The sequence below is a fragment of the Globicephala melas genome, chromosome 6 (genome assembly GCF_963455315.2).
Source record: "Globicephala melas chromosome 6, mGloMel1.2, whole genome shotgun sequence".
NCBI classification, from domain to species: domain Eukaryota; kingdom Metazoa; phylum Chordata; class Mammalia; order Artiodactyla; family Delphinidae; genus Globicephala; species Globicephala melas.
In genome coordinates this window covers 46,574,558-46,635,505 of record NC_083319.1, presented here as the reverse complement: position 1 = coordinate 46,635,505, position 60,948 = coordinate 46,574,558, and the positions used below count along the sequence as shown (strand labels likewise).

The 60,948-nt window shown below is 37.9% G+C and overlaps 1 long non-coding RNA gene across 2 annotated transcripts; it reads left to right on the top strand.

Annotated features, from left to right (window-relative positions):
- The first annotated feature begins 361 nt into the window (after positions 1–361).
- Positions 362–23,216, top strand: LOC138842713 (uncharacterized). Of its 2 annotated transcripts, none has more exons than XR_011377508.1 (4): positions 362–511; positions 3,029–3,217; positions 11,279–11,444; positions 22,736–23,216. It is a non-coding gene; the product is annotated as an uncharacterized lncRNA (long non-coding RNA). The 2 variants fall into 2 exon arrangements; XR_011377507.1 differs by lacking the exon at positions 22,736–23,216 and adding an exon at positions 13,124–14,329.
- The last annotated feature ends 37,732 nt before the right edge of the window (positions 23,217–60,948 follow it).

The window sequence follows — 60,948 nt, the reverse complement described above, 5'->3', positions numbered from 1 at the left end:
AATGCATTTTACATGGGTAGGATGTAGCTGTAATCCGATCAGCTGCAACTGCCGCAGTAACAGAAGGACCCTAAAAATAGAACCTCTGGTAATCTGTCTGGATTACTAAATTCAGTGACAGCTTGGCAACAAATCAGGGAAATGTTTGCGGAAAAGGATTTAAATATATCATGAAGTTTTCTCTGCATTATGAAGAAATCCACAAGGCCCCCAGTTCAGAGCTACTGCTTCAGGGGCCGCTTCCAAACAACCGAGCTCATTTTGTCAAAACATCACCTTTCTGTCCTGCCTTTTGCAATTTAATGATGTTAAACCCATTAATGAAGGCAAAAAAAAAAAAAAGGAGAGAGAGAAGCTTTCAAAAGGGGCCGATCTACACCACTTTCTTTTCACACCACTTAAATTTTACACCATGAAGTCTTCATAGGTATAACTTTTTTTTCTTAATGGTGGCAGAGGAGTTAATCAGGAGACAATGTGGATTCTTGTGAAAACATCATTTGAAATAAAGGTAAGGTTTTTTGAAACTATATAAAGATATATGTAACTATTTATAGCTATATAAACAGAAGAGTTAAATATGTTAGCTGTGTGCTGTTACTGGCTGAGGAGAAAGATGCTTTTGCTGACCATGAACTCACATCTAGAATCTAGAATAAAGCAAAGACAAGTCCTCTGGTGTACCTATTTCTCAGCATTCAGGATTAATTGTTTTGTGGGCTCTTATTGCAATTTTCCTCCATGTCAGGAAATTGCACCCTGCCTTTGCTTCTCAGCCCCTATCCCTTTTCAGGTCCAGAAAATCTCCCCAAGGTTTCCTTTGCTCGGGCCTCCGGGATTCAGAATGTTTTTATTTTCTTTCCATAGTTGGGTCTAATAACTCTCTTCCCACCTCTTCAGAATCCTCTCCTCTCTCCCAAGACGCTGCAGCTACCCCACCCCCTCATTCTGGTCACTCCCCTAACAATCCTCTAGTCTTCTCTTTTAATTCTTCCACTGAAAAGCTATTAAAGGAATCAGCAAGTGACTAAATAACAAATAGAGGAAAATTTCAGCGAGTGCAAGCAAGATTTCTCTTCTAAATCCTCTACCCCTGAGATTATTGTATTCAAATTCTATAACCCTTAAAAATCTTAATCTCTCTTTCATTTGCTATACTGTTTCCTAAACCATCCAGGTGACATATGCCAATGTTAGTTTCATGTGGATTATATCCTTTAGAAATTTATAAAATACAGGGAACTCTGGACACTGACTCAAATCAACATTCTATTTATTTTTTTAATATGTATACTTATTTTGAAGGCTTAATTTTGTTTTGTTTTGTTTTGAAGGGGAGAAGTGAATTTTTAAAAAAATTAATAGTCAAGTATTCTGTGATTATCATTATTTTTGCCTCAGCCAGCTCAGCAGATTTCAGAATCTTATCACTATTGGAAGTTTTAATACCAGTCAATAAGAGTAGATTCATCATCAATATGAACTTATACAAGTGTGAAATAGGACAATGGAAGACTGTCAAGTGGGACAAATTATAATCAATATGTAGCAAAATTTTTTTAACTCTATGATTTTTAATGCATAAACAAGGTATTTATAGCTTTGATGTCAGTATAAGTAATAGAATTAAAGAAAACTAGAAAATTTGTGGATAGTAACAGCAAAGCATTTGAGCAACGTTTGTTTTTGTTGTAAATAATAACTTCATCTGTATGGCTACTATGTCTTTACTTATCTCTAAATGTATACAATGCAACTGCCCTATTACACAAACCACCTTGATTGAGAAATAACCGGTTTAATAATAACCCTAGAGATTCCCTATGTTGCAACTGCATCCCTTCCATGTCAAAGAAATCATTATTCTGACTTTTATAGTAGATCGTTTCTTTGTTTTTCTCTATGATTTTATTATGCATATAAATAATATTTTGCTTTGCCTGTTATTGTGCCCTTTTTGAATGGAGTAATACTATATATATCATTTTGTCTCTTCATTTATCTAATATTATTCATAATGTGGCATATAGCTATAGCTCTTTAATTTTTATTGCAGTAGACTATTACGTTATATTTTACTCACATATTATATTTTGATGAACATTTGAGTCGTTTCCACACTTTTGTTATTATGCACTGTGTTCCCATAAGTTTATAAAACCTGTTAAGAGACATTTAGAAATTGAAAAACCGAAATAAATGGAAGAATACATCATGTTCATGATTGGAAGACATATTTTAAAGATGTCAATTCTCCCAGATTGATTTATAAATTTAGTGCAATCTCAGAAGAACTACTAATTCTTCCCCTGACTTTCCTAAACACTGCTGCCAAATTAATCTGCCTAAAATATATTTATCTTGTCATTCCCTGCTTAAAACCTACATTAAAACCTGCAGTGATTCCCTACTCTCTAGAGCTGTGCTGTTTAACACTGACACCACTAGCCTCATGTGGCCACTTAAATTTAAATTTTAATTAATTAAAATTAAATAAAATTAAGATTCCATTTCTCAGTTACACTAGCCACATTTCAAGTGTTCTATAGCCACATACTCCTACAACATCAGACGGCACCAATATAAAGCATGTCTCTCATCACAGAAAGTTCTATCGTATACCACTGTTCTAGAACATAATGTCATTTTCAGCATGACAGTCAAGAAGTCCACAATCTAGAATCCAATGCTTCAGTCCAATCTGTTTACTCAACATCCTCCTGAAAGAGTGTGATCATTACTACCTACACCTACTTTTACCTCACTCCTTGCATGCATGTCTTTCCTTTTTCACTTTGAAATTCAATTGGCCCGCTCTTATTTTAATTCCTTATAGCCTTTCTTGACTTGTCTCTTATGAATGCTAAACTTCCTTTTTAAACAATAATTATCTTCAGCACATTTTTTGGTAACTATATCTTATGCATACTGCTATGCATTCTTATCGTCTCTTTTAGTTTGCAGATATCTCTAATATAAGAGTGTCTAATGTAAGTTTCTTTTTTTTTTTTTTTTTTTTTTTTGGCAGTACGTGGGCCTCTCGCTGTTGTGGCGTCTCCCGTTGCGGAGCACAGGCTCCGGACCCGCAGGCTCAACGGCCATGGCTCACGGGCCCAGCCGCTCTGCAGCACGTGGGATCTTCCCGGACCAGGGCACGAACCCGTGTCCCCTGCATCGGCAGGTGGACTCTCAACCACTGCGCCACCAGGGAAGCCCTGTAAGTTTCTTGATGGAAGGACTATAATTGTCATTTCTATCATTCTCTCTATGTTACCCAGTGCTGGGCATTGCCCACGGATGATAACCAGTTCTAGTAGGTGACAACATTATTACTTCTTAAACAATATTATTTATCCACTGTTGACTTCCCTTCCAATGAAAATATATCTCTCAACAGTAATAAAGCTCTATTTCTTCCCTGCTACAGCCTCCTAATTCCTGTGTAATCTTGACATGTAGGCAAGGCGGCTCCTCTCACTATCAAGTCTCTTGGAAAACCTTTGCCAAACACATCCCCAGCAACTCAAAAGGTACACCTCCATCTCCCCCACGGTAAATTCCTGCATTGCACCCCTGATCATGACAGCACTGGTGGTCGAAACTGTCCACTGACTGTGTCATGCCTAATTACTCATGTATTGTCTCTAGAGTTGAATAATGCACATTATTAATGAGTTAGTATGCCTTTCATATCTAATTTCCCAAGTTAAATTTATATCTGTTGTTATTGGCCACGTCATAGGTTGATACATGCCATATGTGATATTTTCAGAAATTAGATGTTGGTTTTTGTTAGATGTTGGTTTGAAAAGAATTGGTAGACTTACTCCACTTCTCTACAATTGAAGTCCCCATGTCCCCAGCAATTTTATCAGAGTTGACATTAATGAAGCCTGACTCTCCTTTACCATCCTAGCAGAGAAGCCAAGGACTAGCTACTCTGAAAGGCTCAAGATGTACTCTCTTCAGACTCTCTCCATTTTAGTAGAAGACCCATCATGTTGGGCAGCTGATTGTTGTAATGTGGTTTGTGTCAGGATACTTAACTCTTGATGATTCTGTGACATTGGTGAGAAGAAGAAAGGAAACATGAGCTGCTATTGTCTCTGTCAGCTATTGTTCTATCTCTGCACCAAAGAAACATGCACTCCACTAAGTTCTCTTAGAGATACAATCAAGATAGCTAATTCTAGTTGAAGCCCTGTTGCCAAATATTTATGAGACGAGCAAATCATTTCACCTCTTGCATCTTTGATGTTGGCTTGGAGGCTGCATACGATCCTCTGAAATTCCAATTAAAACAGTAAAGGGGGACTTCCCTGGTGGCGCAGTGGTTGAGAGTCCGCCTGCCGATGCAGGGGACACGGGTTCGTGCCCCGGTCTGGGAGGATCCCACATGCCGCGGAGCGGCTGAGCCCGCGAGCCGTGGCCGCTGAGCCTGCGCGTCCGGAGCGTGTGCTCCGCAACGGGAGAGGCCACAACAGTGAGAGGCCCGCGTACCGCAGGAAAAAAAAAAACAGTAAAAGGAGCAGTGGAGGAAATTTAAGTGTTTTCTAATGACAAAAATAATTCATGTGTTTTCCTTATTGATAACTGAGAATAGAGATTGGCTGAAACTAAAATAAAGAACTATATATTTTTGTATGATTTTAAAAATTATCTTTTTTATAGAATTGGTGGTAAGTTATCCTGAATCAGTCCAGTAACAGTGTTTGCTATCCTTGTCTGTCAAGGAAAAGTCTTCCTTACACACCTAAAATGTATTGTTTTCTTTGACTAGGCACTGTTATCTCTCACATTTAAAAAATTACATTACTCTTGAACACAAATGTCCGGGAAAGAGCAGACATCAGACCCGTATTTCTTGGCATTTGCCTGCTGTCTGGCCTCCTAGTGTGATTAGTAGAATCGTGTTTTTAAAGATGCTGTCTTAATTGTCTTCTCATTTCTACTTTACCTTGAATTGATTCATCAGCATTTGACCATAACTATCAATTGCAACAGTTTTTTCTTTTTTCTTTTTTTGGTTTGGTCTTTGATATCATGATTTTTACATCTTAAAAATGTATTTTAAATTATTATTCCCTGGGAGATAAAAAGACTATTTTTGTTATTTATCTTTGTTTTGTTTCCAGAGGGGCCATTTATTTGTGATCAGTATGTTAGGTTTTTTTTCTAGATGTTCTACTTTTCACCCTTTATGGTATTCTTATAGGCCCTAGATAACAAGAGCAAAATATGCATGAGGTTTTTATTTCTCCTGTGCTAAATATCAACAAAGGATGGGTATATGTATATATCTGTGTATGGAGAATTGTCAGTGCTCCTTTTCTTTGGCCAATATAAGTAAAATGGGTGTAATATCAAGATTGTAGATGTATAGTGTTTATTGAAATGAAACATTTGTATTAGGCTTGCTATGTAAATGTCTAACAACACTTGGACTATTAGTTCTCTAGTTATAAGAGCCCATGGATTGATTTTATCATGTAAACTAGTTTGTTAGGGTTGCCTTTAATTGGTTTATGTAAATTGTACTTCGGAATATTCCCTTAAAACAATCGATACACTACAAATTGTGACTTATCCTTATTTACATTCTTATTTAGTAAAGTAGTTTCTCTAATGACTGCTTCTAGGCAACATTTTATTAGCCTAGTGTGAGGTACTGAACATACTCAGGAGGGAAAAAGATAGCATTGACTTCAATATAGTCATTAATTCAGGACGTTCCCTTTTAGTTAGTTCAAAATAGGGAGGGTTTGCTAAACCTATTATTTATTCTCCCTGCTTCAATGCACCCATTTAAAATCCCCCAAATTATACAAACACAGAAAACCCGAAACCTCTTTCCTTTTAGAAGTACTACCAGAAGATACTACAAAATGTAAGATGTGTAGTATTTCTGAGTTTGGGATATTGATTCTAACAAAGAGGTGAAAGGGGCAGTTAATTTACTACTATTTTCTAAAAGGTCATTACAGATAATTAAGAAAAAAATTAAAGTGTATTTTTCTAAAAAGATTCCTGTCCTTTTGTCCTTGGCAATGATGCATAGTTATTGAATATGATGTAATACAAATTTCATCTCCACTTGTTAATCTGTGGTATTTAACCAGTGACAGCCTTTGAAAAGTGTCAGGGACATAGGTACTATAGGGGTTTAAAATGTTCTTGCCTCTGTGTGTGTGTGCTGTGTATGTGTCTGTGTGAAAGCTTTCATGGGTGTAGATAACTCAATTTCCTTGCTGTCTGAAGCTGAAGGAGATGGAAGGGCAATGAAAAGCTTCCTGTTTACCTTGTCCCTTGTTTAGACAGGGCAGCCATAGCAACATGGCAACCACAACCATATAAACACAGTATCTCCTTATCAGTGATTCATTCCAGAAACCTCTGAGTTGAGTTTCAAGTCTCCCTTCCTTCAACGCCTAATTCCAGGGCATAAATTGCAGGCTGTATCAGACCAACAGAGTATTACATTGTTCAAGGGAAGTATGGCCTTCCTTTCAAGCCCTCATTGCGGCAGCCTCTTTGCTCTCTTTTACCAACTCCTGATATTCGATGGCTTCAAATTGTGATCACTAGTTGAGATCATGGTCACTGTATAACTTCCCTTATGATATTGTATGTAATAGTATATTTATTTTCCTTCTACTCCCCTAACAAGACCTATCTAGACCTTTGGTGAAAATATAGCTAAATTGAAAATAACTCCTAATTATTATTTTTTTATTATTATTATTTTAATTTTTTTTCACTGTTGTGGCCTCTCCCGTTGCGGAGCACAGGCTCTGGACGCACAGGCTCAGCGGCCATGGCTCACGGGCCTAGCCGCTCCGCGGCATGTGGGATCCTCCTGGACCGGGGCACGAACCCGTGTCCCCTGCCTCGGCAGGTGGACTCTCAACTGCTGCGCCACCAGGGAAGCCCACTCCTAATTATTTTAAAGTCATTTTATTTTATCTTTGTTGTTGATGGGGAGCAAGGAATTAAGAATTCATAATATCCTTCAATATATATCTTTATGTCTAGCTAGCTAGCTAGATGTTTAACTTAATTCCATATGAGGAATCATGGGTAATCTGGCAAAGGACTGCTCAACTTAATGTATATGGACCTAGGTAGCACTTTACTGATCTCTGATCACTGAAGAGGACTTTCCCAAGGGACCTTTATTATTAATGAGTGGAGATATTTTGGGAAAGGGGGAAGATTTCCACGTGATTTTTTCATGACTCAGTCTCCTTTACTAATAAGCATGTTGCTATCATCCCACCATGAGTGATTTTTAAGCTGCTTCTTTAGCAGTGGTGATGGATTGGTGTTAATTCTTTCATGATTTCTTTTCCATATGTCTGCCCAAAGTGAGATTTATAATCTTGGTCTCACAATGCATTAGTCTAAACAAATGGACCAGATAGACCCTACATTGACTGCAGAAACAAAAGAGGGGGATTTTCCTAACATGTGACTTTATGACCTATACCCACTGCTTTTGCTCTTTTCTGACAATGCTGTATGAAGAGATAAAGAAGAAGACAACAGTTAAAATAAAGAAAATTATGGGGACATGAAGGATGTCTATTCAAGTATTCAGGAACTATTTATTAAGGGTTTTCAAGCATTTACTTAATATTAGTAGTCATCAGTTCATAAGTTTTTCTTCTCCGGAGACTATAAACTTTTGAAGGCAGTAATTGTATGTCCTATTTATGTTTATTTATATTGGTATTTCCAGCACTGAGCACAGTATATAAAACATGGGTGCTTGATGTATTTCAGTTGAGTGAATATTAGTGGGATTAGGCACTGTGAGAATATAATGATTAACTGTGCCTGTCATATACATAACACTTCAGGTTAACATCTGTGATAAAAAGCAAAGGAAAGAAGTGAGAAACTTTATAAGGAAAGAATTGTTAGCACGTGGTGTAAGGCTGATGAGTCATTAATTCATGTTAGTTTGATCTCCTCCAGGAAAAGACCCCGAGGAAGGGTTTGAGTATAGAAGGGTATTGATTAGGAGGTGATTCCAGGAAACAGTAGAAAAACAGAAGGGAAGGCAGCCATTAAAAGGGTACATTATCATGCAAACTCCCACTGTAGGTAACTTGAAGCTTAATGCCCTAAGGGAATTCAGGGAGACAGACTAGAACAAACACCTCAGAGTTACGCCCCTTCATAGCTAAGGGAACTGGAGTATTTATACACCAACTCTTACCACTGGGTGGTTGGGAATGCACTTGTGGGACGTTGATTCCCTGGGACTTCTCACTTGCCATCACAGGTAAGAAACACGGGCTCCGAAGCCAGAGATTATTCTTAGCTGAAGGAATGCAAGATTGGAATTTGCAAATAGGGTTAGCATGCAGTGTCCAACAGAAAGTAGATTCCATTATAAGTATTAGGTAAGAGATAAATAAAAATATTATTTTTTATTTAAATTTATGTGTATTTTTAAATGATCACTACATTGTTAAAACCATAACTACTTTTTCAATTGCTTGGAGCTAACTACTTAATACATGGAACTGTGTAGTATTAATTCTGGTCTCGGTGCCAAAGAAGTATTATGAAACATTAACAGTGTCATGAACCAAGAAAGTTTGAGAACCACTAATTACCTCTTCTTTTAATATTTGTGGGTGACCTGATGAGAGCAGTTTTTCCATGGGTAACATCTATGGGTTGTATGAGTCTATTAGAACAGACCTACCTTCGTCAGACTAAAGTTATTTGGGATTTCAGAAGCAGGACACATGTCACATGACTATCCACACACTGCATTTCTGTATAAATGGCAAACATATCAAATGTTGATGTGTTCTATGTCTCTGGTAAAAGAATACAACTTTTATGGATTATGTGGCCAATATTTTCCTTATGTTACCTTTGGACCTTGAACCAGCCCCCTTGACTTCAGAAGAGATTCTCAATCCTTTCTTGGCCTCTTTGCTCAGATTTAATAAGAAACTAGCTCTGGCTTGCAATCTTGCTGATTTTGTCTTTTAAATGGCTTATAAAGAAATATCTATATGCTTATATATGTAATATATCTGTCATGACAAATGTGTAGGTCGCTGTGATATGTGTTTTTAGTCCCATTCATTGCTCCAGTCTATATTTCCAACTGTATGTCTCTATTTGTCACATTTAAAATTTTTTACAATTTATAATTGTAAGTCATTAAAATAACTTCTGGAATAGGCAAGAAATATATAAAAAAGCACAGAGATGAATTATAACTAACGGACTAAAAATGAAGACATGACAAATTGATAAAATAATATCATAATCATAATCATAGGCTTAACATGCCTATTGAATACTTATCACACACAGACCCTAGTGGTCTATACATATGTGTTGATTTTATCCTAACAGCACCCTGACATGTGTGTTCTATATTATTATCCCATTTGGGGGTTATATCTATCCGGAAGCAAATGCTGCTGGTGCCCGGTTATATTCCTCAGGGCTTTACCATGTAATGCATAGAGTTCTGACTTCTACATGCCACACTCTGCTTGTCTTTGCCCAGCAGGTTTTTGATAGTTGGAGCCAGGTCTGCCCTCTTGCAAAGCGAAAGGAGAATTAACACAACCTATGACTGCCCTCCTTCACTAATATTTCCTGGGATAATGTTCCAAACCAACTATTTGTGCTCAATCCTTATTTCAAGGTTCTGGAGGAACCCAAACTGAGACATATATCTGTACATTCACTTGTACATCCATGCATACATAATTATAAAACTGCCTTAAATTGGGGAACTAGATAAGATGTATATTTCTGGGACTGAGAAAGTATTGTCTCAAACTTGCATGGGATTCTTCAGAAGGAGGGAACAGAGAGCAGAAGGAACTTTATCTTCAGGAAGGGCACTGGCAATATAGACTCAAATTAGGACAAATAGCCAAATCCATTTTAGTCCTAAGTACAGAAAACGGAGGAAGAAAGAGGTGACAGCATCTCATGAATTCATGGCTGTACCATACTGCAGTCACACAGCACAGACAGGAATAATAAAAACAATCAGCTGCTTACTGATGGGGTTTTTTCCTATCAGTTAGCAAAATGATGTGGCGAGACAATTAGTATATTATTTAAGTCCAGTGTGCTGAGATCTGAGATGCTGGCAACTATGTTATTGTGAGGGAACGGGTGGTAGGAGCTAGATTGGGTAGTCTATTCACATATACGTAAAACACACCCACACTCCAACTGATCCATATTGAGAGGTGAGAAGTTGTACTGGTCTAGAGAAAGCGGTAAGAGGATTGTCCTGTTTTTAATATCACTACAACATTTTTTTATTGATGTTATGTCTCTCAGGTTCTGGCATTTTAAGAATTGCGATTGACAGCAAACTTGAATGAGAATGAGGTTGCCCTCAGGTCCCCAACATATTCTGCTTTGTTTAACCTTATAAGATGCTTAATTTGAGGGTCATTTCACAATTTGCTCTAAAGGTTCCTTTTCCTTTCTGATTAGATTTCTATTTTATTGTAATTTAGGATATTATTTTATGGTGGTGGTGGGTGTGTGTGCGTATTTTAAAGTAAGGTACTGATATTATTCAATCTATGATTGCTCGAAACTAGGTATGATTTCATCTGGCAGCCTGTTCAGAAGTGAATGGAAGCTGCGTGCTTCTCCACCAGTCATTACAGCGCATGCTGTGAGCGTGAATGTTCATTAGCATATTATGGATCTATAATTTCTGCTTAAAAAAAAACCCTACAGAAAGCAATTACCCAGCATGATAAGAGCTCTGTTTTAAACTTCAACACCTTCTCCACTTTCCTACTTTTTAGTCTACCTTCTCCGTATCTCTGCATATTTGTTTTTAACTAAATAGAAAGATTGTATAGTTAAACATCTCTGACAGTGGGTCATTTGTACAGAGCTGGTTCACTGTCAGAGGCAAAATGGGTTAGGTGAAGCTGAGGCAGATTACCTAACAGCTCATTAAATGGCTAAAAAAAATGCATGTTGCGGAAAAGTGCAGCTCTTGAAATATGAAGTGACCTCTCACGTTTGCTGTGTGACTTTGAGATACTCAATTAGCCTCTCGGAGCTTTATCTTACTGCCTTTCAATAGGATCAGTAAAGTCTGTCTTGCAGAGTGGCTGTGAACAGAAAAGAAGATAATGTATGGTAAAGAGCTTTAAAAAAGTTCAGAGGTGTACAAATAAAAGTTATTACTATCATTACTTGTTCAGCAGGCGGCAATCTACAAATTGTTTTAATGTGTATTGTTGAATTTGGCTTTCAGAAATGTCCTGTGGAACAGAAAGAGATACCCTCTATTGCACAGATGCGAATACTGAGGCTCTGTGAAGTCAGGAAGCACCAGGCATGCTCAATTTTACAACTTAAGAAACTGAAGAGGAATGGTTGGCTGCTGAATTTGGGATTCAAGTTTAAATTCTCATTTAAAGGTAATTATTTATATATGATAAATAACTACACACAGGTATGTGCACACACACACACACACACACACACACAGAGTAGGAGAGATTTCTATAATGCCTTTCATTTGCGACCCCACTGTGCCCTTTAAGATCAGATTTCATCTCACACTCAGACCCACCCGAGTCCCTTGAGTTACGCTGTGTGCAATGTTTTTACATGACTTCCCTTAAACAGAGCGTTCAGTACAGATTCACTGATCAATGTTCTCTGCGTCTTGTTTCATTTTTTTCTTTGCCCTGGAGATTGCTATTGTGCTGGATGTAGGCATATTCTGGAAACTTCATTTAAAAATGAATAAATGTGTTTAATTGGAAAATAAGAACTGTTATGTTTTCACAGGCACTGGGCAGATACTTCCTTGCTAACCCTTATCCCCAGCTCCTTTTTCTTTAATGTCACTCTCTGTAGAATTGCTTGATCAACCAAAGCGTGTCTCCTGATGAAAACAGACTGTTCCTCAAAGAACAAATTAAGGACTTTCAGTCCTGGAGGTAAAACACTGTGAGTTCATCATGCAGTGCTGTAAAATAAATGTGTTATGTGACTGGCAACTCTGTCACACAATCAACAGGAAGCCTGAAATGCTGAGATGGGCTGATTTGCACATTTTCATGAAGTACTTGCAAATGCAATCAAAATAAGCCAATAGGATTTAGAACTTCTTGCTATGACTCAGCCTCTTAAACTTTGTTAAAAAAATCTCTTAACAAACCATTTATTTCCTACTGAATGAATATGTTGCATTTTTAAAAGCCATTTCAAATTCCAAGTTCTGTTTGGAAGTACCAGTGTACTTTAATAAGGATGAGTTCTGAAAGAGCCGAGTGGTGTAGCGCACAGAGCAGAGGAACTGAAGTCTTTAATCTCTATGATGTCCTTTCTCTTTCTCCCTCTTTTTCTTTGTCATTTTCCTCACCCTTCTGTCTTCTGCCTTTTCTCTCCTTTATTGTCTTTTAGTCTCCAGTTCAAACTTTGTTCATGGTGAATAAATGCTTATGGAAAAAATTTAAAGTAGGATAAGTACTGATTTCTTGGTAAATCATTTTTATTTCTTCAACAAATACTTTGTTCAGCACCAGCTGTGTGCTAAGCATTGTTACACATAAACATAATCTTCAGTAAACCATAGTCCTTTAAAGGAACTATTTAAGCGACTGTCTCCCAGATAAAGCTCTGCTACTGTGGGTAAAAGGCACACCAAAAATCCATCGCCCACACTTTTCACTAAATTCCTTATGCCCATGTAAATGGTGAGGACCCACCCCTGTAAGTTTAAAGAATTTAGAGTGGCTGGATAAAGAGATGGACATCTATATCAAGTTCACTCTTTTAGGAAATAGGAATCAGAGGACTTAAAAATAGATTATTAATGTATCTGAATTGCAGTTAACATATTCACAATTTTACACCTCAATTTAGGTGTAATTCATGAAGTGGTCTATCTAGACTTTTTATACAGTGCAGATGTGCTATTGTGTTGTGAATCAGTGTTGCATATGAAAATCTTACATGCTTTGCTCGTTTGCTGGGAATGCTTGGACGTCGTACATTGTGAACCTCAGCCACAGCATTGAAAAGATAGATGCTATTTCTCCTTGTACAGTCAGCTCATGGTCAAGAAATATCGTCTGTGTTCTTCCAGGTGTCTCTATCACTTGGCATCCTGAATGAAATCCCTGGGAGTCCTATGCTATACGCTCATCTACCAGAGACCAATCTGAAAAAATAGGCTCTTATTATAGACTAGGTCTTAGAATAAAGTAATTAATTCATAAATGAATTTACATGTTCAATTGTGTTATGGGTTGAATTGTGACTTTATTTGGAAATAGAGCCTTTGTAGATGTAATTAGTGAACATGAGGTCATACCGGTGTAGGGGTGGCCTTTAATCCAATAGGACTGGTATTCTTATTAAAAGGGGAAATTTGGACACAGGGACAGACACTCAAATGGAGAGAAAACCAAATGAAGACTGGAGTCATGCTGCCACAAGATACGGAACCGTCGGAAGTTAGAAGAGAAGCCTGGAGCAAATCCTGCCTGGAGCCTTCTGAGGGAGCATGGCCCTGTGAACACAGTGATCTTGGACTTCCATCTCCAGGATTACAATACATTGTTGTTCTTTAAGCCATTTACTTTGTGGTACTTTGTTATGGCAGCCCTAGGAAACTCATACAGTTAGTATTTGAGTTACCTATTTTGTTAAATGATAAAGACAAAATAATATAGTGAAAAGTTTGCAGTACCTTTCACCAACTGTCAAATCAGGAAATGTCTGTTTCTGTATCCTCTCAGAAGCACTGCTAGAAACAGGAGTGAGATAAGGATGTGAACCTGCTAACTGAGGAGTAAATCAGGTGCTAACATTGGATGTCTTGAGGGAAATTGATAATATATCCCCAGTAGATGAAAAACAATAAAAAATATTCACTGTGGGCCTATTAAGTCAGAAACCAAAATCCCTCAGCCAAGTTTATGAATATCCCCAGAATCCTTGAGTGTTCTAATCTCCCTTTATGCTGCAGAGGTAGCTATAAGATAAGTAAAATCTGAAACACCCAGGTCCTTATTGATTATGCATCAGCAGAGGATGGAAGATTTTATTTGTTCTCCCAAGTGGATTGTGAGAGCCTCTTTCTAACAACATGCCGGTGCACAGCTAAATGAATCAGCCTTTTTAAAAAGGTGACAATACAAAAAAGAAGTGCAGTGCCACATTCAAGGGTCTGAGGACACATCTCTGAAAGTGAAATACAACAAAAACCTGGGCTGCCAACACCCTCCACTGGGCAGGGGAATGATGCAAGCGACTGCAGGGTCTTAAGAGAAGATAATACAGAGTGAAACAGAGCAATAAGGTAGAAATTTAATGAACGACATTAATAAAAGTATGGCTAGGTGAGAAAATCTGACATTTCTGGATTTTAGCTACAGTACCAAATTGACCTTGAAACTTGTATGTATAAGATCAATGCAAAAATAATGCCTTTAATCTTAAATGTGTGGTTTGCTTTTTTAAGCACTTAATATATATCATTTAATATTTACACACACCTTTTAAATTTTTATTATTTTATTTTGCAGAGGCAACCTGAAGCCTAGAGAAGTTTAATATCATTCGTAGGGCCAAACACCTAACTAGCTGGAGGTTAAATATGACCCCAAAACCAGTGCTCTGTACTATAGCTCTGAAGCAACAGAATGTCTCTTTCAAGACTGACCATTTTTCAGTGAAAAAAAAAAGACATTTTAGTATCTGTCGTAATTTCCATAGCTCAAACTGATAAATCTCTGTAACAGTGATGTACTTAAGAATTTACATTTTTCCACCTAAAATCACCTAAGGGTCGAAAGGCTTGATCTCCACCTGATGTAGAACATCTGTATTAACATTGTTACTCCTTACCACTGAAGAAACAGGACAATTCTCCAATCTATAGGAGTTAGTGACCAGGAAGAGTGCTTTGAAAACATCGCCCTGTGATGCTGTCTCTACAGGTAAGAGCTGTGGCGTTCCTGTCTCCATGGGAGTAAGGAAAGTAAGGTCTAGAGATTAGATGCTGTGAACCATCTCTTATGTATATCTGATGAAGCTTTATTTTTTGGTTGCCAAAAACTAAATGGTCTTACTGGGGGAAGGACTGCCAAGTTGGACACCTGTCATAGTTTTGCTTTCCTTGGTATTATTAGACATGGTGCTATAACCAATCTGTTTCAACAGTGCCTGCAGCACACCATTTCTGCCAAAATCCCTGGTCTTAAAGAACTGTGCATAGCCTTATTTTTCCTTGTTCTAAGTGGGGGAATCCCCCTTTAAACAACTAGGAAGCTGCGGTTTGTATTTTAAATTGATTCTTTAACTTTTAAAATGTGTCTTCTCAAATGCCCTCAAAAGAAGCAGAAATGAAAGCATAGGCGAAATCCAAACATATGCACAGAGACAGGAAGTTAGAAAGTAAAGGAAGTTGACAAGTTAGAAAGTCAATGGCCGCACTTCGGCCATTCATGGGTCACCTTTAAGATGTTTGCTATATCTGCACACCACAAGGATTGCCGTTGACTGCCTATTTTCTTCAAATCAATTACTTAGTTTCTCTCAACATCCTAGACAACAATATCTTTCAAATACATAGGTTTTTATATACAAGTTATAGATGTTAAATATATTTCTATTAAAATAAAACAGTATTCAACTTTGTACCACTTAATGTCATCTGCATTACAGTTTTGATGTACTCACCGGGGAGTGTGTGGGCTAAAGCTGCCAACGAAGTAATTGCTAGCTTTCTCCTCCTCCCTAGTCCCTCACCCCACACCACAGCCTCAGTTGGAGAACAAGTTAAAATAAGAGCCCTTCCAGAACTCAGATCTTAGGCTGTGAGTCAGTTCACCCATCCTCTCTCCTGTTGGGCTTATATGGAGATGTTATAGGTCAAGCCTGAGTAATTTTTTCTTCCATTAGGATCACCTTTTCTTCCCAAGCTTCCTCAGTCATTCTTTCAAATAGAATTATGGTGGGTAGACTCTGTTCAACTAAGGCATTGTTGGTTATCTCCAGTCAGAGGATAAACAGAATAGAGTTTTCTACTATTATTACTTCTCCATAAAGGCACATCTGTATGGATCCTTTCCTTGGTAGTTATCTTAAATGGGTTTTACTTTTTACTTTTCTCCTCTTTTGGATCACATTGTTTCCTTAGAATTGTTCTGGTTTTTAACAACTAGTAACTAACAGGAGGTTGCAACTAACTAGCTGTCTATAGGTGTGTGTGTATATATATATATATATATATATATATATATATATATATATATATATATATATATATTTTTTTTTTTTTTGCGGTACACGGGCCTCTCACTGTTGTGGCCTCTCCCGTTGCGGAGTACAGGTTCCAGACGCGCAGGCTCAGCAGCCATGGCTCACGGGCCCAGCCGCTCTGCGGCATATGGGATCTTCCCGGATCGGGGCACGAACCTGTGTCCCCTGCATCGGCAGGCAGACTCTCAACCACTGCGCCACCAGGGAAGCCCATATAGGTATATTTTATTTAGTTGGTATTATCATGGCTCAGTGCTTAAACAAACAAACACATGGTGAGAATTTTTGTATTTATCCCATAGTTTAAGGGAGAAATTCCAGGAGCTTTAGAATGAAAGGAAACTCTAATAACATTTAGCCAAGTTCCTCACTTGTTTTACAGAAACTAAACCCAGAGAGATGCAAGAATGTGTCCATTTTATATAAACAGCTCTTTCATGATTGGGTGAAAATCCCAGGTGAACTGACTCACAGCCTAAGATTCCCTCCATTATGAGATGTGGTCTCTCCAGATCTTTGAGATGAGTATACATCTCATTTTCATAATAAATACTTAAATCACACGCATGTGTGGAAAACCTTCTCAAACTTAGTGCTCTTGAGATTGAGAAATCACACGGGATGCATACAGAACCTTGCCCTAATGTAGAATCCAAAAAATATCTTGTCAGCATAATCAGAAGGAAAATATGGGTGGTGGGAAGTTACAGAATATAGAAAGAAGGAGGGAAGCCTTTCAGTCCATATTAAAACATTCAACTTTTTCATTTTTTCCCTTTCTTCCTTTTTCCTAGTAAATCAGAGTCCCAGCTACAATGCATTAAGCTGTGGCCTAATCAGCGGTGAGAGATGGTCTGAGGTCTGCTTCAGTGAGTGAGAAGCTGGCACTAAAGGCATTTAAGCATTTTCCAGCCATTTCACCCAGTTGATTATAATGATTGTTGATTGTAATGATTTTTGAGCCATTCTATATTATGGGAAATGTCAAAATCTGTATTGTCTGAGAGCTCACACGTTTGAAAAGAAAAACAGTGTAGGGGATGTGCAAGTGGAGAAGCAACAACTAGTTGTGGACAGTAGCTAATCTAATAGCTGCATTTTTTTCTTTGATAGATTGAAGTGGCTCTTTATCACTGCCAACCACTCCCCACTGCTCTGGCCTCCCCTCCTTTTCTTTCCCTACATCATCACTTCATGTTGATTATTTCGACTACAGGGTTTTACTTGTGAAGTGCTTTGCCATTTGTACTAGCAGAAAGGTCACCATTTGCAATACTTTCAAAGTAGAACATCGCCTTATTGGTGTCATGCAAATTATTTTTCACTCACACTGTAAAAGGTAGGAGCTGTCAAAACATATGGTAGGTAGCCACAGGAAAAAAACAAAACAAAACAAAATCTTATATCTGTCTTCCTGTAGGTATATATATATCTGAAACAAAGTTTCTTGAAATAGCACCCTTGCCTTGGAAAATACAAAGATGTTATCTTTTCTATTTCATGTTTCTATTCTTTTCTGTTTTGGTTTGTTCTATTCCACTTAAAATGTTTCTAATATGTTATTGATTTCATGACTCAGTAAGGGCCTTAACTCTTATTTTCTAAAACATTGATGTAGGCGTGCATACCTGACTGCCCTCTAGACCACACCATAAAATTGTTGTTTGACCAATATTACTTAGACTGGACTTGGAGTTCTATGAGTTCTCCTTGTACTTGCATACTTTAAAATATTATAATAGATTTACTTCTGGATTTGGTAAGCATCACTGTTTCTAGAATTGTGCCTTATTTCTTTCATTTTTTTGTTTCTTCATTCTCACATTTTCCCATATGCATTTAATTCTTAAACATATGTTTTTTTAATTTTCAGATGATGTGAAATCATTTTAGTTGTTTTGCATAGCTCAATTCTAAGCACCCAGACATTCTTGATAATAATGATAAGGATTCAGCAAAAGCTATTTTGGTTTTGTTATATATGCCTCTGCTAAGTTAACACTCTTTATCTATCTCATCCTTCTAAAAATATTAAAAAATTTTTGATGTGTACACAAACACACATAGATTGTATATAAACATGTATATATTTGTGTTTGTTATATATTTCACAATAAAATTCAGCAAATTTCATTTAACAAATAATTTGATAAAATTAACAAAATAATCCAGTTTTTAAAAACACATACAATATTAAAAATGAGATAATCCTAGGAGAGATGATAAACCCAGGAAATGGTTTAATGTGCACAAAGTGTATGATATACATCAGTATATTTGCTTCAGGGAAACAGCAATAGTGGGTCTAAAGCCTTTTTTATAGCCAATGGGAAGTTAGGGACATGATTTACTTGCTTGTTTTTCTTTCTTTCTTTGGGGAGTCATGGTTCCGACTTTTACTTTTCTGTTATAGTAAGCTCTTACCTTCTTATACTTTCTTATATTAGTGCTCCACATCCACTCCCTTGGTGGATCAGTAAATAGAAGTATTCGAATAGGACATGTCACTGATGTTTATTTATGTATGTACAAAAGGAATCTTATATACATACATATGTATCTATCTATATATGTATACACACATATCGATATGTGTATGTATGTATCTATCTATGTGTATGTAGCTAAACTCTCTCAGACTCATCCAGCCCTTGCCTACCTCACCAACTCGTATTGATTTTGTCTACTTCTTCTGTAAAAGATTCTAATGGGTTTTAAAGTATATGTATTCAATCATGGGGAAAAGAACACCATCAAACTCACCCTTCACCAACTTGTAAAGAGCATGGTCTTGAAGGAATGGGAATCTGTAAGCTCGTTGCTAGGATGTAATTAGGATTCAGGCATTTCTGGGATTCATTCACATGGGTCTGGAAATACCTGAGAGCTTGGTAAATTAAGTTGGCCAAAGCAACCATTTTCATGTGATAAGTCCCCTGGGGGCAATAAAAGGGATTGGGGAGGTGGGAGGAAAAGGTTTGCACTGCTTTCATGGTGGGTAAGAAAACCAGCATGGTTCTAGGTCAGAAGTTGGTACTATGCCATCACCTTCACACGATTTGTGCCTAAGCCCTGAGGAGAGAAGGGGATGCAGGCAGAAATAGAAGGAAAGAACTATTCCCAGAAAGGGAAGACCTTGGAAGCACAAGAAGTATAGTTTTAGTCACAGAGGACAAAACGCATCACAGGAAAGGACAGAATAGTAACTTCTCTTCTGTATGAAATATCTTGTGACTCCAGGCACTCAGGGTTGTAGGGCATGTGATTCTACTTTGGTTCCTGAATGGTTAAGTTCTGGAGCACTGAGAGAGTCCCACATTCTCACAAACAGGGCTGATGGCTGACCGCAGATGGCTTTAGAGGGAGCTGATATGAAGGAGGGGATTAGCCTGGGGCAGAAAAGCTCAAGTGCATAATTAGTGAGAATGCAAAGAGAAATTCGGGGAATGGGACTTGTAAGGGCTGGAGGTCCATCCTTATGCGGGTAAGTACATCTGCCAAGGAGGTGTGTAATTTTTTAGTCAATGTGAACCCATTAGGACCTACAAGCTGTAGAGAGCTGGGCAAACTTTGGACATACATAAAAGATTTGCCACGAATATATGGCGGTGAGAGGAGACAGGATTATGAGCATGTGCTCTGGCCAGTAGTACACTGTCCTGTGATCACTCAGTATATGAGGGTTTAGAGAATGCAAACTCTTCCCCAGTAGAAGTCGTACATGGAATGTAAAAAAGCAGAGCCACCTTGTTGAGCCCTGTCTGCCAGATGCTTCCTCACCTTCTGTGGGAATCACTGACTTTAGTCTCTAACTGAAGAGCCACAGAACTCTCCAGGTTCTGGGAAACTCAGACTTCAAACTGAAACTGCTGATTCCTTCAACTGAAAGAAAACTGAGACGCCTAGGGGCAAATGAGTCAAAGCTACCCATAGAGGGAGTGGCAGAAATGAGGCCATCCAATATTTACCCATTAAGTAGTTTCTGGTACCAATTCCAAGTGTGAGGGCAGAAGGGGATTCCCCACACCACAAACAAGCACCAGCTGGAGGCCAGCATGAATTCCCCAAGAGTTCAACCAAATTCTGACACTATCTACCCAGGGACAGCATAGGGTTCCACAGGTCAAGGGATCAGTCCCACAAGACTGTCCCTCCTTGCCACACACACTTCAGACACCAGTCACAAGCCCCGGTTGTTAACTGTACTTCTGATCTACTGCTTATACATCCGAGGTTCCCATGACCTCCTCCCTGGGTTCAATTAATTTGCTAAAGTGGCTCACAGAACTCAGAGAAATATTTTACTTATAGGTTACAGGTTTATTATAAGAGGATATAATTCAGTAACGTCCAGATGGAAGAAATGCATAAGGAGACATATGCGGAAAGGGTGCAGCAGTTCCAAGCCGTCTCCAGGTGCGACACTCTCCCCAAATCTCAACGTGTTCAACAACCTGGAAGCTCTCTGAACCCAGTCCTTCCAGGTTTTTTATAGGAGCTTCATTACATAAACATGATTGAGTAAATGATTGGCTACTGGAGATCCATTCAACCTGTAGGCCCTGTTCCCTCCTCTGGAGATCCGGGGTGGTACTGAAAGTTCCAACCCTCTAATCTCAGGGCTGGCTCGCCCCTAATCTTTAGGTGGGGTCCAAAAGTCACCTCATTAACATAATAAAAGAGACTCCCCCCACCTCCCCCATCACTTAGGAAATTCCAAGGAGTTCTGTGCCAGGAATGGGGATGAAAAGCAAATCTATATATTTCTTATCAGAAATCACAATATCACACGTACACTGAGAGTTGCCATGTGGAATGAATGAGAAAATAGTATACATTATTCCTGTTCTGCTTTCTGATGTTCATGTAGTCTGTGATCAAATTCCTATTGATCCTACATTTCACATGTAACCATCAAAAGAATATGAAGAATATTAGATGTGACCAGAGAGAGCAAAGCCTAGGACGAAAGACTTTGTTAGAGAGTGACAGTATGTCCTCTCCTCTCTGGGATCAGGGCCAGATGGTGGCCGCAGGGAAAAGAGCAGAGCAGAAGCACATGAGAGGGGTGGAAAGGGAGAAGCAACTGCTGAGCACTGGTGCTGTGGTCAGTACTCCTGGGCTCACCTATTTCTCTACCTGGAAGCCTTTTACTTATCTAGGGCGTCAAGCCTATTTTGCTGTCCTCTCTTTTTTCTCTTTCCACTCTCTTTATCTACCTCAACACTTTTTTCCTATTTCCTCTCACTCCCCAACCTTTTTTGATCTCTCTCTTCCTTTATATCCTGTGATTTTCCTTTCCCATCTCCCTCCTTCTGGACTCTGTTTTTCTTGTCTTCCTTTCTCTCACTGCCAAATGGCTTTTCCCAAAGCTTACGCTAATTTATACTTATGCCAGCATTTATAAGCATATAGCTGTTTCCTTATACTCTCATAAAAACTAGGCATTATCAAAAAATGTTTACTCTTTTTCCAGTATGCGGGGATAAATAATCTTTCATGTATTAAAATGTATTCAGTGTATTCAAATTTTTGAGAAGGGACATCATATACCAAAGAGGGATGACAGCTGTACGTCTGTACTCGGTGCTTTTCATTATTATCACTTCATAACAATACCAGAAAGACTCTCTCTTCTATATAAATGAGAAATGAGGCTCTAAGAGATTAAACAACTTTCCTACAAAACACACCACTGGTAAAGTGCAAGTCTGTGATCAAATGGCATGGATTTATTTTATGAAAACTAGGTGCAGCATGTTTTGTTAGGGGCAGATCATGCAAATAAGCCCCAGGGTAGCATTTAAGGAACATGGAGGGGTACATCTTTATATAATTATCCAACATGGTGATTTATTCCACATACATTAAAATGCCACTTCCTATGAACAAGGCACTGCTGGTACATAGAAAACAAATGACTTTTTTTCTGTCAAAAAACCTACAATATATTAGAGAAGATAAGTGATAAATATAATTATAACCCAAGTTAGTATGTCATAAAACAAAGTGAGGGGAGTGGAAGGATAACAGCTGCTCAAGAAAGAGGATTAAAAAAAAAAAAAAAGAAAAAAAGAAAGAGGATTTCTCGGTTTGAGGTCTTGAGGGTGGATTAGATCCAAAACAGGCAGGAGGTGGGATATGGCCACACCTAGATGTATAAAGGAGGAATGCAAATAGGTTTTGTTAATATCGAGGAACTGCGCAGCTAGGATGTTACAGGGTTATAAATTTGCATTTTGCAAGTGTTTCAGACACTGGGGATGATTGGAAGTGTAAAGACGAAGATGTGCATGGTGGGCCTACTCCTTGCATGTTGGGAGAAAGTCCTGGAGGTTGGTAGACAGAGAGATGCGGTTAAAGAAGAAGGAAGAAGAAATAGGGAAGTTTCTATTTCTCTACTTCTTTTTTTTTTTTTTTTTTTTTGCAGTAGGCGGGCCTCTCACTGCTGTGGCCTCCCCTGTCGCGAAGCACAGGCTCCGGACGCGCCGGCTCAGTGGCCATGGTCCACGGGCCCAGCCGCTCCGTGGCACGTGGGATCCTCCCGGAACAGGGCACGAACCTGCATCCCCCGCATCGGCAGGTGGACTCCCAACCACTGCGCCACCAGGGAAGCCCTATTTCTCTACTTCTTGATGCTAATAGCTTTGAGGGCAGTAAACACTAAATTGTTTTTATGGCATGTGTACAATATCTGAATTAATTCATGTGTATGTTAGCTAGTAAATTGTTGTGTACTCTCCAGCAAGTCGACGTGCATGGATTGATTTGAAAAAGGGAATGTAGAAGAGAAGAAATGAGTATGAGGGCACTGAGATGGAAGATCACTTGACAGCACTTTCAAAAAGATATGCCTCCAAGGAAGCAGGTGAATGAGACAGTGAAATTTATGCCATTGCTATTGTTGTTATTAGTGTGCCCCACTTATATAATTGTGAACCTTGGGTTCCATGAGCAAAAGTTAATTAAGAGATTAGATCTTGCATATTGAGAATGTGCAGATAAAAAAGAGTAAATCCACCTAGGCTGGGTCAACAAAAATGGCTAATATTACAAGCACTGCTAGCAGCTAACATGTATTAGACACATACTATGTGGCAGGCACTGTACTAAGTGCTTTGTATGCATTAACTCATTTAATCCTCATAGCAGCTGTAGGAGGTTTCAGGTAAGGAAACCAAAGGAAGGCCACATAAGACAGGCTGTCTGGCTCCAGGGCCCATACTTTTAGTCACAATAAAAATTGAAATGATTAATTCTTTTCTTTTACCTTTCTAGGTTCTTCTGGCTGATCTAAGAATTAAATTGACAGGAGAAAGATTCACAGGAGATCAGATTTAATTTCATATGTACAGGAATCTCATATACATGAGAGGGTCAGAGACCCACACACATGAGAGGTTCAAAGACAAAGGTAAAATGAGGTCTATATGCCATCGTGAGCTAAGGAATGGAATAGGGGCCTGGGGCTTCCAAGGACAGGAGGGTCATTCACAGGATGATAAGAAGAGCAGATGTTTGGTAATTAGCTGTTCACCCTGCCGTATAGATGGGGTCACTTAGATAAAAAAATTATCTCTGGAAATAACTCTTTTTCTGAGAAAAATCCCCAGTTTAAATTTTTTCTAAGTAGTTAAAGGAGGGGCAGCAGTTTTTCTTGAGTTCACTGGGTCTCCATTCCCTTTAGCTCAAAATAATCCACATGCCAAAGTGGTGCATCTTGGGGAGGCCTGTTCTGATTGCCCACAGTATCATAATGGCAGAAGTAAAGACATTTCCTGAAGTGAGTGAGGGAAAATCAATGGGCAGTTATTAATACTGAGGTACATTTGATTCATACTCTGGTTAAAGTCGTAATAAAATAAAATATAAAATTGTAAGAAAAGACATCAGGTCAAAGTCAGAAAAGCATAATTCAAGAAAAAACGATTTCATACAAACATAGCCACAAGCCAATAAGTACACCAGGCAGAGAAGAATGTAAGGGATGAAGCCCAAAATATTGTTTCTGTAATTATCTATGCCAGGGATGGCAAAACGTTTTTTAATTTCCCAGGACAACTCTGACTGATTGTGGGGCTGGAGAGGAGCTCTGTTGAGAAGGATTCTGAGACTCAACAGGAATGCAAGCAGTAATTAATTAGTCATGTCTTCATGGTTGGGGAAGGCAGAGAATCAGCATATATACCAAGTAACTGCCATTCCTGATCTGGGGAAATACGAAGGAAGAAATTCCAGGCTAGACCGAAAACTTCTTTTAAAAAGTAATTAGGGGCTTTCCTGGTGGCGCAGTGGTTGAGAGTCCGCCTGCCAATGCAGTGGACGCGGGTTCGTACCCCGGTCCGGGAAGATCCCGCAATGCCGCAGAGCGGCTGGGGCTGTGAGCCATGGCCGCTGAGCCTGTGCGTCTGGAGCCTGTGCTCCGCAAAGGGAGAGGCCACAACAGTGAGAGGGCCGCGAACTGCAAAAAGAAAAAAAAAAAAGTAATTAGTTAGCATCCATGTGCATAATACTGCACATAAAAAATGACTAATTTTCACAGATGTAGAGAACAAACATACGATTACCAAGGGGGAAAGGGGAGGTGGGTGGGATGAAATGGGAGATTGTGACTGACATATATACACTACTCTGTATAAAATAGATAACTAATGAAAACCTACTGTATAGCACAGGGAACTCTACTCGGTGCTCTGTGGTGACCTAAATGGGAAGGAAATCCAAAAGAGGGGATATATGTATATGTATGGCCGGTTCACTTTGCTGTACAGCAGAAACTGACACAGCAATGTAAAGCAACTACACTCCAATTAAAAAAAAAAGACTAAGTTTTTTTGGAGTATAATTGCTTGTAGAAAGTAGTATGTATAATATAGGACCAGAAAAGAATACCTTAGTCAATGTTCAAAATGGAAGGGATATTAAAATGTAACAATCCCATTGTCTCTGTGAATTTAGAAATTGATCTGTCATCTGAATTCAACCATATTGAATTCCTATTTTCATGAGTATTTAGCATGGGCGCTAAACTCTTCTGCTGGGTGATAAAGGAACCCAGGAACTGGTAAGATTCCAGCTCACAGTGTATGTCACTGGCCCAAGAGATGGAGATAGTCCTTGATATGGTCCCTTTGTTCCAATCTATACTCATACCTTCTTCATGCTATCAGGGAACACTTTATTTAGGAGGTTGAGAGAACACTGAGGCAAAACAAAAGGCACTATTTCTTTATTTGGCCCTCAGAGAGGACTCAGCCCTAGTAAGTCCCTTTACTGGCCATACATAACCCTCCTCTTTTTAGCATCAGCTGACAATACTTATGTAGAGAGCAGTGAAGTATCGTGTTACTCAACAGTGAAGATAATAGGGCCTGATTATATTTTGTTTGTCCTTCTATGCTGACTGTGAAAAGTGTAACGCTTGAAGAGGTAAAATTATCAGAAGAGCAACGTGCCTCTCTCTTCTCTTAGAACATGTGTGGGAGGATCCTGTGGACTCTCATGTTTCATCAGTATCCTCTTCAGAATTGTTCTATAGCATGAGTCATCATGGGTATGAGTTTTTGGTGGATCAGTTTATGAATTCTTTTGCTGCTGAGAAACCAGCTTACATAGGTTTGCCTTGTACTAAATACTCAACATGTATTTGCTGAATTGAATTGAATATATCCTTTATACTTTCATACACATTACCAATACCAAGCTCCTGTGGCCTATAGAACATGAATGGTGTTACACAGAAAGTGTCATGACACAACTATGATGGAAGATCAGTTTTTATTTTAGATTTCAAACAGGAAGAGTTTTGTTGCCTCCAAAGATCATCATGACCCTCTCACATACCAAAGTAAAACAGAAACAACACAAGTCACTACAGAGAATACAGGTTTTGCATGACTACATAGACATTCCCAACATTAACAAAAACAGGCTCAAAATTAAAGACTGTCCTTTCAGGAAGTTTTCAAGTGAAAACTAAAACTGAGTAAGAGTCCTGCAGCAGGAACCATACATACAGGCACAAAGAGATGGTGTGGGACCAGAACAGAGGGCCTCAGAACAGCTGCCAGGGAAGATTGAGAAAGAGGCCATCTATGTAAGACCAGAAACCATAAAACTCCTGGAGGAAAACATAGGCAGAACACTCTTTGACAAATCCTGGCAGTATTTTTTGGATCTGTCTCCTAAAGCAAAGGAAATAAAAGCAAAAATAAACAAATGGGACTTAATTAAACTTAAAAACTTTTGCACAACAAAGGAAACCATCAACAAAATGAAGAGATCACCCACAGAATGGGAGTATAATTTGCAAATTATATGACCTATAAGGGGTCGATATCCAAAATACATAAACAGCTCATACAAATCAACATAAAACAAACAACCCACCCAATTAAAAAAATGGGCACAAGAACTAAATAGACGTTTTTCCAAACAGGAAATGCAGATGGCCAACAGGCACATGAAAAGATGCTCAGCATCACTAATCATCAGGGAAATGCAAATCAAAACTACAAGGAGATGTCACCTCACACCTGTCAGAATGGCTATCTTCAAAAAGAACACAAACAATAAATGTTGGTAAGGATGTGAAGAAAAGAGAATCCTTGTACACTGTTGGTGGGAATGTAAATTGGTGCAGTCACTGTGGAAAACAGTATGGAGGTTTCTCAAAAAAACTAAAAATAGAACTACCATATGACCATTCCACTCCTGGATATATATCCAAAAGAAACAAAAACACTAATTTGAAAAGGTATATGCATCCCAATGTTCATAGCAGCATTAGTTACAATTGCCAAGATATGGAAGCAATCTGTCCATAAACAGATGAATGGATAAAGCAGTTGTGGTATATATGTGTATATATGTGTGTGTGTGTATATATATATACACACATATATGTACACATGTATGTGTGTGTATATATATATATAATGGAATACTACTCAGCCATTAAAAAGAATGAAATTTTGCCATTTACAACAATGTGGATGGACTTGGAGGGTATTATGCTAAGTGAAATAAGTCAGAGGAAGATAAATACTGTATGATATCACTTACATGTAGAATCTAAAAAATACAACAAACTAGTGAATATAAAAAAAAGAAGCAGACTTACAGATATAGAGAAAAAAATAATGATTACTTGTGGTGAGAGGGAAGGGGGAAGGGGCAATGTAGGGATAGGGGATTAAGAGGTACAAACTATTCTGTATAAAATAAGATACAAGGATATACAATACAAGGAATATAGCCAATATTTTGTAATAACTATAGAGTATAAACTTTAAAAATTGTGAATCACTGTATTATATAACTGTAACATATAATATTGTACATCAACTATACTTCAGTAAAAAAAGACAAAGGCCATCTAACCACACTGCTTAAGGATTACCATCAATTCCTCTGGAGGAGAGGTACAAGGATTACACACAACACAAGACAATATCTCTTAAAGTATTGTCTTCAGATATGTACAGTAAAGTATATAAAATTAAAAAAACAGAAACCAGATGGAGACCCAGCTCATGGGTCTACATAGCTCATGCAAATTTAAATTAAGCTGGTCTTGAATAGTTTTGAATGTTGCGAACAGAGATTTTTTTATCTGGTTTGGCTCTGAGGCTTTGCATTTTTTAAAGAATTATGAACAAAGTTAAGGCTAAGTGATATGTCATATAAAAACACAAATCACAAAGCACGTAAAAAAATACACACACACAAATTTCTAGTAGGTTACAGTGAATATAACACAATGAAATGCCTACCATTAATTTTGCAGTAAGGTCAAGACAATGTTGTTATCAGCAATAAAAGAAGGCAAACAGAGATTCTTGACACAGTCAGAATTAAGCACTAATAATGTCTCCTTTTTATGTCTTAATTGGGTGTGATTTGCCTCTGATAGCACCTTTCATTATCAGTACAGCAGGACATCTATGTGTTCCCTTTGAGGTGCCCATTGTTCTAATTATTCCTGCATGCTGGCCACCCTCAATGCATGTTAAATAATACCAGTAATGCATATTGAAAAAAGCAATACGCTTAGATTATACATACTATGTCAGCCTGGGATTGCTTTTTACTCTCCAGATTGTAGAAAGCTGTGTGGCTATTTTACATTGATAGGCATTTATATTGATTGGAGGGGAAAAAGAAAGTCCTCTTTACAGGGCTGCTAGCAGTGTAATTATAGAGTGGCACCCGTGCTGGGTGTATTAGGAATCACGTTCCTCTTTAAAACTATGTAGCATGCAGTATCAGTAGCTCAGTGGAATACTCTCTTTGTATAGGTAGTTGCTTACAATTAAACCAAGGTAGCAGGATCTTTTCCCTTCTTCCTATCAGAAGTCAGATGTTGGAATATTGGGCATTGGATTTACTTGCGATCCTTAAAATTATTTAATTGTGGAAATCCATATGTAAGAATTTGCTTCTTTTTAGGCTTTGACTAATGATTAAAGGCCTGACTTTGAATCCAGGCTCTGCCACTTACTAGCTCTGTGAACTCAGGAAAGTTTCTTCGTCTTTCCAAGCCTCAGTATTTTTAGCTGAAAAGTGGGGTTAATAATAACAACCCCTTGAAGATTTATTAAAGGAATGAATTCTAGATTCAGAGTAATAACCATGTGAAAAATAGTAGCTGAAATGATGTTGTCGTGATGATTATGATTCATGAATCAGTCATCCAGAATCTAAATTATTTTTCCTTTTAATATGTTACCTTCTCGCTGCTGACTTAACTTTCTACTGATATATTTTCTGCCATATTAATAGAAATCAGCAAGTAAGTTAATGTTTCCTTTTCTTAAAGACATTTAACAATCCTCTTGTCTGAGTTCAACCTCTTGCGTGTTCTTGAAACCCTGCCCGTTCAGCTGAATTTCCTTTCTCTGTGATGGGTTTCCTAGTCATTTTTCAGTCATTTCCTAGTCATTTGTCCAGTTGCTGGAATTTCATGCTGCTAAAAGCAAATTCATGTACAGATCCAGTACAACATGAGAATCTTGGCCAGTCAACATCTGACCTGACCTGTTCAGAGCCTTCCTCTATGGAAATGCAGAAAGTAAAAGAGCCACTTCCTAACCACTATTGCTTCTCGGGAGCATAGGACTCAGATAAAGTTCAACATTGTTGGTATGTTTACGTGAATTTATGCATGTATATATGTATATTTATGCATGTAATTGGATATATACAAGTACTTGCAATAAGATAATAAGTACTCTGGGAGTTAAGCGGAGAAATTAAGCAAAAAGGGGAAAATTATATTTGTTGCCTAAAGCATTTTTAATAGGATCACATTATTCACTGGTATATAGTATATAGATGTAATAGATGTATGAATATCTGTAAAAACTTTGAATAATATTAATATAAATAACATTAAATTAAGTTAAATAATGCATATTTTTCTGAGCATAAAGGTAATACACAGAAATTAGGTAGTTCTCAAAGCATCTATAGGTTTAGCTCTCTTTCTAGAGCAATTTTACAAGGATAGACATGCCTATTTTTCAGTTATGACCCTAAACTTACAATTAAAATACTCAGTTTCGTGAATAAAATAGTGTTCTATTTAAAGGAAAAAAATTTTTTTTTAGTTTGGCACTATAAAAATTCTATAAGCATACAATTGTTTTAATAGAGTAAAATATGCAAGTAACACTTGGTCAAGTATTCATATGTTCAGTAGCCTTTGTCATCCTGAACATGTGTGCCTTCATTACTTCCAAAGAACTGTTTTGAGGTCTCAATAATTATAAGAAAGGCATTCTTATATGATATTATAGAGGTTTGGTAATAAAGATCTAAGTTGGGAACAATCTCTTCTCCAGACCCCTATCATTAACATATGCCACTGCATTTTTTAAACTATAAATGAGGTTGAAAATATAATGATCCAAGCCTTAAAACCCTGAACCTTACCAGGTCAATAGGTGAGAAATTTCCCAGTAAATGAAGTACTGCCTCCCCCAGTGGATTGATTTGTTTTGTGTCTTATTAATTTATGCATCATTCCCATACCAATTTCCTGCCTTATTCAAGAGTCCTACCTACAGTCAGGGCTTCTTTGGGAACTGACTCAATTCCTTTCTTAGATCAAAAGACGAACAAAAAGCAACAGCATAAGGAAAAGTCTTCTGAATGTATCTTCCAAAAGGTATTGGCACAAAAGGCAGATTTTAAAAAGGATAATCCTTTTTAAATGTAAAATCCTTCTTGATGTAGCTGAGGTTTGAGAGGCAGAATTTATTCTCAATAAAAATTAAAGTTAAATATTTTATAAGAAATATAAAGAATCCAAGATAGTAACAAAAATAATTAATGATATTTAGAGCATTCTATTCACCAAGATAACTGTTTTCTCTTTTAAGTAGAAGTTCTTGCCCCAAATTTAGCCTATCAGTTCTCAATTTCTTCAACACAAAGGTCCCTAATATTGTGGCATCTTATTTTTTTCCCTTTTCTTCATAATATCAGAATAAGACCGTTTTTCTACAATAGTGCATATATTTGAGATCCTGTTTTTACTTGAGTCCTTGCAAAAATGGAACAAAGAGAACAAACCAATAAAATGATAACTTGGAGAGCAGTTCCTAGCCTCAAAATGGAATTAACCCAGGAAGAAAATTGCAATTCTTTGACTTCTTCGAAATCAAAGCTAGTTTCTTCCCTGCCTTCTCTTCTTGCCTCTTTCCCTCTTATTTACAGTACAGTGGGACTTTTGAGTGAAGGAATGACAAACAGTTAATAAAACCTTTGATGGGTATTAATTACTTTCCACTTAATTACCTGCCATGTGGATCTTGTTGAGCTATTGATTACTGGCAAACATACATCCCACTGGGGATAAGTGAGATTTAACTTCATCCAAAGAGTCAATTAGCCCAAGTAACACAGGGAGAGCTGGTGCTTCGCCTCAATAGCTGGGGTTTCTTGCCAAGAAGGGCAGATAAGCCATTTATTTGTTCATTAAAACACAGTACTACTATCGACAGGAGGCATTTACCAGGTGTTATTGCAATTGGTAAAATGTCATTCTGTGTCGTCAAAGATTAGTTGCACGGTGTAGAAGCAATATGGGCCGAGGGTATCTCTCACTTGAGAACCCTAGAGGAACTGGTGAGGTTCTCTATTTTGTAAAAATGATAACCAAACAACTTTATCAAACACACTTAAGCACAGCTATAGTTTGTAAAGATAATGCTGCCTTCTGCTGGGTGACTTTTGGGTTGCCAGATTCTTTTCTTTGATACGTTAGGTCAGAAGACTTTTTCTGAAACTTCATGTAATGAATCGCTGAACTCCATGTTCATTTTGCCAGAGTCAACAGGAAAAACCTTGAAAGTCAGGCCTTTGGTGGATGTAGGGAGATCGGGGAAGGATATATGTGAGAGAAAGAAATATTGTTCCATTGATCAAGGTTAGTATTAATTTGTACCTTGAAGCCCATAAGAAAATTCATGAATCTGATCATCTTCAAACTTTGTTCATTACGCTTCAAATCAGAATTTAAAAAGCCCTTTATTATATAGGTCTTCCACAATATTCTTATGAGACAAATTAAAGTAATCCTGTAAGATATACCCAACTCTAGGAGTTAGAGGGAAAGGGGTAGAAGATTATGTTGAATGGTAGATTAAGGGTAGAACTTTCAATAAATTATGTAAAGCAGACTCTTTATTGTGAAAAATCATAATAATACTAAAAAACTAAAATAGTTTATTTAAAAATTACCTGTGAACTGGAAATTAAAATAATTTGCTTTTGTTGTGGAATTCACTGTGTGCTGAATCTAACAGGGCTAATTCTCTAAAGTTCAGTATTGCATACATGTAAACAAGAGTTACTAACATTTGTATTGCTAAAAAATTTACATTATCATTGTATAACCATGACCATATTTCATTTTATGGACACTTCATAAAATCCACGAGAGATACAATTATCATTATATACCCATTTTCAGGAAGTCAGATGTAAGAATCAGAAAAGAATTAAGTAACTGAGCTAGGGACACCTAAGTTCCCAAACAAGATCTCAGGTCTCTTGAACTCCAAATCTTCCTTCCACTGCCTCTTGGTAATCCTTTAGCATGATCTTGCAGTGTGGACCCCGAAAACAGCAAAATGGCAACTCAGAGTGAATGTGAATTTCAACTTCTGGGTTCAGTTTAATGTAAGTGTGATATTTTTGCATTGTGCCTTTGCCAGAACTGCCCCCTTCCATCACTCCCCCGACACACACACACATACACAAAGCCTCTATGGCTTTGCAGATTTTCCCTCAAGCATATTCATTTCTTTTTCCTTACGCCTTTTGTGATAATGCTATATATTTTCTGGAGTGAACACATTCATTTCTATCACACAGTCTGATGATTAAAACATTTTAACTAAGATTTAACTTCACTATTCTCACATTCATTTTAAGGTATCTCCTTCCTTCTCATTAAAGCAGGGGATTCTGGTAGAAAAGAAGATACTCATCGTTGTCAACATCAGGTTTCAGGTATTTGGGTGTTATTAAACAGCACTCCTGAGGAAAGGCACTCTGTGTCCGTGTCACCTCCACCCATTGGGTCTGAAGATCTTGCCAACGACAATGACAATATTCACACTGATACCCAGTTGGACTCCCTGCTTCCAAGGGGCATTTTCCTTAAAGGCACTACATTTTGGATTAAATGTTTCCTGTCTCAGGACGTTTTATAACAGTGAGTCAAAACATACTGTAGCTTTCAAAAGGGTACATGCTGGCTGTGGGCACAGGTTCAAGATTTTCACTTGTTTTGTTTTTTAAAACAAAAATATGCTGGGCTTCTGGTTTGAGAAACCCAGCTCTAAGACGCAGGGAAATGGAAACAGCTGAAGGTAATTCCCAAACCTTCCCTTTCCTCTGTAAGACATTGACAAGTAGATTACCTCACAGAAATTCATTTTTCCTTTCTTCTGGGTTCCAGAAGCTCTATTTCTCTACAGAAAGATAATACATCCTCAAAAAATTCTTTAGCAGCTGAACATAACATTTCTTGCGCAGATTAGAAAATTGAAGGGCCAAACATAAGCAGTCCATGGGCCAGATTTGGTCCACAGGTCATAGTTGGATGACCTCTGCTCTATATCTTCATTTTGGTGGTACTTATATATATTTATATATATATAAAAAATATATATATAAATATATATATATTTTTGTCAAAATGCCTACAATTGTATGCTTAAATTTATAAATTTCACTGAATGTAAATTATGTTTTAATAAGATAAATGGGAAAAAATCATACAGAGTATGATTTAAATCAGTTAAATTGAAAAATAAAAAAAACCTTTCTTTTTTTAAAGATCAATATGATTGACAAACTTCTCACCTCATGCCCATTAGGCTGACTACTACTACAAAACAAACAAACAAACCACAAAAAACACCAAAATAACAAGTATTGGTGAGGCTGTGGATAAATTGGAACAGTTGTGCACTGTTGGTGGGAATGTAAAATGAGATAATCACTATGGAAAAGAGTATAAAATTTCTTCAAAAAAATTAAAAATAGATCTGTCATATGATCCAGCAATTCTCCTTCTGGGTACTTACCCAGAAGAATTGAAATCAGGATCCTGAAGAGATATTCACACACCCATGTTTGTAGCAGCACTATTCACAATAAGCCAAGAGGTGGTAGCAACCCAAATATCCACTGACAGATTAATGGCTTAACAAAACCTAATACATCTATACAACAGAATATTATTCAGCCTTAGAAGGGAAGGGAATCCTGTCATATGCTACTACACGGAGAAGCCCTGAGGACATTATGCTAAGTAAAATAAGCCAGCCACAAAAAAACAAATACTGTATGATTCTGCTTATAGGAGGTATCTAAAGAAATCAAATGCATAGAAACAGAAAGTAGAATGGTGGTTACCAGAGGCTGGAGGGAAGGGGAAAAGGAGTGTTGTTGTTTAAAGGGTATAGAGTTTCAGTTTTTCAAGATGAAAAAGTTCTGGAGATCTGCCTCACAACAATGTGAATACACTTAAGACTACTGGACTGTATAATTAAAAGTGGTTAACATGGGAAACGTTATGTAAAGAACTCATATATCTCGATAGAAAAAAAAATCTGATTAAAAAATAGGCAGAGGATCTCAAGAGTTATTTTTCCCAAAGAAGACATACAAATGACCCACAGGTACATGAAAAGGTGCACAACACCTTAGGGAAAGGCAAATCAAAACCACAGTGATATATGTCTTCACACCTGTTAAAGTTTTAGGTATAACCAAAGCTAAGTGGTTGTGATAGAAATCCGTTCAGTAGTGTCTTTGGTGGGGGGTGACGTTTACTGAGAAAAAACATAAGGGAACTTTTTGTTTTGAAAAATATCCTGTGCTTTGAGGGTATAAATTTAACCCTTATATGCCTGTTTCCAAACTTATCCGACTCAACTTATCAAAATTTATGATTAGATCTGTGCATTTTACTGTAAGTAATGTAACCTCAGTTTAAAAATATTTTTAAAATGAATGTGGAGAAACCATTAATAAAAGTTAAGATCTTATTACAGTTCTATTTATTTTTTAATTTTAAATTTATACGTAGGTTTTTACCAAGGTCCTAGTGAGTGGTTGGTGTTGGGCGTTTACCATATTATAAAAAGTAATCAACTTACTAACTAAAAAAAAGTGAGCCATGCCTAGACTAATGATAAGAATTCATGATGAACAAAGATTATGATGAATCCAATCTTGTGTTCCTGAAATATTCTCTGCCTAAAAAATAATTAATAATACTACTAAAATGAGGCTTTTTTGGTCCTGATTTGACTCAAAGACACAGCATAGACTAGGCAGAAGAGAATGGATAGGTAGTATTGATATTTATTCCTCTATTATTTTTTCTAACCCTGGTTTGCATTGTAGCACTGTCACTTCCCAATTATGATAATAATTTTTGTCCAAGTTTGCTCATCTGTGGGGATGATAATCTCTGTCTCAAAAGATAATACCTATCCCAAAAGATAGCCTTGAAAATAAATAATATATTGAAAGGTGTCTGGCACATGGTAATTGTTCAGTAAATATTAACTGTTATTATTGCTAATACTAATAGTATTCTATGCTGCTGATTAAGAGCAAAACTACTGTTTTGTAAACAAAATAAATGGTAAGACTTATTCTACTACTGAAAAGTACCAGAGCAAATGATATTAATTTTCCAAAATAGTCATTAAAAAACCCTCTATAATAGTCTCACAGGTCATATTGTTATTAAGATAGTGGCCTTTTGGTTTTGTTGTTGTTGTTGTTTTTAATTTTTATTTTAGTTTAGTTTTGGCCACAATGCTCGGCATGTGGGATCTTAGTTCTCCAACCAGGGACCGAACTTGCGTCCCCTGCAGTGGATGTGCGACATCTTAACCACTGGACTGCCAGGGAAGTCCCAAGATAGTGGCCTTTTGAATATATTTATGTCATTGACAAAATTCAAATTATTATTGACAAGAACAGAGCTAAGTACTCTGCTGCATGAAGTTAGTTAATATTAACCACTTAAATATTGGAGAATTATTTAGCCCTGCTAAAATAATAAGTACCTGTGTCACTATAATTAATGTTAATCACCTCTTCTTGATAGATAACTAAGGTCTGTCATGATTCATGATAATAAAATCATGACCTTATTATAGAGAAGGGTAATTATTTTCCTCTTCACTCTTGCAAGTGGGCAATGATCCAATTCCTTTACAAAGAATATAAAAATATCTAACTTGAAAGTAAAAAGAAAGTCCAAGACTCATTTTTCTCTTATACATTTAAATTGCTGTCTTGCTCGATTCTGGCAATGATACCACAGATATAGATTTTGCAAGCATATTAATAACAGGAGACTTACCTTAGACTCACAGAGCTTAAAAACACATATCCATAGACTCAATGGCAGATGTAAAGTTAATCAAAAGTCTGAAGAGTCCTGCTATTTTTAGCAGAGTTTCTTCAATGAGATTAAAAAGAGTTCAATAATAATCAATACTTCAAGAGTTAAGTCTAAAATTTCCTTGCTCCTCACATAAAGAATTACAATGAGAACACAAACCTTCAATTGCTCAAGTAGAAAGATATCAAAGTTTGAAAGCATATTAAATGAACAACTAGGTCTTTATTTTTACAAGAGTGGTAGGTTATCCTTTCTAAGGTATGGAAAACTGCATATTGAATACTTTCAGATGAAATTGTAATTGAGGAATTTATGGAAGTAAATGACTTGATGCAGAACAAGACCTTCTCTTAAGAACAAATTTTAAATAAATTTACTTTATTGAGCTTGCATTGGCTAACCATTTTAGACCGCTCCATAGTTAAGACCTGTAACCACTTTGGAATTGTACTTACATTACGTCTTAGGACCTTAAAGCTGGGAGAAAATAACTTTCCATATGTAATGAGAGTAACATGGTTTCTCAAAAATCTTATACACACTACTATGTATAAAATAGACAACTAATAAGGACCTACTGTATAGCACAGGGAACTCTATTCAATACTCTGTAATGGCCTATACGGGAAAAGAATCTAAAAAAGAGTGGATATATGTATATGTATAACTGATTCACTTTGCTGTACACCTGAAACTAACACAACATTGTAAATCAACTATGCTACAACAAAAATTTAAAAAAAAAACAACTTAGGGGCTTCCCTGGTGGCGCAGGGGTTGAGAGTCCGCCTGCCGATGCAGGGGATGCGGGTTCGTGCCCCGGTCCGCTCCGGAACGGGAGAGGCCACAACAGTGAGAGGCCCACGTACCTCAAAAAAAAAAAAAAGAATGAGGAAGAAGGTGGTCTTCTCCCCCTTCCCACTTTTCCTTTGATTATAAAACTGTAGCCCACTAAGTTCTTGGGGTGACACTCTCTCATGCACGCGCTTGTAAGCCTCACAAGCATCCTATTCTGATAAATCACTTCTTATCTATCACTTTGCCTCTTGCTGAATTCTTTCTGTGCTGAGACATGAAGGACTGGAGCTACTAAAGCATACCAATTTTTCATCTCTATTAAGCACAAAATTAACTAAAACACTGCAGAATAAATGTTTCCTTAAATTAAGAAAGTAGCATAATACGGAGATAGACTGCTTAACTTATTCAACTATAAGAATTTTTCCTTATCATTTTCTAATCATTTTTACAGATTTGTCCTCCTGTTTTTTGTTTACTTACGTTGCTTTCATCGTTTGAAATTGGAAAAGTGACTCTAACATGCAAGATTGTCCCTGGAGTGCTGTGTCCTAGGAACACACAGAATAACTTCCTCAGGTGTTCAGTAAGTGAACCCCTAAGGTTATATAGGCAGATCATTATGGAAATACGTGGCTAATATGACAGAACTCTAAGTACAAATTCAAAATCAAGAAACGGATATTAGGAACTTATTGCATGACAGTTTTCGGTTTTAACATATGCTTTCTCAAAACACTGCGGGAGATATCGAGAAAAAGCCTCTCTTCTATCCCCTAAATTGGTATTTTCAAAAGTTGTGCTATAAGATTTTCTTATTACATGTATCAAGTACATAAAAATTGTGCACTTAGTACTGTTTAGATATCAATCACAAGGCCAAACAACAAGGTATTTGTATGGACAGGCCGCTCAAGATGGCTGTTCTCTTGCTCTCTGTACGTCACCTGTCCAAGCAGTGCCTGCTTCACCTACACTCTACTCACCTGACTGACCTCCTTTTTACATACTCGCCCCAGGCCCCAGCTGGGGATTGTTCTTATCAAGGGGTCAGTGAGGGGCGTGCCCTCTGCCGGTTTCCCTGGTAACCAATGAGCCCACCTGCCGTCAGTCCCCCTATAACCAGCGTCTCCCTCCCCACCCGGAAGCGCAGCCTGCTTCCGTCCTGCTCAGTGTCGGCCGCGCACGGTGGGGTGTCTCTCCAGGACCTTGCTCCAGACAAGTAAGCTCCGCCATCGGTTAAACCGTTATGTCTTTGTCGCTGACCCCCGGCTCTTTCTTCGGTCTTGAAGCTGGGCGAGTACAGGCCTTGTAGGCCCGCGGGGTGCAGCCCATTAATTGGAGGAGCAGCCAGGAGACCGAGGAAGCTCCTGTGAGCGCTGAGATGTGGGGAAATACCGGACGGGGAATGGAATGTTGCAAGGGCCGTCCACTAACTCCTGTGGCCCGGAAGTTCCAGGGGTGATCCTGAAAGTTGCGGGGGAAGTCCCAGGGTGGCCGTCCACCAGTATGTGGGGCTTGTGGTGGCTATCCTTGCGGAATGGGGGCCGCCAAGAGATCTGGAGAACAATGGCCCCTAATGGCTCTGCTACTGCATCCAAGTGAGCCTTTTGTAATTGGTTTAATTGGTTCCTCTCTACAAGAAACTGGTGTTTCTCTTGCGCCTTTGAGATGTAAATGACTTACCTGGGCTCTCAGGAACTTTAATCATGTGTGATCTCTAAGAGTGAAGGGGGAAAAAAAGAGCTTTTAGGTAAACTTTATAGAAAAATTATGTTTTGGGAATGTCTATCTAAAATAGTCCCTTCAGATTTTTGTAACTTGACACTAAATTAAATGGTGAGAATTCATTGACTATCTGGGTCATTTCAAATAGATTAAAATATTGGGACGTTAATTGCTAGGTGGGTCTAAGTTTACCTACCCTTGCCTTCTTAGAAGAGGAAGTTCACTAAAGCATAAGTTTCCAATCAGGAAATGCACAATTACTTGCTTCTTAGTTTTTGCCAGACTTTAAGGTTTTTAAGGGTTAGGATTATAATCAGTCATAATTCTAGTTATCTTAAAATGTTGCATGTGACAGCAGAAACTAAGTTTCTTTTGTCAATTACGTTGTGATCAAATGTTTAACCGTGACTTTTTTTTTGCGTACCGCGGGCCTCTCACTGTTGTGGCCTCTCCCGTTGTGGAGCACAGGCTCCGGACGCGCAGGCTCAGCGGCCATGGCTCACGGGCCCAGCCGCTCCGTGGCATGTGGGGTCTTTCCAGACCGGGGCACGAACCCGTGTCCCCTGCATCGGCAGGCGGACTCTCAACTACTGCGCCACCAGGGAAGCTCCTAACCGTGACTTTTTAAGTCTTTCTGTCATTTATAGACAGTTGTACTCTGTTGTACTTTGATAAATCTCAGATTATACTGGGGAACTGGGTAAGAAATGAAAGTATCCAAGGGAAAACCTGATGACTTTATAAAAAGTTAACAAGAGGATTGTTTCCTGAGTGAACTGGTGAATACGGTTATAGTGTTTATGGATTTTCGTCTGGAATATTACTAGTTTCGATCTGTGCTTTCCAAATATAGGGAAGCATTTCCTGTCAAGTTACTTATGACTTACAGCAATTTGGTAAATTACACCTCTGTGAGATATTTTTTTTCTCTCTCTGCCTATTCCCTCCAGAAATTGGAGACTCTTGGGTTCTGAGCAGGCGAATGGGAAAGACTGTCTCCTGGCATGTGCAGGAATCTCGATATTTTGGGGACTTCTAGAAGAGAGAAATCCAGTGAGTCTGATGCCAGACCTTTGGCATGGCTTTCCTGGCCTTGAGAGGCCTTTTGATAATTCAGTCTGAGACTTCTGAGGATTTCCACCACAGCCAGTTTGGAGGAACCTTTATGGTCAATTGACCAGACTTGTTTTGCAAACAAATAAGTCTTGATTTGGCTGTGTTTGGTGGATTAAGGGTAATTTTAAAGAGAAAATGTATAGCCTACGGTGTTTCCCCATTAACATACCTCTAAGTCTGTTCACAAGATTTGATTAGTTTTCCCCCAAGGTGAATGTCTAGGCGAATATAAAGGAGGCCTAACATGGAGGGACATGATCTGAACCTGGAGACCCCAGCACTGAGGGATGGATACTTTGATCACCAATGATTTCTGCTGAAAGATTTGCTATCAAAAGGGGAAATGATGGAAAAAATCTATATGTATTGAGGTATGGGGAAGTCATTCTGGCTTATATATGGTTTAACAAATTTTGCTGACCAGAGCAGCCTGTTTTGTGGTCTTTCAGACATGCATTGTAGATCTGCTTTGGCCACTGAGGAAGGGAATGGATTTGAAAGTCAAAATGTAGTAGTTGTGGTTCAGACATCCAAGGTAAAACTAGGTGGCCGTTGTATATGTGATTTTAGACACGTTCTTGTATTTTTGAAAAGTTGAGTTTTCTGAACTGTATTGCAGACTAGGGCAAAAACCACAGGCGGGTGTGGTATTATCTCAGATGTGGTTACTGCTTATATTTTGCTTAATTGTCGTGATCTCCCCTGTGTTATGCCTGTTAGATGTCTTACATTTCATGCCTAGCCCAAGTAAAGGGAAATCTGTCCGAGGACTGAGTAGCAACACGGGCCCCGCTGTGAAATGAGTCTAACTGCTGGGTCTACAGCGAGATGCCATTGTTGTCCTCTGGACTTCCATGAAAAATCGACCCAGTTAATATGACTATGTGGGGACTTCTGACAATGCGGGAAAAGACTCACCATCTTCTGGTCCCATATGCCAATACGTCAGAAGGACCATCTTCTGACGTAAACGTTACTGTATAACTGACTGCCCGTGAGCACCCCTGGGCAATGCTGCGTGGAATGGAATAGGCTGGCTCTGGACATACAGGTCCAAATAGTGGGACTATTTTTTGCTTGGAAAGACCTAATGGGTCCACCTCTGATGGCACCCAACATAACAAGGGATGGCAGACCTGTATTGTGACTGCTCACTCCTGGCTAGGCCACCAGAATGTTTCTTTTAGAGCCGGGGCCTTCCCCTCCCCATGGAGGGGCTCGGAGTTTGTGAAAACCAGGGGTGGCCTGCCTGTATTGTATTTGCGGTATCTGGTTTCGGTGCCTTCTGCATACCTGACCCCAGGGATATCGCGGAAAAGGGGTGGATCAAAATTGTAAGGGTCGTACAGGGCACGTAGGGGTAGACTGTACGGTCAGGCCACTCAAGATGGCTGTTCTTTTGCTCTCTGTAAATCCCCTGCCGACCAGTGCCTGTTTCACTTAAGCACATGACTAACCTTCCTAAGTACTTGCCCCAGACCCCAGCTGGTGATTGTTCTTATCCAAGGGGCAGTGAGGGGCATGCCTCTCTGCTGGTTTCCCTGGTAACTAATGAACCCACCTGATGTCAATTCCTCTATAACTGGTAATCTCTCTTTCCCCCTCTGGGAGTGAAGACTGCCACCCTGTCCTGCCCGCCATGCACTGCAAATGGTGGGGTGTTGCTCCAGGACCTTGCTTCAGACACATGCTCCCCCATCCATTAAGCCATTGATGTCTCTGTTGCTGACTCAGGGCTCTTTCTTCAGTCTTAAAGCTGGGCAAGTGCAGGCCTTGTAGGCCTGTGGGGTGCAGCCCAACAGTATAGTAAGTCTCCTACATAGGAACAAGTTCCGTTCCGAGAGCACGTTCTTAAGTCTGATTTGTTCATAAGTCCAACAAAGTTAGCCTAGGTACCCAACTAACACAATTGGCTATAGTACTGTACTGTAATAGGTTTATACTACTTTTCACACAAATAATAAATAAAAAACAAATGCAAAAAGTAAACATTTTTAATCTTACGGTACAGTACCTTGAAGAGTATAGTAGGACAGTACAACAGCTGGCATACAGGGGCTGGCATCGAGTGAACTGGCAAGAAGAGTTACTGACAGGAGGAGGGAGATGAGGTGGGAGACGGTAGAACTGGAGGATAGTCAACAATAGGAGACGGAGGGTAAGCTCCTGTTTCACTCACGCCTGACATTGATGGCACAGGTTCTGGTTCCTTGCTGTATTCAATTCAATCTACCCTCTTGAAAAAATGGTCCAGTGATGTCCGGGTAATAGCTCTCATCCTCTTCCAGTATCTCCAGTAAAGATACTACACAGTACTGTACAGTAAAGTACACAAAAGCACAACCACTTGTAGAGTATGCACACATGTGACAATGTACTCCAAGACACATGAATTAACTTACGTGATTGGACATAAGAACGCATGTTCACATCTTTGAAAGTTCGCAACTTGAAGGTTTGTATGTAGGGGACCGACTGTATTATAGAGGTAGGTATAAAAGAAGTTAAATACTCTCTTGGAGTTTGCATACTGGTAACAACCAAAAAATTATAGTATATGGGGCAATTTTTAGTAATACAGGATTGCATTTTCTTCAGTACCAAATTTCATCATAAACCAGGACTATAGTTGTTCAGAAGATGGGATGAATGATGTATATGGAATAATAAGACTTCACAAGTAGAGTTGACCTTGAACTTGGATGCTAAAACATGAATGAAATTTGTATAAGATGCAAGTTAAGACATAAGTAGGGTGAAAATAAAGATGTCAACAAAGGTCTAAACAAAAGACAGAACAGAGGAGAAATAGTGTGTCCTTCTAATGTTTACTTTGTTCTTTTAAATAAGATAAAGTCCATATTATTCTTAGTCCTATTCTATAGTATCTAGAGATAGATAGTTAATGGATAGATAATTATTTTGGTAATTGCATTAGCTTGTCAGGATGAAAATATTTAACCTGTTGATAATTTTGAAGGGCTATTATTGTATTGTGTCTAGCAAGTAGTCACTCTCAGTTTACGTTTCATTCTTGAACCTAAGATATTCAACTGTATAATTCAAAGTTCTATATTCAATATCATGTTAAATATTAAAAGTACAAATTAAGCCAGACAAATTAGTTCTGGTGAATAAAATTAAAATTGCAGGTCTGTCTAGGACATATGTATAACATAAATTTTTTCATGTCCATTTGATTATGTATGTCTCAACTATATCATGGTAATTCTTACATAACTGTGTTATACTACCAGTTTATTAATATCACTTACTAAGGGATTGCTATGTTACGCACTGTTGTGACCTGTTAAAAACAGAATTCAATTGAGTGAATTTTAGAGATCTTCTTGGCTTTATTCAGCGATTCATGATTGGGCAGCATCCAATCTAGCAGACATAAAGGAGCTCCAAGGAGCTGTACAAAATGAAAGACTTAGGGTGGAAGGGAGCAGGGATAAGAAGTTGTCTAGGCAAAAAAACAGACTGGTTATTGCACGGTTCTTTTCCTTGTAGGGCATGACAGGTTCATCAGGCAAACTGCCTAACAAATGTTAATCACGCAATTCCTCATTGACTGGTTTAAGATTTCTTTTCTGGGCGAGTTGAAACTGTAGTTAACTTGTCTCAGTTTGGTGATGTGGGGCTTAGCATAAGAACTCCATTTTGGGCCTGTTATCTTAACAAACCTCTTTAAATGTAGTTGAGGAAAATAAACATTATTATTTAAAACTATGTCTGTCTTATAAGGCTGATGGGTTGTATAAAATAAAGGCTCTTTTGCTCTCCTGAAAATATTCAATAAGGATGAATTAGTAAAGATGGACCGTGTGGGTTTGGAGTAATTGTTATATTTTCCTGCAAAAAGGCAAAGAAAAATTTGGAATTTCTGGTGGGTGATGATGAAAGTTGTGAGAAGAAAAAGTCTGAGCAGTTTGGTAGGAAGCTAGAGGTTGTTTTGGAAATGGCCCAGAAAAACTTTAATTACAAAATATCTAGTATTCAATTTACAGAGTTTTTGCATTTTTGCGAGATGATGTCTGTCTATATCATCTGTCATCTATGTATCACCATCATCATCATCTGTCTATCTAATTCCCTCTAATTTCCCCAAACCTATCTTCTGTTCCCCAAAGCACATCATATACTCACAAATTCTTCACGGGAGTGACTTATACAATAGAAATAAGGGAAAAAACTGGATTCTATATCTTAGAGGAGCAGCAAGCACAAGATAGTGAGACAGTCCCCAAAATGAACTATTTGAGTGGAGGCAGGAGCGTAGATTCACAGCTGAGCAGGAGATGGTAGTAAGCACTCTGAGAATTTGCAGAAATCATAGTGGAGCTATATTGTACTTTCTCCAACTTAGATGAAAATTTGTGCTATACTAATATATATCTGGCTATTTTGAGGTAGTGACCACAGAAAAAATAAGATTACACACACACATATGTATATTATATTTTATTTAATTAATTAATTTATTTATTTTTTGTGGTACGCGGGCCTCTCACTGCTGTGGCCTCTCCCGTTGTGGAGCACAGGCTCCGGACGTGCAGGCTCAGCGGCCATGGCTCACGGGCCCAGCCGCTCCGTGGAATGTAGGATCTTCCCAGGCCAGGGCACGAACCTGCGTCCCCTGCATCGGCAGGTGGACTCTCAACCACTGCGCCACCAGGGAAGCCCGTATATTTTATATATATAATTCCATTTAACATTATATTGAAATGAAACATGTTTCATTTGATACTAGGTGATGTGAAATAAAACATCTGAGGGATTCACACTAAAGATCCATCTCCAGTGAATCTTCCCCAAAGAAGCATCCTCAAAACTCCTGTTTCCTTTTCTTTCACCTGCAAAGTATTGAATCCTTTCTCCTGTGAGTGTGATACTTATTATTGAGTTGAATAGCAGTTGTTTACATATCTGCCTTCTCCTGCAGAGGTAGCCTCAGCTTCTCTCCCATTGCCAGGAACATTTCTGTTGTTAATCAATGTGTGTTGAATGAGTTACTTCATTAGTACTGAAACTGATAGGTGTTGTTTCCAGGGGACTCCGAGGAGCCCCGGTCTTTCATGTCTCAGTGCAGAAAGAATTCAGCAAGAGGCAAAGTGATAGATAAGAAGTGATTTATCAGAATAGGATGATTGTGAGGCTTGCAAGCCAGTGGGCGAGCAGGTGCCACGACCCAAGAACTTAGTGGGCTACAGTTTTATAATCAAAGGAAAAGTGGGGAGGGGGAAAAGACTTTCTTCCTCATTCTTGAGTAGACGTCATACTTTCATCATCAGCTTCTCCTCCAGGTTGGGTTTTTTGTCCCTACGTGGTCAGGCTAGGTCCATAAATTACTGTTTTCATGTGTGCAGGGAGCATGTCCCAGGGATCATTAACATACTGAGCTTACTGGGCAGGATGTGGGTCTCATGCCACCATTGTTTTATTGTTTTGGGGCATGTCTTGTGCTTCTGTTGCATGGTTTTGTTGCTAAGCAAGCCTGCTTGGTTTAGTGGTTAAGCAAACCTGCTTTCTTGAGTCATCATTAACTTACAGGAGTCTCCCATATTTTTTCTACTTACAATCCCCTAGTGGGATTAACTGTTTAATCACCTACTTTGTCCCTTTTCTCTGTCCCTATCAGTACCACTGAGGAGAGAAGCAATATCCTTTTTCTGTTTATAATCTTATAACGCCTAGTATAGTTTCCTACCTGTAGCCGGTATTCAATAAATGCTTACTACTGGGCTAGGGTAAGATATGTGAGGTTCTGTTTAAGATTCCTTCTCACTTTATTGTTTTGGAAAAGCTTATAGGCAAAGTAGCTATCTATTCAGTGGGATTTGAAAGATGCTAAATGTTCACCATCCATATAACCCTTTTTTCAAAGGCTCAGCCAATTGGTGTTGTAGAAAAACGTGATGTAGTGTTGTAGTAAGATTTCTTAGCTGCCTACCCTTGGATGAACCACTTGATGTTACAAGTAAACTGGGAATGTGAATATTTTGGAAGATAGCTGTGGGTTTTAAGTTAGATAAAATATGTTCTATTCCCTAACAAAGTTACAGCCACATGGAAAGGATGGCAGTAAAAGTTAATCCCCTTTTCCAAAATTTCAAATATAGGTGAAAAAGCTTCAGAAGTTTCCTATGACATTTTAACATATTTCTAAACGTACCCAGTACACTCAATGACAAAGTTTGAAAAACAAATATTAACCAGCTGTCACCTTACTGTAAAGGAATGGGATCTAGGAATAGCAAGTATTTATGGTAGAGTTTGAAAAGTTTAAAATAAAACTTGACTCACTTTTTAAGCCAGGAGTAGGTGGTTCTTGGCTTCTAGGAGTTAGCTTGTAGACACTGGCACCAAGCAAACCTAAAGGATGGATAAGACACAAAAAAACAGGTGAATGGAGAGATAAGGTGATAAGGTAACAGAGAAAATTAATACAGTCCTACTAACCAGAATATCACAGTTCGTGATTTTTTTTTTCTTTTGCAGCTTTATAAACCCATCCTTCGTCTCCTTAGCTACTCCTGTGTTCAAAGCAGTCATTAAGTAGATTTAGTGCCAGGTGTTTACAGACTCCCGAGGATGACAGATAGGACTGTCTCGCTGCCTCTTCTGCATGTAGAACTGCAGTTGCAGTTGGAGTGAAAGGAAAACTATGCTTCTAGAGAAAAAATAAAATTTAAATGCGTGCTGTCTTCTTGCCTTCCATATCCTGTCTCCACTTTAAATAATTTCCTGCCATAAGGTGGAGCTATATCCTATGGAGAGAAAAGTATTGGCTAGAAGATCTGGCAAAAGTCCACTTAGATAATTTTTCACTTGGCTTGTGGTTTGTGATTTTAAAAAGTTAAAATGCATGGCAGGCACCCCCAACTCCACCACCAACTGATGCAGAGAGAGTTGTTATTTTGGTGCAGCTAGGATTTTGATGTGGCAAAAGGTGTATGAAGGCAAGCAGGACCTTGTTTGTTAGCTTATACTGTAAGCACAGCTTCAGGGGAAACTCTTTGAAGTGCTGAGATCTGAGGTGGTGGGTTTTGAAGCCCCCCTGAGGTAATACAGAGAAACCGCAGGTATCTGATAGTGTTTGCTCTTGAGTAAATCATCCCCAGCATCAAACAGTGTGTTGACAAACAAAATGAAAAAAAAAAAGTGCTTTATTAAAAAGCGTATATTGTATTGAATAGGATATTGCTAGAATTTAAGAGGCTGCCTTAAATTAGATGCCAGAGAGGTTTTGCTTCTCAGTTTGTGATTATAAGAGGTATGGCCATGAAAACCCCCAACTGTGTTATCTGTAAAACCCTGGCATATCCACCCAAAGGAAAAAATGATCCCCTGAAGAGAGAGAGCACTGCAGGGTTTCCTGATAACACATCAAGGGTAATCTAGATAAAGGAGAATGGCTCTACAGGAGTGTGTGTTCCATGACTCCCTGGGCAGTGCTCTCTATCTGGAAATCAATTAAAGGGCAGGGTACACCAGCTCATAGCTGGTTTGGGATTTCCTCAGTAGAGATTTGCATAGAAACCTTGCAAACAACTAAAACCTATAAAACCTTGCAAACAACTAAAACCTATAAAAATCCAAGATGGGTTTGATCTTGGTAGAGAAAAACCTTTACCCAATAAAAACTAATATTGGGGAAGTTTTATCAGTAAAAAATTCATCTAATGTGCATATGTTTTTCCATATTGATAATGGAACTCATCTGAAATGTGCAAACATAACAATTATTTGCAATACGTCACTTATTACCTTCCTAGTGAAGGGGAGCAGAATTTGCCAAAATATGCCTCGTTGGCATACGGATTATGTTGAGTTGGTTATTTTTAAGAAACTGCAGGCACAGGAAAAGCTCTGAGAACTGAGTAGAAATTACTCTTGTAAGAGACATTTATAAGGAAGATCTTCATTTGTAAGGTTGTTTCCCTCTCTACCAGGATGAGGAGGGTGATCAAATCTCTAGAAACTCTTAGCAGTGGAGAAGGCATGGACGTCAATCTGCATTACAACCTTACTCTCCTTAACTGTGCTTTTCCCGGTAACCTCTAATAACTGGCTCCCCCAGCCCCCAACATCTTCTTTTGTCTTTAGCTGGAGATGGTATTTAAGGTGATAGCTTGGACCATTTTGGGGAGTTAGTCAGTTTTCCTTGGTGTCTTGAATGTATACAGGGAGTAGACATGTTATTAAACTTCTGTTTGTTTTTCTCCTCCTGTCCATCTGCCTTTTATCACCGTGGGAATCTCAGCCAAGAATCTCGAAGGGTAGAGGAAGAATTGTTTTTCCTCCCTGACACTGGGATCCTGTAAGATGTGTTGGTATTATTAGCTTCGTCTTTCCAGATAATAAAACCAGCACTCTTGAGGGGATAGCAGGGTTCCCTAAGAACAGTCAGGACAAATAATATAACTACTTTCTATTTGAATGTTCATACTAATTCAGAGCACTAGATACTTTATATGCACTATTTAATTTAGTCCTCACCCTAATCATGTGAAGATTATTCTCATCATTTTCATTTTATAGTTTTAAATACCTGCCCATGGTCACATAACTACTTAGTGGTAGAATCAGGAGTCCAAACTCAGCAAGTATGATGCCAGAATTCTCAAACACTGCATATTTGCTTGAAGACAATTTCTATTCTTAAGTTGTCCAACCAAGTATTTGTATTTCCATGTTGTCTATTTACAGGCTAGCTATCCTTTTCCTTTTCAAAGCTCACCCATGAGGGCAAGGTCCTTATGTATCTGACTCATCTTTGGCTCCGCATAGAGCCTTGTGCATTACAGTTTCTCAAAGAATATTTTCTGAATATATAATGCTCAGTCCAGCTGGGAAACCTGTACATACAGTGACTCATCCTTTTGATTTATATCCTCTTCCTCCTCTCCCACATCTTTTCCTTCTTTTGTATTTTCATTTTACCTTGACAAATGCATTTTTTTTTTAAATGTACTTTTGTTGTTGAAATAGGGCTCTCACCCACTCCCATAGGCCCTTATTTAGTCTTCTAACTTTGAAGGTCTTCTTTCTTTTTTTACAAAACACATCTGTCATGACTTTGCCTACTCCACTTCCCTGAGTCTCAGAGCTGCAGACTCACACTGTAGGGGTTGTCCATCCGTCTAGAGCACCTGGGGTTTAAGGTGTAAGCAATTTGACTGTAATTGCCTCTTCCCAGCAGTTACCCCTTGAAGTGGCGAAGGGGGACATTTGGTTGGTTCTCTTTTTCCATCTATGTAAATAGGTATTGGAGTCAAATCCAAAGAGCATGGCGTATTTATCTAGAAATAAATGTAACCCTCCATGATGGGAGTTTTAGCTATACCTTTGTTGTCTTACTCTGTTCTTGGTTTATTTTCATCAGAAACTTAGTTCATTCTTTCTGTTTACATCCGATCCATTGATTTCTCTGGTGAAATAAACATAGTTTTTAATAATATATTACTTAAATAAATCACATGCTTTTCTTTCCCTCTTAGATCACCATGTTGAATTTGATCTCCTGGTGCATGACTGCTGTATAGGATTCAACTACTATTTCTTTTTTTTTTTTTAACTAAAGTCCACACTTTATTAGAATTTCCCTAGTTTTCCCCTAACATCCTTTTTCTGTCCCAGTCTCCTCTGGGCTGTGACATTTCTCAGACGTCCCTGGGTTTTGATACCTTGAAAGTTTTGAGGAGGACTGGTTAGGTATTTGTCCCTCAATTTGTTTGTCTGTTGGTTTTCTGATGTTTTTCTTATGGTTGGTCTGGAGTTATGGGGTTTGGGGTGGAAGATCCAGACAGAGATAAAAATGCCATTCTCCTCAGGTCACATCAAGGATACACACCATCAACGAGACTTGTGACAAACGATCTTACCCTTGATCACCTGGCCAGTATCGTCTTTTTTTTTTTTGTTGCGTTGGGTCTTCATTGCTGCACACGGGCTTTCTCTAGTTGCGGCGAGCAGGAGCTCCTCTTCGTTGCGGGCACATGCTTCTCATTACGGTGGCTTCTTTTGTTTCGGAGCACGGGCTCTAGACGTGCGGGCTTCTGTAGTTGTGGCATGGGGGCTCAGTAGTTGTGGCTCCCAGGATCTAGAGCGCAGGCTCAGTAGTTGTGGCCCACGGGCTTAGTTGATCTGTGGCACATGGGATCTTCCCGGACCAGGGCTCGAACCCGTGTCCCCTGCATTGGCAGGTGGATCCTTTTTTTTTCTTTTTTCCTTTTGGAACCAAAACTTTAATCCCAAGGATTCTCACCAAACATATTACAAATCACAGCATGAAAGAAAAAAAAAATTGCACAGTAACTCAAAGTTCAGCTCTACAATATACTCTTAATCTGGCAGGACATTGGTATCTTGATAATCTCAATTTCCAAAAAACATTACAAAGAGCTATGTATTCCTGTACAGCAATCACAGAGGGGACTTATGACCTAACTCAAAGGGAAACTAACTTCCTTGAAACTTCTTAGATTCTAAACTCACTGGACAACCTCTTGTCCAGTGTGAAGACTAGTGGCATTTTTAAACCTCTAATCTAGGGTAAGGGTGCGGCTATCATTTCTACCTGCTGGCTTGTGTTCACAGCACCTTTTTTTTTTTTAACATCTTTATTGGGGTATAATTACTTTACAATGGTGTGTTTAGTCTCTGCTTTATAACAAAGTGAATCAGTTATACATATACATATGTTCCCATATCTCTTTCCTCTTGCGTCTCCTTCCCTCCCACCCTCCCTATCCCACCCCTCCAGGCGGTCACAAAGCACCAAACTGATCTCCCTGTGCCATGCGTCTGCTTCCCACTAGCTAACTACCTTACGTTTGGTAGTGTATATATGTCCATGCCACTCTTTCGCTTTGTCACAGCTCACCCTTCCCCCTCCCCATATCCTCAAGTCCATTCTCTAGTAGGTCTGTGTCTTTATTCCTGTCTTACCCCTAGGTTCTTCATGACATTTTTTTTTTCTTAAATTCCATATATATGTGTTAGCATACGGTATTTGTCTTTCTCTTTCTGACTTACTTCACTCTGTATGACAGACTCTAGGTCTATCCACCTCATTACAAAGAGCTCAATTTCGTTTCTTTTTATGGCTGAGTAATATTCCATTGTATATATGTGCCACATCTTCTTTATCCATTCATCCGATGATGGGCACTTAGGTTGTTTCCATCTCTGGGCTATTGTAAATAGAGCTGCAATGAACATTTTGGTACATGACTCTCTTTGAATTCTGGTTTTCTCAGAGTATATGCCCAGTATCAACTACTATTTCTTAAGCTATAGGTAGAAAGCATTTCAGATATCCTCTTTTATAATAAGCTTCAGTTGCAACCTTGAATCTCCTGATCAGTGTTTGGTAGAGAAGAATAGATGTAATGGTTTCCAAGACAAAGAATGGATAGATCTGAAAGTTTATTCAGTAACTTTTTATTCAAATTGTGCTTCCCTTCTACTTTATGCTAAGAATTATACCCATACGGCCTCAGCTCTCAAGGGAAATCTTATATGAATAACACAGTGTCTTCACAAAAATTTCACTGCAGAAATTAAAAGTTTAAAAAAGTATATTAAGACAAAAATCAAGCATAGTCTATACAAAAAGTCAATTAGTGAGGTGAGCTATAATGTTTTCTTCTTCCATGGTTATTTGATTAAAATGCCCATGAATTCCAGTAAGTACGTTCAGGTGTCATGGAGTAAAGAAGTGTAGGGCACGCTATACCAGATAGCACTGGGATAAGAAGGTCATACACCTTCCTTGTCATATGTTAGCATACTGTGAGAGTATCTTTGACCCCTGAGGGAAAATAAGTCAATGCATATAAAGATCGGTGTAATGATGGAACTGAATTGTGCAGTGATCACAACTGATTTGATACAGGTTAAATTCTTGATTAAAAATGTTTGGAAAATGGCACTCACCTCTCAAGCTGCTGGAGAAAAGTTTGTTACTGTCCCAAAGTAAGAGTGGGATTTTATTCGATATACATAATTTATAAAAGGTTGTATCAAATTTTTAGTCCAATAAGTCTCTTTGTGGCATTCATATTTGCTACCAAGCAGTGCACAGAGAAAATGTAGACTCATTAATTATAATTTAATTTTATTCCCTTGAATACAGTGATGTACTCAAATAGCATATTTTCCCAGCATGCTATCCTTATACCCTTCTTATTGATAGGGTGACTGTCTAATTTATCATCTAAATAGGTACCTTTTATACTATTAATAGTATTAATAGTGGATACTATTAATAATTCCACTGAGGCAATAGGCACAAACTGAGATTGTTTTGGGAAAACTGGGACATATGATTGCCATTCTTATAGCACAGCTATGTAATCACACATAATGTCATTGTGTCAATTTCTAAGGTGTTGGTGATTTTAGACCTAATCTCTTGTATGGTGATGACCAAGATAAAACTTTCAGGAGCTGTAACAAATCCAGCCTATATTTTTGTTATGTTGATTTTTTTTTTTCTTATCCTTAAACGTCTACTACTAGAGAGAATCTGGATGTAAGCAGAAGGAGAAGACAGAGGGTTGTTTGGGAGAACAGTAGTTCTTCATCTGAATCCACTAGGATACATTCCCAGCCTCCTCTGAGAAGTCAACAGGAGAGGGAAAGGGAACATTGTTCTTGGATGATTTTGCTATCCCCTAAACAGCTATTCCTTTGGTCTCTATTCTGTAACTACGCCCTGGCTGATCCCTGGGTATTCCACTTAATTGCATGCCATTTCATCGTTGTTCAGTAATTATACTCGTGCATAGTTATGAGTAAAGTGATTTTCCTATATATGCATTAACGTTAAATTTTGCTCCTGGGGTTCAATGCATGTGTCTTCTAGTGGCATCAGTAAGGAGCATGTGTGCTTCTTCCTGCCATGTGGAGAGAAGAATATGGTCAATTATGATAGTGAAATTTACTAAATGTGATGATAAACACTTTTAAAAGCAGCCCAACAAATGATTATGGATTTCACACTTTTACTAATTGCTTCAATTTCTGACTGAAATAAAAATCTTCCACTTGCTTTAGTATTGTGGCTTGGATATCTCTAGAAAATATTACAAATATCTTTAAAGTATCTCTCACTGTGCTTCTTTCCCTTTTTCTCCAGCTTCTTTATTTCTATAAATTGACTAGTGTTTTCAATTTTCCCAATAGAAAAACTTATATGTAGAGGTAAGTACATTCATGTATTTATATATAGTTATCTTAAATGTATTTCTGATATCAATATTCCCTAGTATTTCATAGAAATGTTCAGATTTTGAAATTCTTTAGGCTTAAATGTAGGGTTGATTTTCATTTCTTCTTCCTCACCACTTCACCGCATTAATTCTCAGCTCAGACACTGCTATCTCAGGGAAATTTTTCCTGATCCTACTTCCTACCCCTAGACGAAGTTGATGATTCTCTCTTACACAGTTTCTGGTTGCTCCCTAATTTTCCATTATAGGATTAACCACATTGTTTTTTTTTTTTTTTTGGCTGAGCCACGCAGCATGCGGGATCTTAGTTCCCCAACCAGGGATCAAACCCAAGTCCCCTGCAGTGGAATCAGGGAGTCTTAACCACTGGACCACCATGGAAGTCCAACCACATTGTACTTTATATTTATGTTTATTTGGTTCAGGTCAGCCATGCTCAGTAGAATATAAGTTTTATGATATCGTAGAGTGTGTCTACTTTGCTTGACACTTTATTCCCAGTTCCTTATAAAGAGCACACTACATAGTAAATGTTCCAAATCCAAGTGAGAAGAAAAAAAAGGATGAAAGGAAGGAAGAAAGAAAAGATTTTTCTTAAGATCCCTTCCAACATTCTGAATGTTAATGATTCTGTTGATCAGTGATTTCTTTGTGGGCAAGTATGGATATTCTGCCCTAGACTGAGGTGTCAGTAACTGAATATTGTTTGCTCTGAATTTTAGGGGAGACTTTTATTACCCCGATGGGTTTTTCCATGTGGAAACCAAACATTACATTTTCCTGTGTTCTTAGCTTTCTTCTTTATTATTGCTCTTCTTTCATTCACTCTTCACTGGGTCCTTCCCATTAGTGTCAATATCTTTGGTTTGTGGTTATGTATTACGTGGATTGACAGAAGACAATGTGAGGACTGAGTGCTTCCTAGAGCCTCGAGTATACTGTTCAGCTACTATAGAACCAATAATACTTCACTGTCTTAATTTGTTTATATGTCTGTCTTTTTCCATTATCCAGTAAGCTACTTAAAGAAAGGTGTAGAATGTCTGTGCTAGATATCTTTTCCTTAGCTTCTTCAGGTCCAATCTTTATCTTTGCCATTCTGCTCTGTGCTCTAGGGGGCTTCAGCCTGGGTTCAACTGGCAGGAGGTACCAGCAGGAGATCACAGGGTGGAGATGGAGTTAAGAGTGGTGTTGATTCCCTGGCTCTTGAAGGATTGCCCATTCTGTTTAGGGCTCTCTAGATTCTGGCCCTTCAGGCTAGGGCTGGAAAGAGCACCCCGCAGCTACTAACTGTGGGGCACTACATCATCCTTTGTCCTTAATCAATTTCTTCTCTTTTGCTCAGTTTGAATGTGCTGTTTCATGATTTCATATTTGTTTTCTCAGTGCCTAGCACAAATCGTGCGTTTTGTTGAATGAACAAATGCATTTTAGCCAAAATTCTATTTTACAAACCATGATTCCTGCTTAACTGTCTAAGTTTCAGAAACAGCAGGAATCAAAAATAGATGTTGGAGCAGTAGTTTCTATCGAGATTCTGTGAAGAGTGATAGAATAGTAAAGTCCTTACTCAAGGCATCTGTTTCTTTAAATATAAATAAAATGTTAGTCAATTCATAGACCTAGTCAGTTCCTGATTGTGTGGCCTTAGAAAGAAAAGACACTCTTTCTGAGCCAACATTTCTTCAGTTATTGTTTGAAAGGTGGAACTTACTAAATTATTTAAGTCTGATCCGTTGCCAGTAATATAATTAACAGTTGACAGCATTTCCATCTTGAGTATTATTAAGAGAGATCTTGGAAAGAATATGCAAATAAATGAAGAAAGGGATAACAAAAGGGCAATTCTGAAAACTCATACTTTTGTTTGTGGAGATAGTTGGTTACCTGTAGTGTTATGTTTGGTCAAAATGAGTGTACTTCTCAATTCTTTCCGTGTATGAACCATGGTTAGTTGCTAAAGAATGACTTTCCCACAGAAAGCAAAATCTTGGCAGAGAGAGTTTCAAATGCTCCTTCTTAGATTTATGTTTCTTCATGTGTTCCTACTTTTAATATAATTTTTATCCTATTCTGTTTATTTATTTACACATCACTTGGGCAGTGATTTTTCTCCAGAAATGCATGTGTTTTTCATGCTGCAACCCATTAGATATTTGCCATTGTTTTCCTACAAACTATAACAGATTTTTTCCCTTTCAATTTCCCTGCTAATATCAATTTCTAAAGTGTTTCGTGTGCATTCAAATGCTGTAGATCTTTCATTAGATTATAAAAGAATTGCTGTTGACTACATACAATGATAGTAACTGTATTTCACTTCCCAGGTACTCCAAGAGAGGAAAAGACTTCCTTGTGATTTTATAGTTTATCTGAAAACATAATGTATACAAAAGTGTGGATGAAGTACCAACAGCTTTCTTTGGTTTTATTTATGACTAGAACAGCTATAATATTTCATTATTGTAAGGAAGACAATACATTATGTTAGTTCCTTACATAGTTTTGCTGTGCCTCAGTTAAAATCCAAGATCCACTATTTATTTGTTTCTCAATTTCCTCATCAGCAAACAGTGGATAAAAATAATAATACTCATATGGTTGTTGTGCGGATTAAAAAAATTAATGCAAGTAAAGCCTTTAGAATATTGCCTGGCATGTAGTAAGTATTCCAAATATGTTAAATACTTTTATTCTGAAGTCCCATAATATTTTCTGTGCCTTTCAAAATGCGTGGATATTTCTGCTTTCTATTTTAATTATTTGTGTAAAGATTATATCATCTTTACTAAATCCCAAATAGGGAAGTTTCAATATCTGATTCATGTCTTCCACACAGTTTGTATCTACCACCATAATAATCTGTAATTTATCAAGTATGCAATAAACACTTGTGTATAGAAGAAGGGAGGCGTTTTAATGAGTGTTCATAAGCTTTATTTAGTTGGGAAAATTGATAACTTTGAAATTCCCTATGGCTTGGTTCTGAAATAAAATAATCATTTTGGTAAAAGATGTAATACAAGCTGTAGAGTTTCAATTAGCCCTTGGAAAGCATGGCTATTTTCATAAAGTGTGAATGTTGCCTGAGAATGGAAATTTTAAAAACAGGAACTCAGCTGAAAGTTAAGATTATAAAAGAGAAACAGGACTGAGAGAAAATTAATCAAATCACAGTTCTTTGTCATCAAGATGTTACCTACTTGGTACAGACAGGTACCTACTACCTACTTGGTACACTCAGGATAGAGCATGGCAAAGGAACATTCAATTCCGACTGTTCTCTCCGTGGTTAGATAACATGAAAGAAAAAAGAAAAGAAAGATACAAATTTTACAAGTAAGATTGTATGAGAATCTTTGCATAAAATACTAAAAAGAAGATGAGACTTACTATGGATTTCTATGTGGCTGTGGGGAGCTGGTTCTCCCTTCCTCATATGTTAGGGTAAACTCTTTTTTTTTTTTTTTTTTTTTTTTTTGCGGTACGTGGGCCTCTCACTGTTGTGGCCGCTCCCGTTGCGGAGCACAGGCTCCGGACGCGCAGGCTCAGTGGCCATGGCTCATGGGCCCAGGCGCTCCGCGGCATGTGGGATCTTCCCGGACCGGGGCACGAACCCGTGTCCCTTGCATCAGCAGGCGGACTCTCAACCGCTGTGCCACCAGGGAAGCCCGGTGAAACACATTTACACATTTTTTAAAGTGCTTTTAGACAAGAAAATCTGTTAGGTTTTTTACAAACCTAATAAACTTTAATTATCATCATTGTGTTTTCTTTCAATGGAGATGGACTGCTTTTAAATTACTTTCAATTATTGCATAACCATTAGACTATGTGGACAAGCAAGTAAAGGCACTTGCTAGATGTTTAAAAGAAAAAACTTAGCTTAGATTCTATTATTTGTGCATGACAAGGGACAATGTTCATGAGTTAGAATTATAAGGACATTGCCATAAATTTCCATGTTGCTTGAAGACATTGCTTGGTGGCTAAGAAGTTTTTTAAGGAGTTGATTAGCTTGAAAAAAAAATGTTTTTGACTAATTCAAATGGATCTAAAAGTGTGATACCCTGAGATTACTAGATGTTCAGCTGTTCAGCTGGCAACATCCTAGCCCAGAATTCACACTCTGGTCAAAAAAGGTGAAGGACTAGGAGTTAAAGCTTTTACGTGTGTCTTTCCTTTTCTTTAAATATGTATTTTCTTTGTATTGCTTAGTTAGGTTGCTGATAGTCAAAGAATTAGCTAATGTCTTTTTATTTGAGGTAGAATAAAAAAATTATTTTTTTTTTTTCAACAAGGTAGAAGAAGCCTCATTTCTCTTCTATTGAAGCTGCACTTACAAAGTCAATTTCCCAGATTCAAAGGTGAAGTCATGCAAGAATAGAAGACAAAGTTTGTTAGTCCACAGATATGAGATACCTTAAAAAAATAAAATAAAATTGCTGTAGGACTTCCCAACCTGCTCTGCTTCATTTTAGATTCTAGAGCCATCATTAAGAAACACACGCTTTTTCTTTTATCTGTGCCCCATATTGGTATTCATTCTCCTCTAAGCAATGTGAGCAATCAGGTCCCCCAACTGAAACCCTTTTGAAATTTCTGGGTCTTCAGTCTCTTTGTAAATATGCTAAGTTATTCTCCATCCTCCCTGCCACCAATGAGCAGACTTAATCGAGATAATATGCAAAGTGTTATTCCCCTAGTATTTACGCCTCTCCAAAAAGGGAGAATTATTTTCAAGTGAAGAAACCTAAGGTAAAGGTGAAGGGGGTGAAGAATCACCCAGTGATTGTGTAGCCCATCAAGATGTGCTGCCCTAGCCCAATTCTCATTTTGATTTATTTAAGTTTGGAAATAACAGTATTAAATTAGCAAAGACAAGCAATAAACAAAACCCTGGAGATGAATTAGCCATTGTCTCTGGTCCATTAATCTCCTCTTCAATTCTAGAGAATTGTGGCTCACCCAGACCCGAAGATCAAATAAAATGCCTAATTGGGAAAATCCTAAACAAGTGTGTGCTGGGGAGCTTGAATTTATTTGTCACCCGCTCAAACAACTGTGTTGTTTATATAAGTCTTTAAAACCCTGATACTTTTCCTCTACTGTATCTTAATCCCTGGTTCTTTATGCTCAGGAGGGCAATTTAGAGTTGTTTTCAATTAACTAGGATGGAGAGGGGCACTTATTCCAAAAACAGATAGCTGTGTTGTGAGTATTTTGCCAAACATACTGAGTGGTTTAGATCTAAGCATCAGTTTTGGGACATGCTTTGGAATCTCCTTGAAGGTAATATCTGCACTTTGGTGCTTTTAATATCAGTAATAAATGTTTGAATATAGTCACAATTAAGGACATAGTATAGCAAGGAAGGTTGAGGTGTTAAGGCTAAACCCAAATGTGAAGTAAAGAGCTGAGATAATTATCTAGAACAGCAATCCCTATCAGGCAATACTCTCATTTTTAAAACGCAGATAATATGCAGATAATTGAGGTCAAACTTTTTATTTAATTAGAATGAAAATCAGTGTGCTGAATCTTGTTCACACGGGGTGGGGCAATAATTTTCACAACCTAAAAACACACAAATACTTTATGTTGTATAGAAAAAGCCAAAGAGCAGGAAACTGTAAATCAACTAACTGGCAGCGAAATGACTACACACACTATTAATATTTACTCTGTCTCAACTATAGTTTAAATGCAGAACTTAACGATGCATAGTATTTTATAAGAATTATGTCATTTAATCCTCAGGGTGAATCAGAAGCAGGTTAATATTATTAGCTCTGTTATCCAGATTAACAAACGGTGCTTCTAGACGTTAGAGATTCACTCAGGACTGGTCAAATGGTAGGACCAGAATTTGCTCTCAAATCCGTTTGTTTCTGAACAAACAGATGCTTTTAGTACTAAACTGCATGGCTGTTATCACCAAAGCTGCAGAATTACTAACTGGGTTTGCTGAAGGGATTCATTAAATTGAGTAGAAGTTAAAAAGTATTACTGAGCCTAGGTGAAACAGAGGTGAGTTTAGATTTGGGGGATATATGAAGGAATCCTCTAGTTAGCAATGTGTGTGCAACAATAAAAACACACTTGTTTTTACTCTATGTTTGCTAAACTGATTAGTTTTAGGACGTTTACACAGCATTGTGTTCCTCCAGTCCATCTCCCTATTTAAGCGTGTTAGTATCCTTTGCCTTCAGCTGCAGTTATTATTACTGGAGCAAGCTATTAATGTGCTCAGGAAGGTAGCATAGGGATCAAGTCAACTTGTGTGTTAAGTTGACCTCAGTCCTCTATTATTGATCGGCTGTACATTAACTTGTTTTAAAGAAATACTCATTGGGGCAGAACAGACTGTATTAAGATGAAGACTGGTGTAGGATATAGGGGTTATGTGTAGGGGTTGTGTATATGTATACATTGCCTGATAATTTAGGCATAACAGTTTTTAATATTGTTGCTATACAGGCACATCTATAGCTATTTGAGTGGACAATTACATATCAAACGGATTATTTAAAATTTCAATTTGTAATAACTGCATAGCTACTTTAAAAGTACTGTTATGTTTCTCATCACAAGAAAAAAAATTTGTAACTATGTGGTGATGGATGTTACCGTGGTGATCATTTCATGATATATACAAATAGTAAATCATTATGTTGTACACCTAAAGCCAACATAGCATTATATGTAGGTTATATCTCAATTTTAAAAGTACTGTTTAGTTAACAAGGAGCTTTTAGGTACAGAGTTTTACTTGATTCTCAGAATAGCCTTGTGGGTTATATACTCTTATTGTTCCTACTTAACAAATGAAGAAATAAAGACACACAGGTTAAATAAATAAACAATAAAATAGCTACTTAAAAATAAAATCTGAGTAAGGGAACAAAACATTGGGATGAAAGGGATTATCAGAATGTTCAAGTAGGACATTTGATAATTTTGAAATTATCAAAACTGGGTAGGTTTGAAGCAGGCAAATCTTTGTATTTTCAATTCTAAGTAGGTGAAAAATAGAGAAAGGCAGCAATCTTGATAAAGGTCAAAAATTATACTGACAGCCATGTTGAAACTGGTAGAAAACTTTTGTCTAGAGTAAACATTTCTAGGGATGATTTATGCAAAGAGTTTGAAGTATTCAGAGTTAATTTTTTTTTTGAGTGGGAATCTTAATTACAATATCCAACCTTGGAAGTGATAAACATTTTGACTCCAAATATTTACTTGTTCATACATTATGAATTATATGTCAGTGAGCAACTGATGCCTGGAAACTATATCTGTGGTCAACGACTTTAAATTTAAGATCTCGTTCTCTCTGTCTCTCACTTCAAATAACATACTCTGCACATGTGTTAATTAATGGCAGAGTTGTCTTTATCTGATATTAGAAGACCAGTAAAGTTACTGTTCTGACCATGTCTGTAACAACATAGGCAGTTCAGACAGATGATAGACTGATGATTTAGCCTTGTATGTACAGAATTAATTATAGCTTGATTTTGCTCCTGTTTTCACCTGGTTGTTTTAGCATTGTGTAGCTGCCATCTACCTTTTAGGAAGTATTCTATAAGGGAAGCAATATTAATCTCCTTGCCTATTAATTCATTTTAATAAAAATGTAAGATTAACAAAAATGTATTGATTACTTCCTATGTACCAGACACTACTAGAATCTAGGGATAGAAATGTGAGCAAAAATGGACATAGTCTGTGTTCTCATGAAATTTACAGTGAAGTATAGAAGACAGACATTAATCAAATAATGTAAAATAAATAACTGTGAAAGTTACT